Source organism: Gastrolobium bilobum, unplaced genomic scaffold (assembly GCF_033153095.1).
Source record: "Gastrolobium bilobum isolate Gb01-03AN ecotype WA unplaced genomic scaffold, APGP_CSIRO_Gbil_v1 utg389826, whole genome shotgun sequence".
In the NCBI taxonomy this organism is placed as follows: Eukaryota; Viridiplantae; Streptophyta; class Magnoliopsida; order Fabales; family Fabaceae; genus Gastrolobium; species Gastrolobium bilobum.
The window spans coordinates 1-53,225 of record NW_026898483.1 but is presented as its reverse complement, the minus strand read 5'-3'; the positions used below and the strand labels follow the sequence as shown (position 1 = coordinate 53,225).

Here is a 53,225-nt window from a genome sequence, read left to right as displayed (position 1 = left end):
TCAGGACCTTAATACTTTCAAAATTATGTTAAGCTTAGTGCACGTTTATCGGCACTCTTACTTATATAGTTTTTGAAATCAAACAAAGGATACTCTCAATTAAATAATTCTTGGAAATTAGAAAATGTTGCTTATGTTGAATGGAAGGAGATTTAAATTAAGAGATTAATTTAACCTTCAAGCGCATTATAGGACCATTAATAAAATAATCATGTGAAGTCCCATCGAATAAGCATGATTGGATTTTATTAGATTGGACTTAAATATCTATGGGAGGAGATTTAAATTAAGAAATTAATTTAACCTCCAGGCGCATTGTGGGCCTATCAATAAAATAATCATGTGAGGCCCCATCGGATTAGCATAATTGGATTTTATTGGGCCTTAATAATTTCAAAATTTTAATAAAGTATTGTACGGCCCATCGTCGATAATACTAAGTTATTAAAGATAATTTTGAAATTAAACAATGAATTCGACTGGGCTTATGAAAATTCTCAAACAAAAATGTTGAATGGGTGAAGGTTTTAAAAATTAATTAATTTTAAAACCTGCGGGCTCCATTTGTGGGTTTATTAGTGAAATGGTTATCGCTGAAGCCCCATCGGATAAGGATAATCAGATTTCACTAGATTAAATCTTAATAATTTCAAAATTTTAGTAAAGTATTGTACGGCCCATCGTCGGCAATGCTTAGACACTAAGGATAATTTTCAAATTAAACAATGGTTAATTACATTCAACTTTGGTAAAATTGTTAACCCTCCCATCGAGGCTCTGGCAATGGCACTGAAGGCCCAAATAACAATTTTGGTTTTTACAAGTGACTTGCCCATCGTAAGCCTTGTAAAGATAAACTGAAGGATTGTTAACAATAAACAAGAGTAGTTATGAGAATCTACTTGCACTTCGTTTGTTTATTGCATTATTTGTTTGTAATATTGTGCTTTATATGTTTTTCAGAAAATATCTTAGAAATGATTTTGAGTCAAAAACCTCTAGATGGTACCGACTATGAATAAGTGAAAAGCAATTTTTTTGATATTGTTCTAAAACATGGAAGCTAAATTTTGTTCTGACAATGCGAGGGCCATAGCAACCTGCAGAGGATGCGTCTTAGGAAACTAAGACGCATTTCTCAGATTAGGAAAGGGCAAATATGGTAGTTCGCTGCTATATTATTGTCAGTCTTTCCACATACTTGCATAAGCAAGTGTACATGATTAAGAGTGGAGTAGAAATGCTTCAGACTCTTAATGACATGTTTGCTGCGTCTAGCAGCTCTGCTAGACAGAATGCAGTCGGTGCAGGTTTTGCTAAGAGTCTTGTTAAATCCAAAGGGAAACCCAAGGGTGGTAACAAGAACAAAATGACTTGGTTATCAGTTGTCAAACCAGTTGCTATGAAGAAGCCGCAAGACAAGTTCTTCAAGTGCAGACTGAAGGGATACTGAAAGAAAAATTGCCCAGAGGTGATGAAAAGAACCAGACATGGGCATATCTAGGCCTGATCAGTGAATGAATTATTGATTCAGGAATCACTGATTATGTTTGTTACTCTTTGTAGTAGTTCAAACATGGCATGCCTGTCAGCAATGGACATAGATATTTTAAGCTTGAAAATGGGAACTTGTGTCTGCATTTGCAGTAGGACAAGTTATTTATAAGACTATGGTTTTGGGTGACTGTTTATTTGTTTCAGATTTCCAGAGGAATTCAATTTTTGTTAGTTGTTTTGGTTAAAACATGGGTTGACAATGCAATTGATTCCTCAGTTACATTTCGAAGTTCATCTTCGTCTTGTTTGTTCTGGTACATTGTTTAAATAGTCTTTATTACCTATGTCCTATAACCTTAAATTTGTTATGTTGAATGGAAGGATGATGAACAAGAAATTTCACCAAAGAAATAAAAGTTTCAAATGAAACATAACTTTGGCCTTTGTGATTGAGTCATATTATCTCAAGTAGGAAACATGTTTTAGTTAAAAGAATGACTGAAAGTTCAAGAATCTTTTAACTAACAGCTACATGTTAGTCCTATTTGGAAGGTAAAATGGCCAAGCAATCCTACAAGGGCCAAAAAGGTTTGCGCAACTATTCAACTAGAATTGGTACATACTAAAGTATGTGGACCACTTAGCGTTCAGACCAGAAGAGGTGATGAGTACTTCATTATATGAATGTTTACTTTGGATTTGGACAGATGAACCAAGTGCGCCATAAGTCTAAAGCTTTTGGAAATTTCCAAGAGTTTTAGTCTGAGGCAGAAAAGCATGTAGGTGTTCAAATCAAAAACACTTTGGTCTGACGAAAGTGTTGGCTACCTGTCTGGTAAGTTCAGGTCTTACCTGATTTAAGAGGGGATAGTTTTTGTAACTGTCAACTCTAAGAACGCATTAGTTGAATGAAGTTGCAGTATGCAAAAATCAAACATTTCTAGACTTGGTGAAGATCATGTTCAGTTATTCATCTTTGTCAATGTTGTTCAAGGGAGATGCCTAAGAGAAGGAAATGTATCTTCTTAACTTGATTCCGTCAAAGTTTGTTGTAAAGACACCTAAAGAATTATGGAAAGGGTGCAAGCCCAGATCAAACCATATTCGAATTTAGGGTGCTACGACACACGTCCTACAACAGCAGTCAAATGAGATGGAATCTTGTATGGAAGTGTGCATATCTTTTGGCTACCCTAAGAGAACTAGGGATGATTTCTTATTTAGTCTTAAGGACAAGATAATCTAAGTGAGCACTCACATGATTTTCTTAAAGGAGGACTAGATAAGAAATTATAAGCTCTTAAGTTAGGTTATTCTTGATGAGATTTATCTCAGATCAAGAATTTCCAGAATCTCTAGAAGCTTCATCCATTGTTCCCTTGATTGTTCAAGAGGGGATAGATATATCTCTAAGTGAACAAACAAGAGAACCATGATTGGAAATTCAACATGATAATATATAAGTGAAACTAGTAGAAATATTAGTATCACATGTAAAAGAACAATATCAAGGATAAGCGGATCCTCAAGAAATTGAAGATCCACCATTTGACCCACTCGTTGTTTTACCTATAAATACACAAAGTCTAGTGCAGTACATTCGTAGTGGGAGAGAACCTTGTTAACTCTCAAGTTGTCTCTTGTTGAGTGATATTGATCCTACTAGTTACGATAATGCACTAGAAGATGTTGTTGATCAAGTGTTGCTCAGGCTATGAACAATGAGATGAAATACTTGTATTTCAACTCCGTTCGGTCCTAGTAAAGACACCAAGAGGGGTAAAACCCACAAGGTGCATGTGGACATAAAAGGCAAAGAGAGGATGACAGAAAGGTGAAAACCTTCAAAGCTAGCTTGGAGGCATTTTTTGCCAGACGTCATGCTTGAGTCTATCCAGATTCTCTTAGTTGCTATAAGTCTCAATTATGAGATTTCATTTTGGGAGTTGGATGTCAGGATATCTACATACAACAACCAAAAGGGTTTGTAGCAAATGAGTAGGAACACACGGTATGCAAGTTGTGAAAGTCTATTTCATAGACTTAAGCAAGCATCCAGGTCTTGAAACATCAGTTTTGATTAGGTTATCAAAATTTTGATTTTGAGATAACCTTGATGAATGATGTGTATTTGTATGTAAAGGATACAACGGAAGACAGTAGCTTTTCTAGTACTTTATGTAGATGATATGCTCCTTATTAGAAACAATGTGGAGGTAATATCAAGCATAAAGAGTTGGCTAAGTTAGTGTTTTGGTATGGAAGTACCGGGGAAGCCAATTATATTCTTGGTATAAAACTCTTATGAAGCCGGAAGAATAAGTTGTTGGCATCACCTCTGGCTACTTACATTGACAAAACCCAAAATTCAACATGAGAATTCTAAGAGAAGAATTATAATTCTCAGATGTGGAATTCATCTTCCTAAGGAGTGACCAAAGACTTCTAAGAAGGAAGAATGCATGAGCAAGATATCTTATGCTTTGGCAAAGGTAGACTCACACATATCATGTTGGGCGTTAAACCAGACATCTGTCACGCAGTGGGAGTAGTGAGATAGTACCATTTTGAACCTAGAGGAATACTAGATTATTGTTAAGCATGTACTCAAGTATCTTTGGAGAATGAGAGATTATATGCTGGTATATTCTAGTGGGAGTCTTGAAAAGCTGAGTTTTCAAAAATTCAGTTATTTCAAGTGGATATTGACTCAAGAAAATCAACCTCGAGCTATGAGTTTTTCACTAAACTCAGATAGCATTAGAGGTGGATCTTGCAGACCCAGTTACTAAGAGTTTGCCTGAACTTGTGTTCGAGAGGCATGTTACTTCTTTGGGTTTAGGAGGATCCCAGACTTGCATTAAGCAAGTGGGAGTTATTGGTTTCATTGTGCTCTTGGAGTAAGACAATGAAACAATAAAATAATTTTCTGAATTTCATAAATAAGGTTTTATTTATTTATTTTGCGCACTATTTACAAACATAAAGGTCCGGATCAAATTGTGGAGTATATGATCATATGGATACGTTCATAGAGGACATGATCATAGGTTCTCACAATTGATGAATGGATTCACAGCTGTTAAATAAAGTTGGGCACTTTATTTAGGCTGCAATATTTTATGAAATGGTTTTGTCTGAATCATTGTAAAATATTGGTGTGAATTAACATTCACATTGAAAGGATCAAGGAGAGATTTGATTAAGGTTGTTCTTTCTGTCATAAGGAATCAAATTTCCAGTTAACTATAGCTATGTGATTGCTCTTAATCCTGAGTTTATTATAAATAGGTAATCAAATAGTTTTCATTCTTTGATTTACCAACGGGTGAGGTTCGATCTATTGACGGCCAATAACTCGGTATTTTGGGAGTGAGATTATTTGATTATCAGTATTTATGAGATAAACAACAAGGAATTTATAGGAAATGTCCCCTTGATATATTTCGGTACTTGGATATTAAAGACACTGGCCAGTGCATGTAATCCATTAGAGAAATTATCAAAGTCAAGGGAATAAATAATTGATTGGGTTACAGAAAACTAATCAATGAATTATAGACATTCTATAAAGGGGCAATGCATATTAATGTTATAAAGGTCATTAATCTTGGAGTTCACGTTCGGGCTTTTAGTGGAGTAGCACCGAATTAGATAATCTTGTAAAGATTATCAGGAGCCTTGATCAATGACAAATGGTAGGTCCCCAGGCTAGCTCGAGACAAGGGATGGGGTATATTATCAGATGATGATAGCTTATGGGCTACATGGTCTTGGGTTTACGAACTCAAGTTTGTATCTTAAAGAGCAAGTGGGAGATTGTTGGATATATGCTCTTTTGGTCACTAAAGTCCTATTGGGCTTCAGTGAAACTTGAGCCCATGAGGCTTAGGGTTAAGTTATGTCTAAGACCTAAGCGTATATATTCATAGTTTTCTCCTCTTGTGCCTCCAAGGTGATCAGATCATCAGAAACAAACCTAAGAGGCAGACGTTCATCATCTGAACGGTTGCCCACACAACCATCTCATCCTCCTCGAGAGATAGTCTGGAAGATCTACCACAGTCTAGCTTCAAGGAGGTTGTTCGTGCTGCGGCGCTAAGGTGAGCTGTTCGTGAAGAGGAATCCTACAAGGGAAGATTCTACACGACACCTGCGCACCGAGAGGTAATTGTGTAACAAGGATGATTCGGTAAGCATACCAATGTACTAGGTCCTAAACCGCTTCCGCATAAATCAAAGATTTCCTACAGAAGTAAAGTAGTTGAGATGAACGCGACCTGATTTGAATATAATCTAACTGCAATAAAAAAAGTATTAGATAAACTTAATATGAATTTATTTAAATAAACATATTAATGTTTTGAGTATAAATTATACTTAATGGTGGTGCATTTTATTTTTAATAAAAATATATGTTCGATAACAATCGAAAAAATTAAATCATATAATTATTGAAAATATTATTTGAAAATAATTTTTTTTATTTTCTAAAAATGATATTATCATATAAGAGTATTTAAAAAATATTGCCATGTCTTACTTTAAAAAATAAATCATATTTAATAAAAAATTATGAATAATTAAGACAGTAATAAATATAAATAAAATAAATTTGACTTTAAAATCACTTAAGAATAATTAAGAAAAAAATTTAAAATAATTATACGAAAATATAGACAAGCAAAAAGAAATTTCAAAATTATAGTCTCACACTCTCACTCTGAATTTACACCTTGCGATCATGTTTCAATCCTTTTATTTTTCCTTTTTTCTTTTGGTAAAAAGCATGTTTCAATCCTTACCACTGAGCTTATTAGCGTGTTGGATTTTGTATGAAAACATTAATTGTTACCCCTTTTTTTAGTTTCAAACGAAATATTTTAGGTACACCGTTGCACCACTCACTCATTGCGACATACCAATCAAAATAAATATATTCTGTAACGTGTGTATGGAAAAGAGTGGGAAAAAAATATTTTAGTGCAAGTGTCAATTTTTGAATGAAAGTATTAGGTACAACGAGTGTAGCAAAAATGCTATTCCTATAAAAGTGTATCGGTCTTATATTTTCTTTTTCTTTTTTTTCTTGACATGACACACATGGCCTACATATTTTTATGAGTATGTAGGAAATAAAATTATCTCCTGTAACATGAAAAATATTAATACCTGATATTTCTCATGTTGTAAAAGATAATTTTAGGTTTTAATGTTTCTACGTGAATGTAGAAAGTTATCTGTATTTCACTCTCAAAATGATGTCGTTGGGCTATGATGCACCAACACTTTAAAATACTTGATGTATCGTATTTGACACTCCAACATTTCGCCACACTCGAATAAGTGTTGCAGAGACTCAAAAAAGGGTTTGAATATTGCGTTGCGTTTTTAATTCCAACTATTAGATTCGTTGTTTAATATAGATATTTAAGATATCTTATGTTCCTTTGCAGAATTCATGGGCATTATAAGTTTAGTTTCTTTTTTTTCTAAATTACTGAATATTAAATATAATATACACTATATAAATTAAAAATATTATTCAATATTAAAATGTGTCCTAACATATGGAAATCTATCACTTTTTAGAATTCACGTATCGAAGTATCGTGTCGTGTTGTATCTCGTGTCACGTGTCGGTGCAACATAGATTTTGGGTTAAAGATTAAAAAAATATAATAAGAAAGATTATAACCTTGAAATAAATTTAATTACAAAAATACCTTAATTTTCACCCCAAAACAATGTCATTTTGGGCTCAACGTAGATAATCTATATTGACTGCGGAAAAATGAACCCATAATTTTATGAAAATAGATCCTCTCATGCTAAATATATATATATATATATATATATATATATATATATATATGACATGGTCATGTGAGAAATCACAACCATACAAAAGTAAACAAATTTTTCCAACTTTGTGTCTCCATGTGCAGACACTTGCACTAAGATGCGTCTGTCATTGAACATAAGAAAACATGAACTCATATATATGTATATATATAAGTTCGATACACTTTTATATGTTTGTAAGAAATAATTTTATTTTCAATAATATGATAAACATTAATCTCATTATTTAAATATAAAATAAATTAATCCAGCTTATGCAATTATTCATTCTTTTATGTGATCTAAGATAAATTAAAAAAATGTTCATCTCAATCCGAGATGAGAAGTGAGGTGGCCGCAGACCCACAATCCACGTGTCCTCAAACTCGTGAAGATGAGGTTGCTTCAACGTGTGGTCATCACACTCTACTATGTTGCTTCTCACGTTTGTAGTTAACATGTTCCATAGGATCGGTGCTTCTTCCTCAGATATTTTCTCATCCAGAAAATTACAAAAACATGATTTTCAGTTTTCACCAAAAAAGATAACAATAAATAAAGGGACAAGCCACTGAAATTCAACAGCTTTTTTCAATTTGTTCCAACAACTCCATGAACTTTGCATCTTCAATTATATCACAGCCATGGCCACAATTGTGAAGCTCCACGTTTTCCCAGAGAGTTTGAGCGAACACAGAACGATGTTGCTCAGGAGGGGTTTTGGTTCCTCCACTTCTTCACCTGGGGTACTTGGTTTTGGCCATAATTGTGATGGGTTCTCTGTGAAACAGTGCAGGGCGTTTAGGAGTGAAGATGGTGGGGATTTGAAGGAGAAAAAGTTTAGAAATTTGAAGAAAAACGAGGTGAAAACCAAAAGGGAAAGTGGATTTTGGAGTTCCCTCAATTCTCTCATGTTGAGGAATTTCATGGTGGTTTCAAAGTCAGAAGATGAGTATCGCCAAGCTTTGGTGAAGGTGGAAGAGGTGCTATCCTCTGTAAGTTCTTGTTTCTGATACTTTATCATGCTTATAAAACCTTGTGTTGTAATAATGAATGTTGAATATAACTCTCTTTATCACTTGGCAAAAACAAGATTGCCATTCAAATTGGAAGATATATTGTGACTATGATGAGCACTGGGGTCATCCTTGCAATTGGATTTCAGATGTCAGGTTGGCACATATGAAAGAAATCTATTTACTCTTATTATATGCATTGGTTCCCCAAATGGGATGTTAAATTTTCTGTATAATTTTGTTAAGGTGGAGACAGTCAGATGGATGCACTGATATGGTATAGCTGGCTTGGAGGAGTTATTATTGGGACAATGATAGGTGCCAACATGGTGTTGGAGGAACATTGTCGTGCTGGTCCACGTAATGTTGTCATAACAGGAAGGTACCAGAACTATTGATTCCCATCACTTTTACTTTTTAATGAACCTTTGCAATTTAATACATATCTGGATTGTTACATACCTGTATCTATTACATTGTTGCAGGATATGTTATCATTACATGGATATATGGCTACCCCTACCCTCGCGGGACGAAGACCAAAATGCCACCTTATGGCATTTTAATTTTCAAAATGTCTAGGTTCAGAAATAAAATGCCAAAATGTCACGTTCTAGGATCCGTTATCAGTCCCAATGGATCCAGTTTTGCCACTTGTCGCCTAGACAAGGACCCGCCATCAGAAATAACGGTACCTTGTTTAGGCAACATGTGGCAAACCGGACATGGGATGGATAGCGGGTCCTGAAATGTGGCATTTTGTTTTCAAACCATGGCATTTCAACAATTAAAATGTCAAAATGTGGCATTTTGGTTCTTGTCCCTACCCTCGCTAGTCGGGGTTGGATGGGGAGAAATTTTTTTTTTTTACATGGATATATGGCTATGCAAATTGATTCACTTTGATGATATCTAAAAATATGTACTAATGTTTTCATGACATTGTTTGTTACATCTTGTTAATGATTTGTGCAGTACAAGGGGATTGGGTAAAGCCCTGGCTCGAGAATTTCTTCTTTCTGGAGATCGCGTAATTGTTACCTCTCGCAGGTGGTATTCTGAACTATTGAGAACATTTTGTAGAGGTCAGAATAGTATATTTTTTGGCCTTCATCTACATGTTACTCACAACATGTTGTTGCTCCCACCCTCACATTTTGTGAAGGCAGCCCTGAGTCTGTGCAAGCAACTGTCAAAGAGCTTGAGGAAAATCTAAGGGAAGGCATTGCCACTGCAGTTGGCTCATCTCTGACAAAGCTTTCTCATGCAAAAGTGGTTGGCATTGCTTGTGATGTTTGTGAGCCTAATGATGTGCAGAGATTGGCTAACTTTGCTGTCAATGAGCTTGGTTATGTTGACATTTGGGTAAGTGTTGTGGCTGCTCTTACTGTTGATCATCATTGTTGTTTCATGGATAAAAACCAGAGAAGAACGGAGGAGTGAAAAAGATAATTGTCTATTCTCTATTCTGAATATCTATACTAAAAGAATGACTATGAATGGGCACTCATGTCCCTTTGTGTGCACAATAAGCTTCTCCTATCTGAAAAAAGAGGACACATAATAATAAAACCTATATCTCAACACACACTGAGTTGAAGCTAATAGCTGAAAACTATCAGTTTTGGCAATTGCAAAACTTGACTATCAATCATAACTCATGTTATTTATGTTCATCTTGACACTACTTTCCAATGTTGTGAAGAAATAGAAATATATTCAGGCTCTAAAATAAAAGTTTTTTAGCTAATGTTGTATAGGTTTTACATTTTAGTATCAGCAGTTGAGAAGTAAATTATTGTATGCCTACATCCAATAATGTGATCAAAATAAGCCTTGAAGAAAGAGAACTGTGACGCTAATTGACTCTACTAACAATTTTGTTATATCTAAAGTGAAAGTTAAGTTTTTCATAGGATTCCATGCAGTTTCCATGTTTGTGGTCCTAATCTTTTGCAATTTTTATTCAAACCGTTTGACAGATAAACAATGCTGGAACAAATAAAGGTTTTAGACCACTGCTTCAATTTAGTGATGAAGATATTAAACAGGTATATGCTTATGAATAGTTTCTTGTTTATTTTGTTGAAATAAAATGTTAAGTTTGATAGTCATTCAGTCTGCCTGAGACTGAGATGTTATATAAGTGTTGTTCCTGAATTATCAATTTTTATAATTGTTGTAGATTGTCTCAACAAATTTGGTTGGATCTATCCTTTGCACTCGAGAAGCCATGCGTATTATGAGAAACCAGGACAAGGCAGGTCACATATTTAATATGGATGGTGCAGGATCTGGAGGCTCTAGCACACCCCTGACAGCTGTGTGAGTTATTCTCTTGAGAATGTAGTTTCTTCTCCTATGGGAGGATGCTGATAATTCCACTAAGCTTTTGCAAACTTTATTTACTCACAAAAATATATGTTCTTCATGCAACCAATATGTATATGTATTCTTCAAAAATCATGGTGGATGGTGGTTGCTAATGATGTTTACCATTCTTCCTTTTCATTAACATGTAGATATGGTTCTACAAAGTGCGGCCTTAGGCAACTTCAAGGATCACTATTGAAGGAATGCAAGCGATCCAAAGTAGGTGTCCATACAGCATCTCCAGGCATGGTTCTTACAGATCTGCTTTTAAGGTACATTTCTATTGCAAACCTGTTCTTTTTGGTTTTCTAAATTGGTTTTGTTATTTTGCATGGGTCACTTTCCTAAGCCTGCTAATGTAGGAAGTTCCAACTTCTTTTTCTGTTTTCAACAATATTTTCTGCTGGTCCTCATTGTTCTCATAATAAGTTTTTTATTCGAATATGACATTGCATTCTCTCTTACCCCAACAATTAAGAACTTCCTTGTGTTTGTTTCATATAACTGTCTTTGATCAAATGAGTATTGCTTCATAATTGTGCTAATTATGGCATTTCCACAGTGGCTCAACTGTCCAAAACAGGCAAATGTTTAACATCATCTGTGAGCTTCCTGAAACTGTTGCTAGAACATTAGTTCCACGGATGCGGGTTGTTAAGGGAACAGGCAAAGCCATAAGTTACTTGACACCTCCCAGAATCTTACTTGCTTTGGTCACTGCTTGGTTACGACGAGGTCGCTGGTTTGATGATAAGGTGATTATGGTGTTTTCAAGGATGAAATCAAAATATGTTATTATGTTATGTTAGTAGAAACTTCCATTCATGGTATACTTCAAATACTTCATTAAAGAACAAGGTCTAACAACAATTTCCAATATATTTTCATTACATGTCAATATAACTCTTATGCTTGAACTGCATGTTCTTTTTGGATAAATCCAATTTTACATAGCTATGGAGTTGTTGAATGGGAGAAACAAATTGAGCAAGAACTTACAGCCATGTATGTATTTCAGGGAAGAGCATTGTATGCAGCTGAAGCAGACAGACTTCGAAACTGGGCCGAAAATCGAGCCCGATTTTCTTTCACTGATGCAATGGAAATGTACACAGAGAACACCTGGTTATCAGTCTTCTCACTTTCAGTTGTTTGTGCCTTCATAATTCTTTCCAGCACCGGCAGCAATATGCCTGGAACTTGATGTCTTTCTGCCAATTAGAAAGTGCATCTAATCATCAACACAATAGAATGAATCTACACCATAAACAAGGTGGATCTGTTTTTTCCCACCATGTCCACCTCAAATCCTTAAAACAAATATCTTTTAACAATCTTAGTTGTCAGTAACCATGAGCTCAGACATGTGATTCCCAATGCTCTATATGTCACATGCGTCCTTTCTGTGCTCTATGTATAGGCTACCCTACAATGGAGCATTCTCCATTGAGATGCCTATGGTCATTGTATGTTCTATGTATAGCCTTTCATTAAATTTGTAGACTCTAGTGAAAAATCATATTTTATTTTCTGGTTCAGTATATTTATTTGAATATATGTTTATTTGGGAGCTTAACTCTGAAAATTTGTATTGGACATTGGTTAGCACTTTTGGATAATGCTATATACATGAACGTTTAAAAGATAAAAATTATAAATACATTTACTTTTTATGTTCGTGTTGTGTTGCACATGTACCCTGATATGGATATGATATGGGTATGGATAATTCCCATGATTGTTTCACTCATTAAATAATTTGAAGCAGGTGTTCTTATTCAGCAGTCACTTATAATATTATTAATTTGTTCTGCTTCTCAAATTTCAATGATTTGATATCTATATAATGAAACTGATTGGTTATTGTTGGAGAGTAATGGCAGTTTTATGATGCGCCCTCATTGAAGGTTGCACAGGTGGACTTTAAAGGTCACTTGTTATTGTGAAATTTGCATGTTATACGATGATGAGGTGATAGTGAAGCACCTGATAGCATTTTGAAATATATATATATATATATATATATATATATATATAGGCAAAATGATTTCTGCAGCTGCTGTACCTACAGCAAGCAAGGATCCACGTCCGAATCCTAGGATACGGCAACGGATCCTGAGTTTTTTTTTTTTTTTTAAAAAGCCGTGGGGTCCACTTTTCTGTGTCAGCTGTAGATAACACGGTTGCTGCAGAAATGTTAAGCCCATATATATATATATATATATATATATATATATATATATATATATATATATTGTAATTTGTAATTATCAATTGGTGTTCAAAATTATAATTGGCTTCAATAATCAAATTTCAGATTTGAGTCTTCTCAGCGATTGACTCTTGGGAATTAAACTAACGGAAAAATGTTTTTATACTGACCGCATATAAATTATTAAATTATTTGTATTTACTTTTAAAATAATGTCGTTTTGAAATTGAAAGATTAGAATTTTATAATAATAAAAATTATTATAATTTTAATAAATTAAAATTATACAAATACTTTAATTTTTATTCCAAAACAATATCGTTTTGTGTTCCATGCAATAATTTATCTATATTTATCGTGGAAAAATGAACCCTTAAACTAATTGCCTGTTTTTTCTTTTGTATTAAAACTAATTGCTTTTGGTTAAGTTAAATTTTGGTATCTAGTTGGGTGTCACTGGACCAATAACACCAGCATATAAATATGCATATCTAATTCTTGGGAATTCAAGAAGCTAAGAGGAATAAAAAGTATAAGAAATAAAAGGTATATGATTTTCAATATTCTATTGTTCCACCATCTTTTATTTGGTGGCCATTCGCATGTCCCTTCGTTGCATCTTTTCCATGGTTTCTTTTTCTACGGTTGGTTTTTCACGACCCTTTTTTTTTTTTTTATGGGTGTTTAGCTTACCATAAGGATCTACACTGAGAAGAATCAATTTTAGTGTTTAGCTCGAATCTTTTAGGGTGTGAATGATAATTTTTTCGGAATCATTTTTTTTTTAATTTCTATTTTTGGGAATAGAAATCGATAGAAAACTCATTTGGTAAAATTGGTTTATTTTTTTGTTTTCGGGATGAACTGGTTTAATTTTTGTGCTGGAGAACAGAAAAAAAGAATAAAAAATTTTCTATTTTTTTGTTCCCGGGCACAAAATGAGAAACACTTGTCTCTCTCAATCACTCTTTACCTCTACCATCATCACTACCACCACCACCATTATCCCGACACGACCATCGCCACCATTGTCGCCGCCATCGTTGTACCACCAGTGTCGTCGTCACCACCATGATGCCACTGTCACCATCACCACCAGCTCCATCCATCTCTACCACCACGACCACTACCATCTTTGTCACCACCACCACCATCATTGCAGTCACTGCCGCTATCGCCACCACCATCGCCACCACTATCACCACCATGAAGCCACCACCACCACCACTACTGTCACCAACCACCACTACCATCACCATAGCCACTGCTATCACCACCACCATGCCTTCACCCTACCTCCGCCACCAACCGCCACCATCAATATCGCATCAACTGTCGACACCACCATCACCACTGTCGCCGCCACCGCCACTACAACTACCATCACCACCACCGCCTCAACCACTTCCACCACCACAACCACAACCATCATTGCAGTCACTATCACACCACCACTACCGCCACCACTACCACCATCGTCGCAACCACTGTCGTTACCACCACCACCAATGCCACCACCATCACTATGCCACCATTACCTCCACTGTTGTTGTAGCCACTGTCGTCACCACCACCATCACTACCACCCCATTACCGTCAACAACACTACCACAACCATCATTGTCGTCGCAGCCACTGTCGTCACCACTACCACCATCGCCACCACTACCACCGTTGCGGCCACCACGACTATACAACCACCATCAACACCATTATCACCATCGCCGCCGCAGCCACTGCCGTCACCACCACCACGCCACCTCTGTCGCCGCCACCTCCACCATATAAAAAGGAAAGTGATAATCCAGAATTTTTGTTTCTTAGGAATTATTTTTTATTATATTATTTATTGTGTTATCAAACGCAATTCTCACTCTTGAAATAAAAATATAACATGTTATCAAACATATTTTTTTCTCGGAAACTGTTCCGAGGCACAGAAATAGAAAAGAATTATCTCTTTTCAGAAACAGTACCAAAGAACAGAATAATTGTTATGCACACCCTTATTTTAAGAATAGTCTCTTTCTTTCTCTCTCTTTAATCAAAATGACTAAAGATTAAAACTTGAAAGATTCAGATTTGATAATAAAAAGTTCCAAATATATATAACTCAAAAAAGAATTTTACGAAAATGGGATCGACTAGTTCAATAAATCCAATAATTTTTATAAATTTGTTTTTGGAATTTTGTGTAAGATGTTTGAAAAATTTCAATTTTAAAGCTTGGAAACTGCTGTTGGAATTAATGTACAATGATCCATTGGTTATGAATAAGAAGTGGGTTAATAAAGAAAAGAGAAAAGGGAAGATGAAGAGGTGTGCGGGTTTAACAAGTCCCACATTGGAAATTAGTAGGAAGTGAGAGAGTATATAAGCTCCCACCTCACTCTCCTAGTTTGACCCTTGGGTCACTACATATTTTATGTAGGGGAGGAACTAGGTGGGCTTTGGTCCACCACGCGCGCCGCCGCCGACCGGTTCGGTTCGGTTCATATGCGTGTAATAAAAATAATATTTTATTTAATTATTTTTTAATATTTTGTCCAAAAAAAGTATCTGTTGCTTCCCTCCAAACCAAACGTTTCTACCCGCCGATTTTTTGAGCAATGTTGAACCGAACCGGTTCTTCTCCTTCGCGAACCAGTCACCGGTTGTGTTTGCTCGCTGAACCAGTCACCGATTGTGTTTGCTCGCTGAACCAGTCACCGGTTGTGCCTGTTCGTCGGAACGGTCACCGGTCGCACCCGTTCGCCGCCGTCAGACATGGCGGTTCGCTGCCGGCGACTGTTCATCGTGACCGGTCAGTGTTTATAAATAGACACTGACACCTTCAGAAATTCATCCGATTTTTCTGCATTGAAACTCTGCCGGAATTTTTCTCCTTCCAGTTTTGCATGCAGTCTTTCATCCTTCGGTGTACTTTCCTCTGGCAATTGTTGTGTTCGTTTGGGCTGTTGATTGGTAGTGTCACCATTCTTCAGACGAAATCCGTTCTATCCTGGGAGACAAGTGTCCATCAACCTTTGGCATCTATGAGGGGGCAAATTGTCTTAAAGAGACACGTTCTGTTGGCTCGGATTTTAATTCCTCTTCTGACATATCATTCTGTCTGTTACATCATTCTGATTCTGTCTACTTCATACGTATCAAGTAAGTCTGTATTTTATATTTATAATTGCTCAGTGATAATTCTGATTATTTACCTCATCTGCTTAATACATGGGTTCAAATCTATTAGTGATATAATATCACCCACTGTCTTCAATAACAACTGCGACATCCAAAACAAACATCTTTCAAAATAGTAAAATACTAGAATATAGATCATGCTAAGTACACAAAATCATTAAAATATATTAAATTAAAGAACTCTCACCCCGCAAATGCAGTATAAATTTTGTTGTTATTCAAATGAAACTTGAGACAACAAAACATAGCCTAAAACCAAAAGAAAAATGACTTGATTAAATAGGCAACGCAGCCTAGAAATTTAAACAAAAGCAAAAATAAAAAAATTGATAGTATTGTCAGTCAACTTAAACATTTATTTACATTAAAACAGATTGAAGTATAATATATTTGCAAATCTTAGTGGAGATAGGAGAATAATTTACTAAATTATTTTTTTGGAAGAAAAGGTACCGTATAATTTTGTAAAGGACCAGCTAAGAAGCAACCCTATATCAACTTGTATTAACTTATATATATTGATTAGGCTAAAGTAATTTTGCAAATTAAGCAACATTTGATGAATCTATCATATAGATATTTTATACAATTTTTTTTTTAGTAATTTTACATTAAAATAATCGTAATTAGTTTGAGTATAAAATTCTGCTTACCTTGTGGGGCTAATCGAATGGGCATATGACTTGGCTAGAGTCATCTGAATGCCGCATTGAATGACTGAACAATGCAGTTTCATATTTGGATTGTTGATGCTTAATTCCTCTACTCACTATGCCCAGTTGCTTTCGCCATGTCATTTGGGATAATGGGTAAGTTTTGGTTCGATGTACCCAAAAAATAAAGTGTTGGTTGGACCCTCTAATGTGTTGGAATTGTTCTGTGCTTTCAAATCCTTCTTGGAGATTTTTATAGCTTAATGGGTCCCAATTTATCAATCGATTTTAATGAGCATAGTTACAGCCTAAAGCTCAACATGAGTGGGGGTGGGCAAGGAAGGATTAAAATTAGGGGTGTGCAAAAAACTGGTTCACTTGATCTGTCCTTGATCTGATCTTGACCTGACCCATAAATATCTTCTTCTTTTTTTTGAACTGGTTTAAATACTGATCCACTTTTATTTGAGACAGTTTTAGACCTGACTTGTTTTAATAATGACTCATTGACCCAAAACTTGACCCATACTCATTATGTGAAAAAAAGAAAAAAAATCACAATTACATTAAAAGAGAAGTTTCAACGTAAAACAATTACGTCAAAATATTTTCCGAAAAATATCTTCATCAAAATTTTTCGCAAAAAATTTTGACGAAAAATATTTTCATCAAAATTTGTGACTAAAAATATTTCTGTAAAAAAATTTGACGAAATTTTTTTTTTGTCACAGTTTTTTACGGAATCTAAATTTCATTTACAAAAAAAAACATATTCATAAAAAATTTCGACGAAACACATTTCCATAGAAATTTTTTGACGGAAAAAAATTTCATCAAAATTCTTTACATAATTCAAATTTCGACGAAAGTTTTCGATGGAAACATTTTCGTTAAACTTTTTGACAAAAAAATATTTTCTTCGAAAATTTTAGCGAAACACGTTTCCATCGAAAATTTTCGACTAAATATTTTCCTCAAGTTTTTAATAAAAAATATTTCCATCAAAATTTTCAACGAAACAGATTTCTGTCAAAAAAATTCAAAAAAAATTTTGACAAAATATTTCGATAAAATATTTTGACGAAAAAATTATTTTGTCAAAAATTCTTTAGAGAATCTAAATTTCGTCGAAAGTTTCGAATGAAACATTTCTCTCAAAACAATTTTCGTCGAAATTTTCATCAGAACACATTCCCATCGAAATTTCGAACGAAAAACATTCCGTCAAAATTTTTGACTGAATTCTTTTTTCGTTTAAAACATTTGATGGAGGAAATCATTTTCGTCAAAACTTTTGACGGAAACTAAATTTTGATAGAAAATTTATTTTTGTAAAAATTTTCATTAGAGAAAAAATTTCGTCGGTTTTCAACAAAAAGTATTCCGACGAAAAAATAATTTTGTGATGAAATTTTTATCATTTGCAACGTAGAAATTTTGACGAAATTTTGTGACGAAACGAAGTCAAAAACGGGTCAGGTCAGATTTGACCAACTTCAGAAACTAAGTCAAACCCACTTCAGAAACCAAGTCAGATCAGATCCGACCCGGTTCTGAACTAGTTCTAAAATATCCAAACCAAGTCAGACCTGACTTGGATCAAATTAAAGCGGGTCAGGTTAAAATATCTGACCTACAAAAACCAAGTTGGATCGAGTCGGCACAAAAACCTGACCCGACCTGACCCATGCACAGCCCTAATTAAAATCCACATATCCAGTCACCATCACATGTTCTAATTAAGCCACGACAAGCTTCCTTATTGTTTGAAACAGCTCCATCAACATTACTTTTCAACCAAGTAGGGGAATACCAAATCCAATGAGAGTTACGGTTATTTCTAAGGACAACAAAATCAGTGGAAAACCTTTTGAGTAGCCAACTTGATGTCATCCAGTGTTTTAAGAATCACACAACCTTCATTGTCTTCTCTCTTGAAATCTCCATCATGAATGTTTCGCCAATCTCCATCATAGAACAATTCCATATCCTAGAGGCCAGGGGCAGTCCCTAAAAGCATGTAAAATGGTCTTTACTTTATCTTGCCAGTTATGATAGTGATCAGAGGTGTTTCCCCACTTAGCAGTTAATTGTCTGGTAAGAATTCTACATGAGAAAGCTTCCATAGCAAGAATTTGAACTTTTTAGGGCCTTTCCACTTCCAAATGATTTCTCAAGGAAAGTCAGAAATAAGTTGTCAAAGTTCATTAGGCTAATGTAAGCCTGTTTAACCAGAGAAGACAAAGGATTCAGACCCTTACAGGATAAGTTGTCACAACAGGCTTCAAAGGCAGGGGAAGTGACTCATATCAAATTCATAACATCCTGATTAAAGAAATTATGAAGGAAACTGAAATTTCAGTTACCTTTTCCTTTACAACATCAATTAGCCACATAATAAACAAGAAGGAGAAGAGGGGGGGGGGGGGGGGGGGGGGGGGGGGGGGGGGGTGTTCAAGAATTACAATATCTAGCAGTTTAGGGATACTCCCTAACCAATTATCCAACCAAAAATTTGTATTCTCACCATTACCCATATTCCATACCAAGTTTTCCAACAGCATAGGCCAGATTTTTCCATAACTTAGAGTCAAAGGATTTACTAAAGCATTGTCTTGTCAAACCCATATTTCTCCCATATTTATCTATGAGAACCCGAGACCATAGTTGAGAAGGGACTGAATAATTGACCAGGCCATTTTAAGAAGGAAAGCCTCATTTTTTCTTCTTAAGTTGAGGATTCATAGGCCTCCAAAATTCCTAGGCTTGCACTCTTGCTCCTAAGAGACTAGATGAGCAATCATTTTCTCTTGAGTATTACTCCAAATGAATCCCCTTGAATTTTTTCAATTTCATCACAAATATCAAAGGGTAGAAAATTCTTTTGCATATAGAACATTGAAATGGAAGATATGACAGATTTAGCTAGGATTACTCTTCCAGCTATAGATAAATTTTGCTTAGACCTTCCATTTAATCTATTATGCACTCTATCCAAGACATCAATGTAAAGGCTGTTACTAGCTCTTCCATGCCCCATCATTGAGCCCAGAAACCTCCCAAGATTTTTAGTTTGTTTCAAGCCACAAATCTCAACAATTTTTCCAAGTAAGATATCATCCACATTTCTATAAAAGAAAATATTGGTCTTGCCAATATTGACTCTTTTACTCAAAATTGCACCAAAGAGATTCAAGCAGTTCATGATGTTGATATTTGATCTTCCGAATATTTAGCAAAGAGCACGAGGTCATCTGCTAATGCCTTTGTAGATAAAGGACTCACTTGGTGAGGGGAAATCAGCTTCTAAAGGACAAGTTTTAGCTTGTTGACAAGAGTTTTGCTAATGCCTTTGTAGAGAACAAAACATAAAGCTATCGGTTTGAATTGAGCAACCCTTTCTATTTTTCTGCACTTTTGGTATGAGAATCACTAGAGTTTTGTTGATTTTACTGATGTTCATAGGGCATGAACAGAAATGCTTGATGGCATCAACAATTTGAGACTCAATAGTATCTCATTCCTTTGGAAGAACATAGCAAGTAAACCATCAGAGAGAGGAAGGAGCCTTCAAAGCTCCCATATTGAAAAAAAGCCTTTTTGATGTGTAAATGAGAGATGTGAGCAGCTCAGCTGAACAGCTCCTACTGGTTGAGCTTAAGCCAACTAGTTTTAGATAAATGCCAAAGTCTATCAAGAATATCTTCTTTAAAGAGATTAAAATAGAAAGAAAGGAAAATATTCATGATGTTTTCCTCCTCTTTAATCCAATGTCCAGCATCAGATCTAATCTTATCTAGCTTAAAAGCATCACGCATATTGAAATGGATGCCAGCCTCACGCATATGTTGGCGTGGGAACAACGAAAAAGGTACAATCAAAATAAAAACTTGAAAAGGGTATTCTGATATATTTTAGAATTGTAAATAATGTGTACAAGGGGTTCTCTATTTATAGAGAATATTTGACCTACTTTTAACCTAAAGGCCTTGGCCCAATACAACAAAGGGCTTGGCCCAATACAACAATAAATTAAATAATAACTAAATCAATATTATTTACAACACTCCCCATCAAGCTGAGGAATAGATATTTATCATTCCCAGCTTGCTAGTAAGTTCTTGAAATCTGTCTGAAGGAAGCCCCTTTGTTAATATATCAGCTAATTGACGCCCAGTGGGAATGTATGGAGTGGTAATCAACCCGCTATCAAGTTTTTCTTTGATGAAATGACGGTCGACCTCAATATGTTTAGTCCGATCATGTTGAACTGGATTATGAGCTATACAAATAGCGGACTTATTATCACATAGCAGCTTCATAGGTCCCTCACATTTTATTTTGAGATCATCAAGTACAATTTTCAGCCACAGTAACTCACAAATGCCTTGAGCCGTAGCTCGAAATTCAGCTTCTGCACTTGATCTGGCAACCACATCTTGTTTCTTACTTCTCCATGTCACCAAGTTACCGCAAAGAAACATGCAATAACCAGTGGTAGAACGACGGTCAGTCATGGATCCAGCATAATCAGCATCTGTGTAGACTTCTAAAGATAGATTGCCATCACGTCGGAATAACAATCCTTTACCAGGAGTACCTTTAAGATACTGAAGAATTCTCTCTACAGCCTGCATGTGTTTTTCCTTTGGATTGTGCATAAACTGACTGACAACACTAACAGCATAAGCTAGGTCTAGTCTAGTATGGGCCAGATATATCAATTTCTCAACTAGCCGTTGATATTGTCCTTTATCAACTGGAGGACTCTCTTCTTCATAGCCCATCTTGTGATTCTGCTCAATAGGAGTATTAGAGGGTTTACACCCGAGCTTTCCTGCTTCTTTGAGAAGATCAAGAACATATTTCCTTTGGCTGATAAAAATTCCTTTGCTTGAATGAGCTACTTCTATCCCTAGGAAATATCTCAGTTTCCCAAGGTCTTTGACTTCGAACTCAGAGGCAAGTCGTGTCTGCAGAATCTGTCTCTCCACAAAATCATTACCTGTGATAATAATATCATCAACATATACAAGGAGCACAGTAAGCTTCCCGTTTTGGGAGTGCTTGAAGAAAAGAGTGTGATCTCCTTGACTCTGTCTATATCCTAAGGTCATCATAACCTTAGTAAACCTCCCAAACCAAGCACGAGGTGACTGCTTCAATCCATACAAGGCCTTTTTTAATCGACAAACTTTATTTTCCCCTTCACAGAATCAAAACCAGGCGGAATTTCCATGTAGACTTCTTCTTCTAACTCACCATTGAGGAAAACATTTTTCACATCAAATTGATTTATATCCCAATTATAATGGGCAGCAAGGGACAACAAGATTCTCACTGTATTCATTTTTGCAACTGGAGCAAAGGTTTCTTCATAATCAATGCCATAGGTTTGAGTGTAACCTTTGGCGACTAATCGAGCCTTGTATCTCTCAAGAGTGCCATCAGAATTATATTTTAGGGTATAAACTCATCTGCACCCTACTGCTTTCTTTCCGTTGGGTCTATCAATAACCTCCCATGTTTTATTTTTCTCCAATGCATTCATCTCCTCTTGCATGACTTGAGCCCAATTCCCATCTTTCAAAGCTTCATGTACTGATTTTGGGATTGAAGTAGAATCTAGTGCTGAAACAATGCTTTTGTGCTGCACAGAAAGATTAGCAGAGGAAACAAAATGGGAGATAAGGTATTGAGTACAAGAGGGACAGGAAGAACAAGATTTATTGGAACAAGATCTTTTTCCTTTTCTTAAAGCAATGGGTAAATCATCAAAAGCAGTAGTAATGGGTAAGTCATCAGAAGTATCATGATCAGAAATATGAGATTCAGGACTTACCAGTGGTTCAGACGATTGAGGTTGCTGTTGAGGCAATGTGGGCTGTTTTCTTCTTTGATATACCAATTCAGGTGTTACAATCTTCCGTATCTCTTGTGTACTTGATGTATCAGTCATAGGAGGATCAGTCACAGACACATTAGGAACAGGAACAAGAGGAAGAGACACTGACACAGGTGAAGGAGTAGACACTGAAGTTTCAAAGAAGGAAGGTGATGAGTCTTATGGTGAATCATTCTCCCCCTGAAGATGAGGACCTTGGAAAAAGGACTCAGATTCCTGAAATGTAACATCCATAGAAACAAAAAATTTCCGACTTCCAGGGTGATAACACTTGTAGCCCTTCTTATCAGGAGCATATCCAAGGAATACACATTTAAGAGCCCTAGGATCCAACTTACTGCGATGCTGTTTATGAATATGAACAAAGACAACACACCCAAACACTCGAGGAGGAAGACTTTGCAAAGTTGGAATAGAAGGAAAAAAAAGAAGTCATGGAGTGAATAGGACTTACATGATCGAGAACCCGAGTGGGTAGACGATTGATCAAGAATGCTGCAGTAAGAATGGCATCTCCCCAATAGCATTTGGGTACATGTGTTTGAAACAATAAGGCACGAGCAACTTCAAGAAGGTGACGATTTTTCCTTTCAGCAACCCCATTTTGTTGAGGGGTGTCTACACATGTAAGTTCATGAATCATACCTTGATTTTGTATAAATTGGGAAAAAGAGTGATTGACATATTCAGTACCATTATCTGTCCTTAGTCTTTTGATTTTTTTACAAAATTGAGTCTCAATCATTTTATAAAATTGAAAGAACAGTTTTGGTACCTCAGACTTTTCATGCATTAAGTAAACCCAAGTTACACGAGTGCAATCATCAATAAAAGAAACAAACCATTTATTTCCAGAAGAATGAGGGACCTTAGAAGGACCCCAAACATCAGAATGAATAAGATCAAAAGGTTCAACACTTTTAGTAATACTAGAAGGGAAAGACACACGATGATGCTTAGCAAACTCACAAACATCACAATGATAAGACTCAACAGACTTAGACAAAAACAAAGACGGAAATAAAGACTTGAGTAAACGAAATGGAGGATGTCCCAAGCGCTTATGATGAAGCCAAATCAGAGAATCAGCAGTTGACTGGCCATGTGACAGTAAGATGTGATCCTTAACATGAGTTGCAGGAGATTGTGACACCAGATAATACAGCCCACCTTACTCTTTAGCACCCCCAATCGTCTTCCCTGTGGCGAGATCCTGAAAAACACAGTGAGTAGGAAAGAAGGTTACAGTGTAATTTAAATCTTTTGTAATTTTATGAATAGAAAGAAGATTAGTAGAAAGTTTAGGGACATGAAGAGCATCTTTGAGATGTAAGGAAGACTGTAATTTTATGTTACCAGAACCCGCAACTGATGTATGGGAGCCATCAGCTACGGCTATCGTATGAGTACCAATGGTAGGGTTATAAGAAACAAAGGGGTCAGCACAACAAGCCATATGATCAGTAGCACCAGAATCAACAATCCAAGAATGTTTAAAATCAATACATGAAGTAAGAAAAGAAGAAATTTTGGAGCTCATACCAGTCATAGCCAAATCACTAGTACCAGATGGCTTACTTAGAGAATCAAGTATGGTTCGAAGTCGTTCCAACTCATCTGGACGAAATGCAGGTTGGGTCTCATTAGGTGTAGGAGCTATATCAGAAGAAGTAAAATGCGCTTGACCACGCATCATTGCCATCTTTTCTAAGACAGTTTGTTTTCCATGGAGGCGATAGCATAGATCCTTGATATGACCTGTTCTTTTACAATAAGAACACCAGCGATCATCTTTCTTAGGTCTAGAAGATGCTCCATCAGAATATTTTGGAAAGGAACTCCTGTAAGTAGAACCATCTTTTTTTGTTGAAATCATAGTAGACCCATCAGTGGGTTTAGAAGCAGCACCATCTTTTGATGATAACATGACAGATTTATCAGGGTTCATCATAACACCCCGACGATTCTCCTCTCCCCGAACAGTATTGAAAACAGCAGAAAGGGATGGAAAAGTTTCTTTGCCAAGTATCTGAACCTGAATAGGATCATACTCGGAATTCAAACCAGCAAGAAAATCAAAAATACGCTCATTTTCTACCTCCTTGGCTAAAGCAGTAGCATCTGCAGTACATTTCATCTTCAAACTCTGAAATTGATCAAGTTCAGTCCATAACTCCTTCAAGGTGCCATAGTACTCAGTCACGGATAAAGAATCTTGTTTTGTAGTGAATATTTTATTGCGCAATTCATAGCGCGCAGCCATATCCTGTTTTAAGGAATAAGTGGAGCGGACAGTTTCCCAAATCTCCATAGCAGAAGACAAGAACATACAATGACGACCCACTTCAGGAGTCATCGAATTCCACAACCAAGTCATGATAAGAGAATCCTCATTATCCCAAACAGCAAAATCGGGATCCGTGGCAGCAGGAGCAGGGCCATCAAGATGAGCAATCTTATTGCGACTCTTGATGGTAGTACGAATGAACTGAGACCATGACAAATAATTTGATCCGTCAAATCGATAACTCTGATGTAGACTTGGAAGATCATTGTGACCAAGAGGGGTCACCACATATGAGGTAGAATTTTTTTAGATAAGTTTAGAGTTGAATCACCGTCGGAAGCGGCCATACTGCAAAACAACTCAAGGAATAGTACCAAGAAGCCAAAAAATCACGAAAAATTACCAAACGAGGTCCGATCAAAGAGGTGAGCACAGATCCAGAATGAGCTTGGAGAGTCGATCAAGACTGCACCGGTCCGCAGCCAATAGAAACCGTCACGCGCTGTCACGCGCCGGTGAAGCTGGCGGCGCGTGAGATTCACGCGCAGGGAAAGAAGCGGCGCGTGGAGGCGCGTCTGACGTCCGATCGGGCTGGGCTTTTCAGGCGAAGGTCGTCCAAGGGTTGCGAACCTATCTGGGGCTGATCGGAGTTGAATGGCCGCCAAAAAGAAGGTCAATCGCGATGAACAGTGTTCTTGGTTAGTGAAAAACGCTTCTGTTTGGAGGTGACGTTGAACGGTTCAGTTTGGGGTCTTGTTATTGAGGAAGATGAGAGAAAAACAAAGAGAAGCAGTGATCTCTCGGTCCAAGAGGTCCCCGGAAAATTTTTCTGGTGGCGGCTGATGGCAGCGAGAGATGGAAAACAAAAAAAAGGTTTCGTAGGCGCGGAAGCAGAGCCCTCAAGATCGAGAGCTCTAATACCAACTTGAAAAGGGTATTCTGATATATTTTAGAATTGTAAATAATGTGTACAAGGGGTTCTCTATTTATAGAGAATATTTGACCTACTTTTAACCTAAAGGCCTTGGCCCAATACAACAAAGGGCTTGGCCCAATACAACAATAAACTAAATAATAACTAAATCAATATTATTTACAACATAAAATAAAATAAAAAAGTTAAATAAATATATTTTTCAATGTTTATCCTATAACGTGCACAATTAACCTCATATATTAAAAATGAAAAAAAGAATAGACAAAAATAAAAATAAAAATTCCTAAAGCCCAAATGATATACAAGACAGACATTCGTCTGCAAAAATATATAAATATATAGTGGTAGCTAGAGCTGTTCTTGAATGTTGTTGAACATGTTTTTGAAATTGGCCCCAGCGAAGCATTCATATGAATGTGTGAACATAAAAAATGTGATTGTTACCGGGTATGTTAATGAACTGATTGGTGGGCCTATGTTGTTCCTTTCTTCAAAGAATGCTAGGGTAACTCTCAGGTTCAACTCGTGAACGCTAGCTAGTTTCGAATGTGCCATAGAGTAGATAATTAAGGTTGGAGTTTAAATCAAGTTTTTAAGATATCAAATGTCATTGAGATTATATATATTCAATGGGTTTTATAAGAGTTATGTTGTAGGAAAAGTGATTGTGTTATGTTATAGAGATTCGTTTTGCGTGCCGAAGTTTTTTTTTTTTTTTGCTGCGGGCCCCACAAAATGTTGTGTGTGTAAGAAAATTTTTGTGGTCATGTTAAATGATAGATGATAAACCCATATTCAATACTGTAAAAGGAACAATGCTCTATGATAATTTTTATTTTGTAGTATCTTTATCTAATTAGTAATTTATAATCTAGGTCCTAGCTACTTTCATAAAATAAAGATTTAGTGGTTCTTTTTTTCTTGGGTGGTGTGGGGGCCCCTGTTGTGCTCTTTGTCAATGGTTATTGAGATTCCAAATTACTAAGCACCATTAGGAACTGAAGAGTGAAGAACTGAATTTTATCTTTGCTTCCCTAGCCTGCGGCTATGTTTTCATCACAATAATTCATTGGCGTTAATATTTCGACGATATAGATAAGTTATTTACATTTGCTCGTAAAACGACGTTATTTTGACTTGAAAAATGAAAAAAATTATAATGAAAGAGATTATTATAACCCTGAAATAAATTCTAATTACAAAAATATATTGATTCGCGCCTCAAAACGACGTCATTTTGAATTCAATGTAGATAAATTATTTATATTAACTGTAGAAAAACAAACCCTAATTCATATTGTAATGTCTCACTTAATACTGTTAAAATAATTTCATTTATTGATGGATAAATTAACAGTTATATTTTCCTCAATTTTTATTTTAATATATTTTCTCTCTTTTTTTATCATTCATTTATTTATAGAAGAATTATTATGTTGACAAAAACATTTATTATACTTTTGAAATAATAAACCATGGTTTTACTTCAGGTCTGATTTTTTGTTCTGTGCAACTTTAACCTTTTTATTTCAATAAAGCTAAGGAATAATCAGAGAGAAAAAAGTCAAAACAATTTACTAATGAATACAAAGTTGAAGTTTTGTTTTGCATTTTTGATAACTAATGATGAACAATCATTGTATTAAGGTTTAAGCTAAAATAATATGCATTGAGGATATTTTTTTATGGCTTTAGTGTTTGTACGTTGAATATAGATAATTTATCTATTTTTGCTCCAAAACGATGTCGTTTTGAATTGAAAAATTAAAAAAATTATAATAAAAAAGACTATTATAATTACAAAAATACCTTGATTTCTATATCAAAACAACGTCATTTTGAAATCAATGTAGATACGTTATCTACATTGACTATAAGTTATCTATATTGATTATAGAAAAAATGAATATTTTTTTATGGGGAAAAACTATTCTCATGTTATATGAGATAAGTTTTTCCTCTCACACACCTTTCGATAAATGTGTCACATTTTTTCTTATTTTTTTCTTTTATTTTTTCAGGTGGTGAAGTCTACAAATTTATCTTTTTGACATGAGATAACTATCTCATTCAGCATGAGATTAATAAAACCTTTTTTTATATATAGAAACAAACCGGATGAAATTAATAAAACCCTTTTTTATATAAAGAAACAAACCGGTTGAGCATAATATATTTGGTCCTGCAGAGAGTCAAAATCAGACGAATGTCACGGCACAAATTATGAGATTGAGAGGAAGCAAATATAAGAATTGATAGTTTGATACCAGCATGTGGCATGTGATGTGAATCTGGCTCCAATATCTACCTTGATTTGTTGTTGGGGTTTAAACAACGCAGCAAAAAGAGACAAGAAAATACAACAAAACTTAGACTATATATCTTATTTAATTTACTCATCCTTACTTTTTCTTATTTTTCTCTTTTTTTTTTCGGTGGAGACTTTTTCTTATTTTACTTTGCTTCATTTTAACAAACTAATGCAACAGCATGGAAGGTTCCAACCTGTGAGACATAAAAAGGCCATATAATTATTCATACAGAAGGCATGCATTTGATCCAGAAATTTCAGCTGTTCACAGATTTTAAATATTTAGTATATCTGATAAAGATATTAGTTTAATTTTGATGTGATTTGATTTTTTAAACTATATTAAAACTTTATTCAATAAAATTGATTATATCAATAACCATGTATCAAACTCGGTCAATGATATGACAACACACTATCAAATAATATTTTTTTTACTAAAATAAAAAATAAAAAGTAAAACGTTATATTTAATAAAAGCATTCATCATATGCATATTTTTCCTATCTTAAAAAAAAAAAATCAATAGTACATTCAATTAATTTTGGGGATGTTTACCTTCTCAATAATTGATATCAGAAAAGATAACAGAATCATAGGAAATCATTGTGAACTCATGCACTTTGTTTTTTCCTTCTTTTTTCTTTATTGGTAAATGAAAAAACATCACACCCTAAGAAAATCCAAGTTTTTCAACCGTGTCTCACACCCTAAGTTGAAACCTCCTTAATAACACTGTCTATTTCTAGAAAATGGATCACTTAGCTCCATTTGTCATGCTGTCTCATAAGCAGATCAAAAGAGAAAATTTCTAAGTCAAACATATTCCTAATTCCTTATAAGCCTGCAGCTACCGCACACGTTTGATTTGAATATGCCTCTGCCGGTCTCCACCAACTAATTGACAGAGGGTATTTCTCATTTTTCTATTCTCTTTGTAGGATAATATTTTAGGATTTCATTTTTCTTATATCACATAAGATAAATTTTATTTTTTATTCCAACTTGATTTTCGTGTTTTATTTTTTTCTCTTTATTTAAAAAATAAATAAATTGGATACCAACATTTGTTGTGAGTGTAGGGGAGAAGATTTATTTTATGTGATATAAAAAAAAATAAAACCCAATATTTTACTGGGTATTCTTTTTATTCTAGAAGTATCCATCCCCAGCAACTTGTTTTCCATGCAATCGTTATCATTTATTCAACACATTTCCGTCAACTTAATTTGTATCCTTTTAACCATCATTCACTCCATTGATTTGCTTGTTCTTTTAGAAAATACAAAGAAATCCATGACTTTATACACTATCTTAACTAATTTTATGTTTATGTCATTATTGGTAATTACTTGCCGTATTGCTGCTATGTATTACACATATCTAATAAGCAAAGTTGTGATTATTTGAACTTTACATAATCACCGTAGAATATGGAAATGCGTCATTCTGGTACTCACCCGTATAAGATTAAATTAAACTATATTTCTTTTTATTTATAGTGCCTTTTATTTTTCAATTTGATCTTATATAAAAAAAAGTATATAATTTAAATCATAGTATTTTTTATATTGTAGGAGATAATTTTATTTCATACACACACATAAAAGTGCATGGACCAATATATTTTTTTCCCTCTCCTCTTTACATGACCATATATAGATCCCATATATTTTTATATGTGTAAAAAATAAAATTATCTCGTACAATGTAAAAAATATTAATCCTTATATATATAACTATATAAGAATACTCTCCTCACATCAAAAGATGAGTCATTCTTTTTTTTTTTTAAATGATGGGATGCACTTTACTTATCTCAGCATAAGATAGAAATTCTCTCTCTGTTGATTAGAGAAATAATGCCCCCTTATAATTATTTTTAATTTAGAATTGCTGGCTAAAGATGGATTTGGATACTTTTAAATTTAAAAATATTATGTAGTCATATTATTTAATTATAATTATTCATTGATGATAAAAAAAAAATTATAATTAAATAACATGAAAATTGTAGCGCGTGCGCTGCTATCTGGCTATCTCACACCAATTACCTCAGGCTTTTTTGTCGACGCTCCATTAATAGTATAAAGGAATATCTGAACATGAAAATTTGTTTGCTTAAGAATGGAAAAGTGTAAAAGGGCCTAATTAAAGTCACATGGACCAAAGTTGACGGGAGACCATGAAATCGTGTTTTTTCAAATGGTACTCAATTTTTATTTTTATTTCTGAAATTACCAATAAGTATTGATTATTATTCTTTTTTTTTTTAAATGTAGACGGTTAGAATATTTTTACTAAATTTTTTGAAACAATGACTCAGCGTGTTGACTTTTAAATAAGCAATTGAACTTATTAGCTTATCTTAATCAATAAACAATTGTGAATGTGAGTGAATTCCGTCAAAAACTTATTATTATTTTTGACAATGTAATGTACTCGTCATAATTTTTATGTTTACTTACATTTATGTCATATCTTTTATTGGTTTTATTGACAAAAAAAAAACAAGAAAATCATATAATTACATATGGGAAAGGATCCATTAATAATTTTTTTTTTACAAATTACACTAAGTATAGTCGGTCATACACTCTTGATTAAAGTATGACCGGTCATACTTAGTGTAATTTGTAAACAAAAAGTTTGTAAATATAACTTTTCCTTTTATGGAAAGGAGAAAGATCCGTTTAAAATTTTTTTTTTACAAATTATACTAAATATGACCGGTCATACACTCTAGATTGAAGTATGACCGGTCATACTTTGTGTAGTTTGTAAATATAACATTCTCTTTTATATATATATATATATATATATATATATATATATATATATATATAGTTCAATGACAGCAAGAACATGAAAAAGGGAACACAATAAATTATGATTATATATTAGAAGAATAATCAAATTTAACATGAACATGATTGTTTAGATGCTTTACTACAAAATATCTCAAGCAATGGATAATATTTGAAGTTGGGGTACTTTAAAAAGATTACAAGTGGGGATATTATTCTTTTTTATATTGTGAGCGAGGCCAGGACGTCCATGTCTTGTTGTGTAGTTAGCTATTATTGGAATCCAGCTGGTCTTTTAACTCTTACTTTGAGTAACAGCTACTGTATTATATAATTTTTTTTTCTCCCCTACAAATATACGAAAATTGGTTACCTAATCTTTGACTCACTCAAATTAACCAATCATGGGGGAATAACCTTATAAAAAAAAAAAAAAGGACTTTAGAGTTTAGACAACTAGCTTTCATATTCAAAGTTTTATTTGCCTTTTAATGGTTTTACACTCGTGTGAGTGAAAGGCTAAAAGAGGAAGAGGCATAATGATGCTTTAATATTTGCATTTAAGTATCACCAATTTTATTTGATGAATTGAAAGTAGATAGGCTGTTGTTGGATCTTTATTAATATTGGCAAGTAATTGCAAAATATTGATAAAAATAAATGGAAAGTATAATGCTAAAGTGAATACATTCATATTTCCTTTGATATTAATAATACATTTTGCAATTATTTTTTGATTGATGTAGCTCAATTATTAAGAGTATATTAGAAAGGGAATATCAAATAATATATTGTTACATTTCACATCTTAATATTTTTTATCTTTTTTCCCCATTCTTGTGAAGGAATCTCGGTTTGGATGAACTTTTTTTTTCTCCAAAAATTACTTTTTTTAAAAAAAAAAACACTTTTCAATTTAAGTTCGTTTGGATATCTGTTTTAAAAAAAAAAAAAAGTCACAAAAAAAGTCAAAAATTTACTTTTTTTTAAAAGTTAAAAATTTTAACTTCTAAAAAAAAAACAGAAGTCAAAAGCTAAATGTTTTTATAAAAATATAAATAACTTTAACTTTTATAAAAGAAAAATTAAAATAAAAAAGAGATAAAAATTATTTTTTATGGAAGGGAAACAAATGGGCTAGGGCTTGTAAGTAATGCCCTAATGAAATATGGGAAAAATAAAAAGGAAAAAAAAATTGTAGAGATCGAATCTCTTTGCTCTTGGTATATGTCGTCATCACCAACCAATTAAGTTGTTAACACGATACCTTTAATCTCAAATATAAATAATCATATTGACATGGCTATTAAATGTTTATTTTCCAAATTTGGACAACATAGCAATATCATATACTATTTTTCTTAATCTTCTTGAATTTCATAGTTCAAGGCCTATAATCGCGGCGCTAATTAATGAACTTTTTACGGTTTTTAATCCTCTCAGGTCTCAGCTAATATTTAGTTTAATGATTTATTTATTCTCTTTTCAATTTTTACTTGGTTTTTCATAATTTGTGAAAGGGAGAAAAGAACAAGGATTTAGAACATGTTCAATCTCATATTGCACATGCTGCACAACACAACACAACACAGGGGACACCACTTTTTCATGTTGCAAGCGTTGAGCTTCATGCGTGCTTTTGCAGTTAACCGTGTGCTTTAACGGTTGAATTGCCAACTCAACTCATCCATACCTTAATCTCTTTTTCTCAATCAAAACTGATTTTTGTTTATGTTATTTTAGTTCAATTCTCACATGCAGGCCGGTTTGTGTTATTCTGACTGAGAATACCCTCTCTCTTTTTTGGGTTAAATAAAATGTTATGATTTTTTTTTATGTATTCATTAATTTATCGATTATTAGACTAGTCTAACTTAAATATTAATAAACTTATTATATGAGATAGCTTTTTTAAGATTTTTTTCTCCATTTCTAAGGCTCAAATTTGAGATCTTTTATTAAGAAAAATAAATTTTTTATCATTTAAACCAATAATTTTTTATTTCCCTCACATCAATTAACGCGTAGAAGATAAAATCAAATCTAACTTATCACTGTTTCCTCATTTCTTTCTTTTGTTACCGAAATCAATGTTAGCGTTTCCATATAAATCCGGTCTGTTTTATGTAAATATTTTTGGTAAATGTTTGTTTTATATTTTTATCAGCACAATGTGAGTTGAGAAAATCGTTCCTCGAGCGCCTAAAAAAAATTTAGAACAATACTTTTGTATCAAAAATAAAAATAATACTTTATTAAATACAGCAATAGACGAAAAAAAAACAGGGAAGAACATACACAAACATGAGAAAGCAACCGTCGCAATGGACCAATGACCAAACCGGAAAGAGCAGCAAGAACATTAGAAAACAAAACAAAAACAAAAAGAGTAGGATTTGGATAAAAAATCGTCAATTTTTTTTTATCACAGTCACTTATTTTACCACGAGATAAAAGAGAAAAAAATATATGACTTCTAAATGAGTGGTTACTGATTTGGATTCTCTTATTTGGAAAAATAATCATATAATCATATTATTTAATCACAATTATTTTATATTTTTTATTTTTATTTTATCATCAATAAATAATTGTGATCAAATAACACAATCTCATATATCGTTGTTTTGATTTTGAGAAAGTATAAATCCGAGTAATACAAAACGAGTAATGAAATAATAATAAATTTAATAACGTCGTAATATAAGACGCTGGCCGCGGGACACTCGTGTGGGTCCCACGTTAACCAATTGTCTCGCTGGTTGTCTCAAAAGAAAAGGAAAAAAAAGATGTAGTGAGGAATGGATAGTACACAGAAAGGAGCTTCAAAACTTTGAAAGATGAAAAGGAGAAACCATAGATTCTCTTAAAACGCTTTCTTTCATTCTCCATTCTCACTGCTCTCTCTCTCTTCTCTCTCAAAGTCTCAACACACTTTTAGAGAGAGAAACACATACATACACCTTCTTTCTTCTTCTTCTTCAATTGGTTTTGCTTTAATCTTAATCTTCTTTTTCAAGTTTCTGTTTTGTTTTTTATCTCAACATTATTTTTTGTAATGTCAACCGCCCCCGCTCCCTCCTCGCCGCCGGCGACCAACACCACCTCTCCTCCGCCGTCAACCCCCGCCACACCTTCCGCACCAGCCCCCACCACTCCTTCCGCGCCTCCTCCGGCCACTCCATCCTCACCGCCGCCGGCCACCCCCTCTTCACCGCCTCCTCCGGCCACTCCTTCGTCTCCTCCGCCGGCAACTCCCTCCGCTCCTCCACCGGCAACTCCCTCCGCGCCTCCACCAGCCACTCCTTCCTCCTCGCCGCCGCCGCCTGCAACGCCGTCGTTATCTCCGCCATCGCCGCCTTCTCCGTCTAGCGGTGGCCACACTACTCCGAGTCCACCATCTCGGAGCCCGCCCACTCCTCCGTCAAGCTCGAATAAAGCTCCACCTCCGCCGTCGTCAAATTCTTCTCCGTCGTCGTCGTCGAGTATTTCGACCGGCGTCGTCGTCGGAATCGCCGTCGGAGCCGTTGCGGTTCTTCTGGTGTTCAGCATTCTGTGCATTTGCTGTAGGAAGAAAAAGAGAAGACGTGATGAGGAATACGATGCTCCGCCGCCGCGGGGACCCAAAGGTGAGAGCTTTTAGCTGCTAGGGTTTTTCTTCTTTCCTTTGGGTTTGCAACTTGCAACTTTGATCTAATTTTAGTTAAAGTCTTGCATATATTTTTTTACTACTTCTAGATATTCAATCTCAAGATATTTTTAAACTTGATGGATCTGATCATAGACCATAAGCATAATATTTTGTCCTTTGATGGATTCAATTATCAAACTTTGATTTTTGAAATTTTTGCACTTTGTTTTTTTTGGACCCCTATAATTTTTAAGAACAATTATAAAACTTAATGCAGATTTTTAACTTTATGAAGCTAAATTTGTTTTGGTTCATTCTCAGTTGTTAAGTTATATTTCTAATTTTTGAAGAAATGGGTCCTTACATTGTGTTTTTGGTGATGTTCAAAGGTATTGGACTCTCTAATAATAATTATAATTACTCTATGTGATGCTGATTTCTTCATAATTACCAGATGATCCATATGGTGGTCCTCCACGTCACTGGCAACATAATGCTCCCCCTCCTTCAGATCATGTAATCTCAATGATTCCTAAGCCATCACCTGCTCCTCAACCTGTTGCTTATGCTGCTCCGCCTCCTCCTCCTCCTTTCATGAGCAGCAGTGGTGGGTCTGGATCAAACTATTCTGGTGGTGAAAATCCACTTCCACCTCCTTCTCCAGGCCTCTCATTGGGCTTCTCAAAGAGCACTTTTACATATGAGGAGTTGGCACGCGCAACCGATGGTTTCTCCGATGCCAACCTCCTTGGACAAGGTGGATTTGGATATGTGCATAGAGGAATTCTTCCCAATGGTAAGGAGGTTGCAGTTAAGCAGCTAAAGGCTGGAAGTGGGCAAGGGGAACGCGAATTTCAAGCTGAAGTAGAGATCATTAGCCGTGTTCATCACAAACATCTTGTTTCTTTGGTTGGATACTGCATCACTGGGATCCAGAGGCTGCTTGTTTATGAATTTGTTCCCAACAATACATTGGAATTCCATTTACATGGTAAATTTGGTTTTAACTTTCTGTCAGAAAAATCTTTTCAAAATTCAATCTAGTTGGTCCATTTTTTTATGCTGAAAGTGTGCACCAACTACTACTGTATATTGTAGCGTAATGCGTTTGTTTGAAGCGGTCTGATGGGTTATTTGAACTGCAGGAAAAGGGAGACCTACCATGGATTGGTCCACAAGGCTAAGAATTGCTTTAGGATCTGCAAAAGGACTGGCATATCTTCATGAAGATTGTATGTTCTGCACATCTGACTATGATTTCTTTAGCTGTAACTAATTTATGTCAACCTAAATGCTTATTGTGATTTTCCGTACGTCCAGGTCATCCTAAGATCATCCATCGTGATATCAAAGCTGCTAACATTCTTCTGGATTTTAAGTTTGAAGCAAAGGTATGTTCTGTCATGTGTCTTCCTCCCAGTCATAGTTATTAGTACTTGCCAAAGTAGATGAAACAACTGCCCATTATCTACCCGATTTAGTCTAATTAATATGAATAATCTATCTTACACTGATAGTTCTTCAAAAGGTGTCTACGGTAGTGGTGATGCACCCTTTAAATTGTTATATAAAGTTGTAACAGAATTGTTTAGTATCAAGCGATGCCTAAGTTTAATTTAGTATCAATTGTGTTCTGTTGGCAGGTTGCAGATTTTGGTCTTGCCAAGTTTACTTCTGATGTCAATACTCATGTTTCTACTCGAGTGATGGGGACTTTTGGGTATGAACAAACTTCCGTTTATCTTCAAGGACCTTGGATATCACAATGAAAAGTTGTTTGTTCATATCCGTTATTAATAGATTGAATTAATGTACTAAAGGGCATGCAATGTGCTATATGGTGGTTTTGAACATATTGTGTGTTGAAGTGTTTAAGTTGTTTGTTCATAGCTCAACATCTCCAACACTAAAATGAACTATTTTGTGCCTTTTCGCTATGCCATGTGTTATTGTTGTCAGTTATCAATGGTGTTATTACTGGCAACAACAGTTGATAAGGAAAGCCAGATCATATTTTGCTGTTTGGCGTTGTATATATATCAAGCTCATGAGTCATGCATCAATTGCTGCTTACAGGTATCTGGCTCCAGAATATGCTTCTAGTGGAAAACTCTCAGACAAATCAGATGTTTTCTCCTTTGGAGTCATGCTCCTTGAATTAATAACTGGACGGCGGCCAGTTGATAAAACTCAAACTTTCATGGAGGATAGTTTGGTGGACTGGGTAAGTTTAATGGTGGTCCTCATTTCAGTGCCTAAATATAATATGCAACTATAAATGTATAGATGTGTATATATTTATAGAATATAGAGGTTTCAATGTTTCTTTTTTTTTGATTGGAGGAGAACAAGGTGCCATAGAGCAACTCTTAAAACTGTATCCATCTTTATCATCACAGGCTAGGCCTTTGCTCACACGTGCTTTGGAAGAGGATGATTTTGACTCTCTGATTGACCCAAGGCTCCAGAATGAATATGATCCTAATGAGATGCTTCGTATGGTGGCATGTGCTGCAGCTAGCACGCGTCATTCAGCAAAGCGTCGACCAAGGATGAGCCAGGTAAAGTAAAGAAGCTTGTTGTCATTTGTCAAGTACTCGTATTCCAAGCTGATATTTGATTCTCTGATGCATAGGGCATTATATTGTCTCGTATAGTTGGAATGAAAGAATCTTGAATCATAATCTCCCTATAATTATCACACGAATTCTATAGCTTGCCATTACATGTCAAGTGTATAAATGTAATTGATGTGATTGCCGGAGAAAATATGTTCATAAAACGATTATGACAGGCTAATTTCATTGTGCTACAACTTTAAAATCCTAGCAGAATCTCATTTCCCACGTATAGATTTTCGAGTTCATGCTACTTCTTGCTATGTGAGATAATCTTTCTATTGACTTTAGTAAAGCAACTAAATCAATCCAAAAGCTTAAGATGTTAGTTAAATATCACATTAAGAATCGAACTCATGAGCACTTGGTCACTGAGATTCTGATACTTTGTAAAACAAATAATTCAACCCAAAAGTTTAAGCTGTTAAATGATGTTACATTAATGGTTTTATATTTCTCTAACAACTTTCATAATGATACACTGCAGGTTGTTCGTGCTCTGGAAGGAGATGTGTCTTTAGCTGATCTTAATGAAGGAATCAGACCTGGACACAGCACTGTCTACAGTTCTCATGGAAGCTCAGATTATGATACAACACAATACAAGGAAGACATGAAAAAGTTCAGAAAAATGGCACTGGGAACTCAGGAGTATGGTGCCAGCAGTGAGTACAGTGCAGCTACAAGTGAGTACGGTTTAAACCCATCTGGTTCAAGCAGTGAAGCACAGAGCCGCCAGACCACACGGGAAATGGAAATGAGAATGATGAAGAACAACAACAGTAAAGGTTTCAGTGGAAGCTCTTGATGAACCTTGACACATTTTATCTTGTGTAAATTTATATCCTTGATTTGTTTCCTTTGCCACAGTTGATTGCTTGACTGACATGTTTGGAGTGACTTACCAATTATTATTATTACTATTTTTTCTTCACAAATAATCATCTCTTAAATTGTATTTATCAGGGTATACAACAAAATAACAAAGTTCGATCATTTCATTTGTTTTTTTTTTCTCTTTCTAATTCAGCTTTGGAAGTGGAATGCATAAACCTTGTTTTCCTTAGTTGCTCATGTGTCAATTTGCTTGTAGTTGGGAAGTAGGTTGGTTTTGTTAATGCGTTAGTATCAAACCTTTTTCTGATGTCTTTACTTAATTGTGCGTGAATCTCAAAAACAGATTATGATTTTTTACCCAAATGATTTGTTAAAGAAGACAAGGTCTGCTGTTCAACCGTGCTAGTTTGCTTATGTGGGAGTGGGACTATTGTATAGGAAAAGCAAGTTACTAGCTAATTAATGTATAAGCAAGTTACTAGCTAATTAATGTATACACTTTAGATAGCATTTGAAATAAAGCATAACAAGAGATGATTAAAAAAAAAAAGTTTCACTATCTTGTGTCAATCTGCTTAACTCTACATATCATGTGTTTTTGAACATTAAAAAATAATATAAATCATTAAAAGGTTTAAGTTTTTAAGTTGAATTAATTCTTTATATGATATTAGTGATGACATGATTAAGTAGTCATGAGTTTGATTTTCATCGTCTTTATTTTGTAATAAAATAAAAAATTGGATTTGTGTAATATTCATATTTCAAGCCTAAATAGTTTTTGGGTAAGGGGTTATGTTAAAAAACAATATATAATATTGTGTTGATTAGTACATGTGGCTTGTAAGATTGATGCATGCCAGATAATGAGAAAGCTGCAACATATATTCAGTAACATAGGATATTTGTCACATGCTTTGAATCATTAAAAAGAGACAGCTACAAACAAGTTGATAATACCGTTTGGTGAATGGGGAGAGTGGCCACCATCTCTCTCTCTCTCACCTTTGAGAACGTGGTGGTGTGATCTGCGCGCCCCCAAAAACCCCACACGCCTTCTGTAAAGTCAGCGTGCGCATTCACAGCAAAATAATATGAATAAAAGAAAAGAAAAAGTCTTGAGTGCACATGGACATTGGAACATAGTCTTGAAGAAAGTTTATTTTGGAGATTTTTATATACCTATAATTATAAAAAAAAAAAAAAATCACTTAGTGGTTACTCAATTCAAAAATAACTGCCTTGATTGACTGATTATTTAGTTCCTGATTTTTTAAAATAAAAATAAGAGGTGGGTTATATTCATTATCAGCTTATGCTTACTGTCTTTTATTATTATCTCTATTACGGTAAGATCAAATTTGAAGTCAACACCTATAACCTCTCACTCACTTCTTCTTGATCTAAGGGTGTGTTTGGTACAAGAGAAATTTTTTGGTGACCGAGAATCATGATTAATGGAAATACAGTAGAAATTGAGTTTACTTGAAATCTTACGAAAGAGGTGTTTGGTTCGCCAAAATATTACCGGGAATATGGGATAAAAATTACTGATTCCATATTTGGTTTAGAACGAAATATGACTTGGAATATGAAGTTATTTTACAAAAATAACCCCAAACTATTTTTACTTTTGTAATTGATAGATTTGGTCTAGATTTTTATGTATATTGAGGTATTTTTGTCTCAAAATTTATTGTTGTGCTTTCCCTTTACTTGGTATTCTGATTGGTATTCCGAATTACCATATTATTTTTGATAATCTGAATAGTGACTTTTCTTTATAAATCAAATTACCGGTAATCCTTGGATATCCGGGAATCGTAATTTATTCCTTCTACCAAACGTGGTAATTACATTTACCAAAGAAGGATTACCGGTAATCCTCTCCAAAAACTTGAAACAAACACCTCCTAAGAATAATAGGAATGATAATAAGTGTAAATTGATGGTAAATCTAACCAGCCTTTTGTTATAATACTAAAGATTTTTTTTTTAGAGGATGACACCCATCTTCTATGTGAATCTATAAAAGCTACAGCAATAAAATATAGAGTTAAGATCAGAAATTCAACCGAAATGCTTATATTACTGTAGCTGACAAATTATACATTTAAGTATGGAATAAAGTTGAAGTGAATAAATAAAGATGGAGAAATAATACAACAGATCGGGATTGGAAAAATACCACCATGCCACTATTTTACAGATTGAGTTCTAATCTTTTGACTTTTGTCCATTTGTTATCCCAAAGTTACATGCTAAGAATTTAGCTTGAGTTTGTAACAACCTTAGGATGCAGCAAAAATTAAAAAAATTAGAATCTGTTTGATTGTGTTCTGATTTTTTTGTTCTTAAAATTGTTTTATAAAATAGTTATAAAAATGTGTTTTCTGAGTTTTTTTTTTTTATCATGAAAGTTAAAAATCAAAACACAAAACAAAAATAATTCATATATGTTCTCTAAATTTGATTCTAAAAATAAAAAAAGTTACAATTTTTTTTCCTTTTTTTACAAAACAGGCCTTATCAAACGGATTTTTTTGTTTTTTTGTTCTCAAAATCAAAAAATTGTTTTTAGAAACATTATTCAAACAGGGTTTTTATCATTAACTCATGCAGTCAGTCCCTCTCTGTAATTAGCTACCTCCCCTTTAACATGAAAAGTTAAGAAACAAAATAATAATAATAAATAATATTCAAACCAATGTATTAGCTTGGCATTCTAATGGTTGGGCCATAATCTACTAGTCCAAAAGGAAGATGGAGGATTGGCAGCTGATTCAAAGCCATAGAGCTTATTTTAGTGTCATTACTATTCTTCTGATCAACAAAATCGAAGAGTATTTTAACTCAGGCCAGGACTTTAGAGTTTAGACCATTCATTTGTGGACCTGCTCTAAATTTTTTCTGGCTCATTTTTGTTTTTTCGAGTCAATCCTAACCCGACTTATTTTTTTCGAGTTGCATGCAGATTGAGCTAAATCGAGTCGGGTTAACCCGTTTTGCCAACTCTAACCTATACTTACTGTAATTATTTGTTCAATCTAAACAAATTAATTAGTTTATGCTTGTTTTAATTTATTTATTTTGAGAGAAAACTTGTGTTTTAAAAAAAAAGTTCTGTCTAAAAGTTGAAAGAAAAAAAACCCAAATACATACTTATTTCCCTTCCCCAAAACCAAAAGAAAAGAAAAACAAAGAAAACTACATAACAATAAGTCATAAAACCTTGCTGTACCACTAACCATAAGACTTCCTTTCTCAGAAAATTTGTGCACTTCAAAGTATCCGAAACAGCAGAACTTTTACAACTTTGTAGGGAGGAAAAAAGCAACTTATTTGGCTATATTCCTACAGTGATGCTGATGGAAAAAAACTCATGAATTTGTTACTATGCTAATACTACAGGGGAATATCTTTGGAGGCTAGTTTTACAATTACATTTGTGTAAATGCTAGGACTATAAATTGGCCAACAAACTTGATCCTTTCCTTCGTCGACGTCTCTTTTGGCGAATTCGCCAAAAACTCAATAGCAAAATACCTGCCAGAAGTGAAAAAGACATGAAACATAAATAACATTAATATTCTAATCTAAAATTGGATAACAAAGTTAGTGTTCACTAACCAGTTGCTGCAACAACAACAGGAACAAGCCAGTGACTACCAACTAATATAGGTGCATCAAGCTGCAAGAAGTATAAGAGAATTCAGAATTTATGCAATATGCAGCATCTGATAACAAACATACAGAAAAAAAAGAGGATATAGGGAACTCCATTTCTAAGAAACCAACCCAATAGTTGTTTCTGTTTCTTACCTCATCCCCATAGAACAGGCCTAAATATCTGTTCCCTAGAGAGACATCCTTATTTCTCACAGTTAACTTGGGATGCCTAATGTAAGAAGCATCAAAGGTTGAATTGAAACCACTCCCCAAATCAATGACAGGATAACCGGGCAATCTTCTGTTTCTTCCTCTGACGTGTAAATTGAAGCCCATAGTTCCCCATATTTCAAACCTTGTGTCAGTCCTGCAGATCAATTCTTTCCCTATAACAGCTGAATATGCAGAGAAATTCACATCAGTTCTGCGGGATGGCAACCGATTATCATCTTCATACAAGGGATTATTTTGTTTAGTTGAATCAGAGAAAAGCACTGGATCTCTAACATCTTCACTAGTAAAATCTAGTATTTTCCTAAGAAGACTAAAACAATTAGTAACCATGTGGCTGCTGTCCAAACAATTGGAGTCCCCATACACAGCTATGCGACCTTCACCCATCACTGTAAGACCAAGAATTGGAGAATCTGCCTGTTTCACCAGAAGATACCACAATAATTTTTACATAATTAGTAAGAATCTCAATGTTTAAGATATTATGGTTTAAAAATGGCGCTCAACGAGAATCAAATTTGATGCTTTTTAAAAGTCACCAGATAATTAATCATTTTGAAGATTGTGTACTACAATATAAATCACAACTTTATAATGCCGAATAACTTTTGGTTGGTTGAAAACCATAGATGAGCTCGGGAATAAAATGACTTTTTATTGTTTTTACTTCAGAGGCTATATTTCTCAATCTTTGTTTTAATACTAATAATAACTAATGAAATATAAAGATGCCCTTGCACACCTTGGTTTTGCCAGAAGTCAGTAGCTTATTCTGAGTGGCTCCACTTTCTGAACTATCCAAGAAAGGAAAGCTATGTACATAACCACCCCTTGGAAACCTCACTATATCTGTTCCAGAAGCATATCGATTCTGCTCACCGGAAAGTGAAAAATCACCATTCAGAATCTTATCTCCAAAAGCAATCCCAAATGGAGCCAAAAGATCATTAAGTGCAGGAATATTAGCACCTCCAGTGACTGGGGTCCACCAGCTCCGAGTATTGTCATCAAAGAATCTCATCTTTACCATTGAATCTACATTATACCACTCAGCGAAGATAGCTAATCCCAATCCAGTATTTATAACATCGTCTCTCAGCTTTTCAATTTCCTCAGCAAAGTACTCTTCCTCAAGATCCACCAACAGAAGTGTTCCATACTGTCGAGCATCAAAGCATGTAAGAGGTGAACCGAGAGCTTCAACATAGTAACCAGCATCTCGTAACATGTTGAACATGATGTGAAAATTTGTATGCAGATGATCCCCATGCCAGTCAAGAATGTCATTACGAACATCCAAGGAATCTCTGGGAATATAACCTGGAGGGTATTTGATACTGTGAAACTGATCCCACAATACTCGTTTTGCTCGTGGCGGTGTTGGTACCACTTTTAACTTTATTTGAAGCACACAGATGCTAACTCGAGGGTCCTTCTCTCCTTGAGCTGGAGGACTGGAAATCCTGAGAGTCACATTACCTTCAATATTCCCAGAAAACTGTGCACCTTCTTCCTTGATTTGCATGTGAAGGGCTAAATAACCAGTCCAAGGCCAGATGATCTCAGAATATGTAAAATGAATGCTTAGAAGATTCCCTTCTTCTTTAGAAGGATGCCATGTTGGGGGACTTTCAATGTAGCCGATAACACCCATTCCATTCAAAATGGTGGCATTGAAGATGACAGGCATGGCACCTGCATAGAGTGGCTGACGACAAAAAGGCCATGTGTAAGGACAATCTGTATAATCAAGAACACTGGGAAAGATGCTTGCCCTAGGTTTGTAGCTCTTAAGAATCTTGTATGATTCTAACCTGAAAATTACATTAACAAATAGTAAGTCCCTATATATATTTTTGGGAATTTTTAAATAAATCTCTATAGATTAAAAAGTTATAAATGGGTCCCTTGCTCCAGTCTATTGTTAGGTCCCTACAGGAAGCCAATTAATTTTGTTTTACTTTGAAACTATAGGGTCCCATTTATAGTTTTTCAAGTATAGGGACCTATATAAAACGTGTCCAAAAAGTACAAGAACCTGCAGAGTAGTTTAAGAATCTAATGAAATACAAGTACAATAGTAATGACAAGTCAGCAATTATTGCCATGTTAAACTGTATGTCCCTACAAAATATATTTTAAAACAAAACAATGTGGAGAGCTAAATAGGAGAACTTATAGATCAGCCCTGCCAGCACCCTGCTCATACATGTTAGGCCCATCAAGCTCTACAGCACCCTCGACCAATGCTTGTTTCATGCTTGCTGGGTTTACGATATTTTTTCGATCAAGTTCAGGAATGACACTAACAAGCAAACATACAACACCAGCAACTACAGGACTTGCAACACTGGTTCCTGATAAACTTTTACAACCTGCACTAATCTTTGAACCCATAATGTCCCGTCCATATGCAACTATGTCTGGCTTCACACGGCCATAACTGCAAGGTAAAGCAGTCAATATAAATTTTAAAAGTTATCAGTGAGTAAGAAACCAAACTTGATGAAGGGAATTACAGAAATAACCGATTACAAGAGTAACTCACGTATCAAATCAAAAATCTTTTCCAAGGCAAAACATAAATATACATGTATGCCAATAAAAAAAATGGCAAGGACAAAACCAATTAAAGCTAGAAATATGATAATGCTAAAATGTTGCAGAATCGACAATTCCAGTTACATATCCAACATGCTATTGTACATTTATTGAAGGTTCACGAAGGCTCGTCACTTCTTTCTGTAGGATCACTACAAAATTGAAAGTGAAGGCAATGATTTATGACCAAACTACATGGGTATTAAGTTGTTTTGAACTCAAATATTCATTATTCATCCAATTAAAGCATCTTCCTAAACAACATGGTCTTTTAGAATATCATGCAGAAAAAAATAACAGAAATTCTCGTTAGACATTGTAAAGAACCAATTCAACCCAAAAGCTTAAGCTAATAGGTGAGGCTACATTAATGGTTTTATATTTCTCTAACGCGTCCTCTCACATGAGAGGATAATGCACAGACCCAACTACCTATGCTAAGAAACTCCACAAGACATAATTAATTATTGATCAAATGGGGGGTGGTGAGAATCGAATTCGTGACACCGAGGCTCTAATACCATGTAGAGAACCAATTCAACCCAAAAGCTTAAGCTGATAGGTGAGGCTACATTATGGTTTTATACTTCTCTAACAGACATATTCAATTAATGCCAATTGAAGCAGGACCAATAAAATATAAGTTGTCGAAACAAATAAGTTACCCATGAGGAAGCTCCCAGGTACTCATACCACGTGAGGAAAAGGAGGCTATATGGTCACTATAGTCAATGCCACCAACTCCAATGACATCACTTTGATCTGCGGGATTATTCAAAGTTCCATAAAGTGGTCCATCATTTCCAATTGCAGAAACCATGATTATGTTATTTGCTGTTATCTCCCATATCTGGTCAACAAATTAGCATCATAAAGCTCTATAAAAGGACACTTCTGTACTCTGAAAGAAATAGTTACCGTATATGACCACCAAAAACAAATAATGGCTTCTTCAAATAAAAGGGTTACAGTAGAGAAAATAACATGTCCAGTTATTGTTATTGAAGAAATAATCCACAATCTTCATAATTAATACATTTTGTAGTTTTCCACCTCAAACTAAATAAAATACAACACCTAATACTATCAAATTAGTGAGCTGGAACAGATAAGCAAAAGGAATTTACCTTTTCAACAAATGGGAGATCCATATAATCAGGTCCACCTATGCTCAAATTTAGCACATCCATATTGGTTGCGATTGCATAGTTGAAGGCATCAAGGAACCATGATGTATATGACACCTGCTATAGGCTGAATGAAATCTCAAAATCTTGCCAATTATTACAGAATATAAATATTATATAAGCAGAAGAACGGGAAAAATGCAACTTAATACACATTTATAATAAGCTAGAACGATGCATCTATAGTCTCCTATTTAGAGCTTGCTAATGATTACTCTATTTTATAAATAAATTTCTGAACATTACATTATGTATTTATTGTGGAATGAAGATATTGTGAAGATAGGATGAACTGAAGTTCCATTTCCATGCAGTTAAAAGAGTTTAATTCAATCCCCTCTTCCCCATTCCAAAGAAAGAGGAGAGTTTAATAATAATAATAATAATATCCAACAGCCATTACCTGTGCATCAGTGAAAACACGAAATGCATAAATCTCTGTATCTGGTGCAAAACCAAGGCACTCCGCATCTACACCAGCAATAACACCAGCAACAAAAGTCCCATGTCCAAGATTGTCATTCAATCTATCCTCATTGGTCCAATTTGTACGCTCCTGTAAAGTTCCTCAACACTCAATTCATCCACCAACAAAAAAGTAAAATAAAATAAAACATTTTCAAATCAAGCAAAAAAGCATTACCTTGATATTACGGAAATGAGGATGATCAGCTCGAATGCCAGTATCAAATATGGCCATCTTGACCTTCGCACCAGTGTACCCTTTCCTCCAAAGATCTTCCGCTCCAAACATGGAAGTAACTTGCGATCTCTGCTACAGTTACAAACACCTCAAAGGATGCACACTTTCAATAATAAACAAATTCAAACACACCCCAAATTTTTTTTGTATATTATCCATTGGTTCATCGATTACTGAATTAGTACGATTTGAGCCAATAGGACCACATGGGCGACATAACTACCCCTATCAAGTTTTAACACAATTGTGTTACGAGAGACTCGAACTCAAGATCAATGTTTAAGATGGAAAAACCACTTATTAGTTGATTCACGCGTTTGGTGGTCAAAAACATCCAAATTTAACTCAACCAAGACAAAACAACAATAATAATGATCAAAGTTACCAAATCAAAGTTCTAATCTTTTTTGTTTCCCCATGATACCCAATATCAGAAAACAAAAAAAATTCACCTGCATCATCAGTTGTCGCCCCAACTTGATTGAATTGTTGCGAATATCTTCTTCTTCTTCTTCTCCTTCTTCTGCCTCACAAAACGACATCGTCGTGAAGATTTTCCCGGGGCGCTTCTTCCCATCCACAAAGGCACCAACTTTCTTATCCCTCTCATGATGCTTCATCAAACCCCTCTTATAACTCATATCCAAACTCACGTACTTCACCAAACCCAGTTTCCGAATCACCTCAATCAACCCCAAATCCTCAACGGAAACCAATCCAAAATCGGTGGGGTACTTCGCCGCCGGGTTCCGCCGGTCAATCCACCACCACCCTTTTGATCCGAGGCTGGATTCCAGATAGGCGCGGTGGTGCTCGGCGCTCTTGTACTCCGAGAACCCCACGATGTAGTTGCCATGGTGGTGAGGTGGCGGCGAGGGATTTGGGTTTAGGGTTTGGAAGACGGCGATGAATAGAAGGAGAAGAGAGAGAGAGAAGGTGCAGCAGCTCCTTCGTTGGGTGGTGACGACCATGGCGATTGGTTCGTTGGTTTGGCGGGAAAGTAAGTTCCTAGTTACTAGTTCCTATATTGGAGACTGTAACAATAAGTTCCTAGTTTACGGTCTTTTGCATTATGTTTTATCTGTTCAATCATCGTCTTAGGTTGTTTCTTCTTGATTTTCTCTGCGACTGTTAATTATTACTAAAATGGTTCTTTTTTCCTCTTTAGAAGATGCAGATAATATTTACAATAGCATGGATATTATTATTATCAGAAAAAAAAATTATTATCAACTCATTATCTATTTAATCACGGAAATAATATTTTCTCTTTTTTCAAATTTTTTTTAGCATTCTCTCTGTTTTATTCAATGGTGATTAGATAGGTAGTAAGTTGGTAATGGAAAATTTTGATAGTAAGAATATCCTCCCTCTATTTACAATGGTTTGCTTTTTTGCAATGAATGAATGCATATAAATTATTTACATTGAGCTTAAAATGATATCGTTTTGGGGCAAAAATTATGATATTTTTGTATTTATAATTTATTTCAGGATAATAATAATTTTTTTCATTATAATTTTTTAATCTTTCAACATAAAATAACGTCATATTGGGAGTAGATGTAGATAATTTATAGGAAATGTATCTATTATCTATGGGGAAGGATATTGTGACAACCAAGTTGTGTTACTACCAAGTGACTACCAATCAATCTCACCGTTAGATCGATTATGTTGATCCAACGGTTATATTTATTTCCATCTTTGTATGGTCATGATTTCCCATATTTAAAGTGAAAGCATTAAATATGAGAAATCATAACCATATAAAGGTGAAAATAAATATAAAGTATTAAATTTGAGGAATCATAACCATACAAAGATGGAAATAAATATAACCGTTAGATCAATATAATCGATCTAATAGTAAGATTGATTGGTAGTCACTTGGTAGTAACACAACTTGGTTGTCATAATATCCTTCCTCATTATCTATCAGGAATAAAACTTGTTTTCTTGCACAAACAAAAAGACGTGAGGTCCAAAGTTTCTTCTTTTCTATTTTCTCAACTCACTTCTCTCTCTTCTTTTATGTCTCCGGAGGATCGTACAGTATTTTGCACGTAACATTATACATGTATAACTCATAATTTATCTACGTTATAGAAATATTAAAGCCTATTTATAATGGGTTTGCTTTTTTTTTTTTTTGCAGTTACTGCAGATAAGTTATCTGCAGTAAGCTCAATATGACATTATTTTGGGGCGAAAATCATTGTATATTTGTAATTTTAATTTATTTCAGGGATATTATAGTCTTTATAATTATAATTTTTTAATATTTCAATTCTAAAACGACATTATTTTGAGAGTAAATGCACAACTGTAGAAATATTTTTCTGATTTATAATACGAGTTATATATTTCTGCAGCAACGACAGAAAATAAATTGTTTGCCACGGAAATAAAAGACTTGGAATCATTAATTTTTTTTTTCAAAAAAACTGTGATTTTCTCTTATAATATTTATGTAGGAAAATATTTGTTATTTTAAAGTTATAAATTTGTGTCATTTTAAATGAAATTATTGTGTTTTAGTATATTTTTTCTCATCCACAAATTAGGAGGGGAAAGAAAGTAAAATGGCATTAGTATACTTTAAAATGGCAAATATTTTTTCTATTATTGAAAATCATTTCTAATTTTTTTTTCACTTCTTGTCAAAAATATATTTGATGGGAAGTGAACTCTTGTGTTGTCAACTGAATTATATCCATTACCTCCAAAAAAAAGTAGTGTTTCTCATTTTTAAAATACACAATTTTGTATCTTTGTATTATTTTAAATAAAAAGATGGTCTCTCTTATTGTCGTTGAAGGAACATATTCTTTCTAATCAATGTTATTAAACTCGGCCCGATTATTGATTCGATTGAAATACTGGGTCATTGGGTCACTGGTTCAACCGCATGACCCGATAAGTATATGTAAATCTACAATTTCTATTAAAAAAACTATAAATATACTTAAATACTTTTAAAAAAATATACCAATTTCAAATATTTTAACATGAAAGTAATAAATTACACATCATTGTCCAACAAAAGATAAATCAAACATATAATATTTGTGATACTAGTGTTTCAAGTTCAGTAAACGACGTCTCTAACTATAAATCAAATCAAAATTCCCTCCATATTGCATAATCAATATAATATTAGTGTTGTAGGTACATAATCTATGTAAGTTAATACGCTACAAATCACTCAAATATTTCAAAAGAAAACAAATCATTTGTGTTTGAGTGTAAAAAAAAGAAGATATTAATTTATGAAAATAAATTAATTTTTTTTGTAGACCGGACCGAATCACCGGTTGAATCGATCGGGTCACCGATTTTTAGGAAAATCGGTCGGGTCGCACGAGATCATACCGATTTTGTAACATGTCGATCCAATATAAAAATCGGACCGGTTACATTACCGATTCACCGATTTCGAAACCGACCCGACCGGGTCGGGTCAGTTTTTATAACATTGTTTCTAATACACCTATGGAATCTTGTGTCATTCCTTTTTTATCTTTTTTAAAAAGTGGGGCCAACGTGATATTGTCTTTGTTGCATAAGAGAACAACCTGGTGCAACTCGCGATCCCTAGAAAGATGTTTTGATATATATATGCATTTACAAGATCTTTAGAATTCATGGTTTTCACATAAGGGTGTACCTTTCTCCATTAGTGCGGAAGAACTTTGATGGTGGAATGACTTTCTCAGAGTTTTGACCCTTTTCTCTACTTGTATCTTCTTTGACAATGATTGGATACAACTATGATGGGCAGACAATGAAGGAGAGTTTCTCTGAAGATACTGTTCTCAGAAAACTACCAAAAACTCTTATAATAACTGAACCTGTCACCAGTTATTTATTCATAAATAACTTCCCAACTCCCTTAAACCGTCAATTACCGTTATGCCCCTTTTATTAATTAAATCAACTGACACATAATATTACACCTGAGACAAATAGTTTTACATTCTCCCACTTGGCTCATGTGATGAGGTGTCCCTTCATGATTTAATCAACATTCATTATAATGCGCATTTATTAGGCTAAAGGTTCCATACATTGACTTCATCATAATTCATTATTAGAAATAAAATCAACAAGAGTCATGGCGGTTGTATGCTATCAAGTCGGCATAGTCCCTTCCATGTACTACTATATTGACTCTTCTTCCTAACATGATACTTTAATAGGAAGTACACATTATGTCCAACAATGATGTCTTCATAACGGACCACAAATATTTTCAATATCATCACATATACTTGCATGCATACATAAATTGAAAACAAGACAATATCAGAAACATATATTCATCAATGAGCTCAGAGTGTCAATACTTTAATACATAACAATAATTATCATCATTCATTAGCTGACATAATGCCCATTCTACATACATGACCAGTAAATGTCTTGGGCGGTAATCCCTTCGTCAAGGGATCAGCTATCATAAGATCGGTGCTAATATGCTTTATAGACACTCTTTGTTTCTGAACCTCTTCTTTAACGACAAAGTACTTTAATTCCATATGTTTAGCACCTTTGGAATATTTGTCGTTTTTAGAAAAGAAGACAGCTGCGGAATTATCACAATAAATTTTCAGCGGCTTTTCAATATTGTCGACCAATCCAAGCCCTGAAATAAAGTTCCGTAGCCATTTAGCCTGAATCGTGGCTTCAAAGCATGCCACAAATTCAGCTTCCATAGTGGACGCAGCTATTACAGTCTGCTTCGCACTTTTCCATGATATAGCTCCTTCAGCTAAAAGATACAGGTAACCACACATGTAGACTTTCTTGTGTCTACGCATCCTGCAAAATCTGAATCTGTGTATCCAATCACTTCAAGGTTGCTAGACCTTCTATAAGTAAGCATGTGACCTTTAGTTCCTTGCAAATATCTCAGAACTTTCTTTGCAGCTTTCCAGTGATCCATATCGGGATTACTTTGGTATCTACCCAACATCCCAACTGCAAAGCTAATATCTGGTCTCGTACAAGTCTGAGCATACATTAAACTCCCAACTAATGATGCATACGGAATTGCCTCCATTTCTTTTCGTTCCAATTCACTTTTAGGACATTGCATGAGGCTAAACTTATCTCCTTTCTGAATTGGAACTGGAGATGATGAGCAGTTTTCCATTCTGAATCTCTCTAGAACTCTATTAATATATGCTTTCTGAGACAAACCTAACAGTCCTTGTGATCTATCACGGAATATTTCTATTCCTATCACATAAGCTGCCTCACCCATATCTTTCATTTCGAAGTTACTAGAGAGAAACTTCTTAGTCTCATTTAAAAGACCAAGATCGTTAGTTGCCAGCAAAATATCATCAACATACAGAATCAATAAGATAAACTTGCTCCCACTGATCTTCAGATATATACATCGATCAACAATGTTTTCTTTAAATCCAAAGGAAACAACGGTATCATTGAACTTAAGGTACCATTGCCGTGAAGCTTGTTTAAGTCCGTATATTGACTTCTTAAGTTTGCACACCATGTGCTCTTTACCCTTTTTTATGAACCCCATTGGTTGGTCCATGTACACATCTTCATCTAAATTTCCATTTAGAAAGGCAGTTTTCACATCCATTTGGTGTAACTCTAGATCATAATGAGCCACCAATGCCATAATAATTCTTAAAGAATCCTTCTTTGAAACTGGTGAAAAAGTTTCTTTATAGTCAATGCCATCTTTCTGAGTGAATCCCTTTGCAACTAGTCTGGCCTTGTAACGTTCCAAGTTACCATGAGAGTCACGTTTGGTCTTAAAGACCCATTTACAACCAACTCTCTTGCACCCTTCTGGTAACTCAACAAGATCCCAGACCTTATTCTGTTCCATAGATTTCAACTCATCTTTCATAGCATCTAACCATTTATCACCATTTTCTCCATTCATGGCTTGTGAAAACGTTACTGGATCATCCTGAATACCCATGTCAAATTCAGACTCTTGTAGATATACCACATAATCATTAGAAATAGCAGGTCTCCTTTCTCTTTGAGATCTTCTTAATGCTATTTGTTGTGGTTCTTCTACTATGGGTTCATTCGGTTCATCAACAATGATCTCTTCATAAGCAGTGGGATCATTAACGTGTCCTTCATTATTATTGATTGGTTCAATAGCATAAGGAACAATAACTTTACTAGAGCTACAAGGTAATGGAACTTGTACTCTCGCTTCATGAATATCCACTTTACGTGGTGTTTCACTCCCACTAACTTCACCATTCTCAATGAACCTTGCATTTCCAGATTCAATAATCCTTGTAGTATGATAAGGACAGTAAAATCTATACCCTTTCGATTTTTCTGGATAACCAATGAAATAACCACTGATTGTCCTTGCATCTAGTTTCTTTTCTTGCGGATTGTAGTATCTAATCTCTGCCTGACAACCCCAAACATGCAGGTGTCTTATACTAGGTTTCCTTCCAGTCCAAAGTTCAAAAGGAGTCTTTGGAACTGACTTACTAGGAACCCTATTCAATACGTACATGGCAGTTTTTAGAGCATAAGTCCACAATGAAACAGGTAAAGAAGAATTACTTAACATACTCCTAACCATATCCAGTAAGGTCCTATTACGCCTTTCTGATACACCATTCTGTTGCGGTGTACCGGGCATTGTGTATTGAGCACAAATACCACGCTTTTCCAGAAATTTAGCAAATAGGCCCG

General features: G+C 34.7%; 3 protein-coding genes across 4 annotated transcripts; 2 read left to right on the top strand and 1 right to left on the bottom strand.

The window, feature by feature from the left end:
• Positions 1-7,816: 7,816 nt before the first annotated feature.
• Positions 7,817-12,356, top strand: LOC133316734 (probable chlorophyll(ide) b reductase NYC1, chloroplastic). Its single transcript, XM_061518514.1, has 10 exons — positions 7,817-8,336; positions 8,435-8,513; positions 8,604-8,739; positions 9,333-9,407; positions 9,527-9,722; positions 10,340-10,408; positions 10,543-10,682; positions 10,880-11,002; positions 11,293-11,485; positions 11,749-12,356. Exons 1-10 carry the CDS (start codon positions 7,986-7,988, stop codon positions 11,932-11,934), a joined length of 1,548 nt encoding a protein of 515 aa, XP_061374498.1. The 5' UTR covers positions 7,817-7,985; the 3' UTR covers positions 11,935-12,356.
• Positions 12,357-33,923: 21,567 nt separating this feature from the next.
• On the top strand, positions 33,924-38,216 carry LOC133316733 (proline-rich receptor-like protein kinase PERK1). Its single transcript, XM_061518513.1, has 8 exons — positions 33,924-34,663; positions 35,120-35,656; positions 35,811-35,897; positions 35,986-36,056; positions 36,309-36,385; positions 36,742-36,889; positions 37,065-37,226; positions 37,771-38,216. Exons 1-8 carry the CDS (start codon positions 34,093-34,095, stop codon positions 38,089-38,091), a joined length of 1,974 nt encoding a protein of 657 aa, XP_061374497.1. The 5' UTR covers positions 33,924-34,092; the 3' UTR covers positions 38,092-38,216.
• Positions 38,217-41,368: 3,152 nt separating this feature from the next.
• On the bottom strand, positions 41,369-47,631 carry LOC133316732 (subtilisin-like protease SBT6.1). Of its 2 annotated transcripts, none has more exons than XM_061518512.1 (10): positions 46,967-47,631; positions 46,455-46,586; positions 46,215-46,367; positions 45,752-45,868; positions 45,290-45,474; positions 44,233-44,466; positions 42,766-43,837; positions 41,943-42,440; positions 41,751-41,811; positions 41,369-41,666 (listed from the first exon to the last, which is right to left on the bottom strand). In XM_061518512.1, exons 1-10 carry the CDS (start codon positions 47,483-47,485, stop codon positions 41,584-41,586), a joined length of 3,054 nt encoding a protein of 1,017 aa, XP_061374496.1. In that variant the 5' UTR covers positions 47,486-47,631; the 3' UTR covers positions 41,369-41,583. The 2 variants fall into 2 exon arrangements, with proteins under 2 accessions (XP_061374496.1, XP_061374495.1); XM_061518511.1 differs by having other exon boundaries at positions 44,203-44,466; positions 46,455-46,583.
• Positions 47,632-53,225: the final 5,594 nt, after the last annotated feature.

Coding starts and splice junctions, on each gene's coding strand:
- LOC133316734 (XM_061518514.1), top strand. CDS start 7,986: ATGGCCACAATTGTGAAGCTCCACGTTTTCCCAGAGAGTTTGAGCGAA. Junction 10,409..10,542: donor GTGATGAAGATATTAAACAG/GTATATGCTTAT, acceptor TAATTGTTGTAG/ATTGTCTCAACAAATTTGGT. Junction 11,003..11,292: donor CTTACAGATCTGCTTTTAAG/GTACATTTCTAT, acceptor GCATTTCCACAG/TGGCTCAACTGTCCAAAACA.
- LOC133316733 (XM_061518513.1), top strand. CDS start 34,093: ATGTCAACCGCCCCCGCTCCCTCCTCGCCGCCGGCGACCAACACCACC. Junction 34,664..35,119: donor GCCGCCGCGGGGACCCAAAG/GTGAGAGCTTTT, acceptor CATAATTACCAG/ATGATCCATATGGTGGTCCT. Junction 37,227..37,770: donor GTCGACCAAGGATGAGCCAG/GTAAAGTAAAGA, acceptor GATACACTGCAG/GTTGTTCGTGCTCTGGAAGG.
- LOC133316732 (XM_061518511.1), bottom strand. CDS start 47,485: ATGGTCGTCACCACCCAACGAAGGAGCTGCTGCACCTTCTCTCTCTCT. Junction 45,475..45,751: donor ATCTCCCATTTGTTGAAAAG/GTAAATTCCTTT, acceptor TTTGTTGACCAG/ATATGGGAGATAACAGCAAA. Junction 44,467..45,289: donor ACCTGGGAGCTTCCTCATGG/GTAACTTATTTG, acceptor TTTACCTTGCAG/TTATGGCCGTGTGAAGCCAG.